At 35.6% G+C, this 72,089-nt stretch overlaps 1 protein-coding gene across 7 annotated transcripts; it reads right to left on the bottom strand.

Moving 5' to 3' along the window:
• Positions 1 to 9,209: 9,209 nt before the first annotated feature.
• Positions 9,210 to 30,891, bottom strand: LOC131041693 (cyclin-dependent kinase C-2). 7 transcript variants are annotated; one of them, XM_057974871.2, is made up of 15 exons: positions 30,770 to 30,891; positions 30,358 to 30,628; positions 13,540 to 13,621; positions 12,434 to 12,524; positions 12,271 to 12,300; positions 12,066 to 12,175; positions 11,855 to 11,927; positions 11,615 to 11,735; positions 11,382 to 11,499; positions 11,134 to 11,273; positions 10,939 to 10,996; positions 10,678 to 10,748; positions 10,016 to 10,522; positions 9,721 to 9,778; positions 9,210 to 9,586 (listed from the first exon to the last, which is right to left on the bottom strand). In XM_057974871.2, exons 2-15 carry the CDS (start codon positions 30,465 to 30,467, stop codon positions 9,515 to 9,517), a joined length of 1,641 nt encoding a protein of 546 aa, XP_057830854.1. In that variant the 5' UTR covers positions 30,468 to 30,628; positions 30,770 to 30,891; the 3' UTR covers positions 9,210 to 9,514. The 7 variants fall into 7 exon arrangements, 5 of the variants coding, with proteins under 5 accessions (XP_057830854.1, XP_057830857.1, XP_057830856.1 ...); XM_057974874.2 differs by lacking the exon at positions 30,770 to 30,891 and having other exon boundaries at positions 9,721 to 9,775; positions 10,022 to 10,522; positions 30,358 to 30,763; XM_057974873.2 differs by lacking the exon at positions 30,770 to 30,891 and having other exon boundaries at positions 10,022 to 10,522; positions 30,358 to 30,763.
• Between the last annotated feature and the right edge of the window lie 41,198 nt (positions 30,892 to 72,089).

The following is a 72,089-nucleotide window of genomic DNA, read 5'->3' on the forward strand; positions in this document are numbered from 1 at the left end:
CTATCTTATAGACTACCCTAGCCCTAGCCCTAGCCCTAGTCTCCCGAGTCAGTCTTCTTTATCCCATGACTCTGTCACTCCATCCTATCCGGTCAGTCCATTCTAGCCTTTTTTTCTTATCGAGAGATTGTGTGCGATCTTTCTAGACATTTTCATCCAATCTCTCGAGGGGGCATATCATTCCCATCTTGGGGCAACTTTGTATCAGTTCATCTAATCTTCTTTGAAACAACGCAACAAGTTGCATTGTCTCAAAGAGGGACAAAATGTAGACACCTAAAATTGTCATGTCTAATTAAATAAATATTTTATTTATTTATTTATTTTAGCTTAATTCTTCTATTAATTAAATAAATCCTTATTTATTTAATTAATTCATTTATCATCTTCTAGCCTTATTTCTCATTTAAATAAATACAATTATTTGTTTAAATTACCTTTTTCCTAAATTAAATAAATATTTTATTTATTTAATTATCCCACTTCCTCTATTAGTTAAATGAATCTTTATTTATTTAATTAATTCATTAACCTTTTCTACCTATGACACGTGTCATTCATCTCTTAATTCATACACTACCTACCCTCTTATTATTTTATTATTTCTTTTTACCTACCCTCTAATCATAGCCGACCATTTATCTTTTACACCTCTCAATCTTATCCCTCCATTTCTTATAGTGTCTTCTATATAAGAGGATGCTTCCTTCATTATCAAACCCTAACTAATGATCAATTGATGACACTACGCCTTTGCACTTTCATATGTGATCTTACTTGCAACCACATTTCCGTTCTTTGTTGAGCTCTTGTGCATATAAAATCTGAGAGCAAATATATCAAGCAAGATCAATGGAGATAGGAAGAATGGAGATTCAAACCCTATTGGACATGTGATGGTATAATCTTTGTGATTTCATTTGATTTGCATTGTCTTAGGTAATCTTCATATATTATGGTGGATCTTTGTTGTTGTTAGGCTAGGGTTTTGTGGTTGAATCTATTTAGTCTTTCAACATTGTTCTTATCCATTTTCACCGTATACAGTATGCATGACTTTTCTGCATCAAACTTTGCTTTTTTTAGTTATTTTCCTATATACAACATATATAATAACTTAAGAGCCTCTTCGATTCCCCATACAATGTCAACATCATCCAAGAAGATACTTCTCTGGTTGATAATTAAATGAGCCCCTTTGAGTTAATAAGTTACTTGATAAGGGATATGTTGGTCCATTGAGCCGTATGCATGACTTTTCTGCATCAATCTATTAGACTTGAAAGAATTCAATCAAATGCAAGACATAATATGATGAAAAAGTCTAAAAATTTGATAAGAAAGAGTGGAGTTCGAAGAAAAAGTAGACTCAAGATGGAAAAAAACTTAAGTGAAAAATTGAGAGACGAGAATAAACCTATTATATATATATACTTTGACTGATTAACAAAGGGACATGAATAATACCCTTAAGCCTTTCAACAATTAGCCTTCACAATGACTTTATTCACAATATCGAGATAGAGCATAATAGTGAGACACATTTTGAAACTACATGTTGATTTACCAACCTATGCATGCACTCTTGGACTAAAAGTAAAAACATATTAATTTTATTACAGATGACACTCAACATTTATATGTGTCCCTTAAATATTTTATATGGTTCCTTTTTCCTTCCAAGTCACATGTATCAATTTTATTGGACATAATTTTTCACATTGCACCTCACATTTTAGGTGAAATAATATTATACAATTATAAGAATTATATAGTTGTTGGTTTTAGCTTTCTATAAATATGCTTAAGTGGGGATAGCCACTCAACCTCAACTAACTAAAAAGACCAAGCTTAATTTTAACCAGCCTATCTCCTATTTTAACAAGCCAAACACCTACTTCTATGGTCATGTTAGTCCACCCGTAATTTTTTTCCTTTTAAAATATTCTTGCTCGCGGGTTGCCTTTGTGCCTTTACTTTCGTCGGGTCATTCATTTTCCTTTGTACTTGAACCATTGAACTCTTTCAAAACAAAAGTTCAATAGGTTCAAGGTTCAAGGTTCAAAGTGCGTTTTGTAAAAGAGTCATTTGTGGTCTTTGTCGTCATGCAAACAAGTACGCTTTTGTTTGTGGTCATTGAAGTTTTGAACCCGTTGAACCAAATTTCAAACAGTTCAAGGTTCAAAGTTCAAAATGCCTTTTCATGAGTCGCGACAATGTATCGTTATATGACGAGCGTGAGTCCTTATGTTTTGAGTTGATATGCGATCTTGAACCTTGAACCAAATTTCAAAGCGGTTCAAAAGGTTCAAGCTTCACGTTTAATAGTCCTTTTCTTTTGTCGCTCATTCCCGGTGTTGTTTTGTGTGCCGCCCACTCACTGCTAAATTTCTTAAGTGAACATTGAACCGATGAACCTTTTTGTCAAACAGTTCAAGGTTCATTGGTTCATTTCAAAACTAACTCTAAAGCTTTTTGGTGGAAATAAAAGCGGTGCGACAAGAAGGAACATTCCCTTATTCAGCAATTTAAAATTCTAAATGTGGAAAGTAATCATGAGAACATCAAATTACTTGTGCGGAAGTGATGGATAGTTAAGAAGGTGTCAGTTTGTGTCATTTCACCATTACTTCGCATGCTTGGGTAAATCATGTTGAAGCGTGTGTAACTCTAAAGATATTTACCGTCCGGTTGAAGGAAATGTGTATGAATTTGTTTCCATATTTAGGAAGGTCACAACTGCCATTCTTCAGTAAATTGGAAGCACCGAAGGTAAAATCAGCTCTATTCTCCAGAAGAATTTCCAGTTTTCATGGTGTTGAAGGGTAAGTTCAGTTGATTTCTCCTAAGTTGTGTTTCTTTGAGATTATGAGGTTTTAATCAGTATAGAAAAGGGAAATCTCTAAATTGTTGGGGTAGGATACTGTCTTCTTGTTAAAATTTCTTAGTTAAGGGGGTAGATAGTTAACATGAGGCCTATGTTGTTGAAGCTTGGTCGGACCTCATGTCCAGTAAGTATTTTGCCGGAATTGGAAGACACCTCCTTAATTCATGTAGATTTAGGGGATTTCCTGGAAAGAACCAAGAACCCTCAAATTGGTTCATTAATGAAAAAGATAGTTAAGAGTGGTCTTGTGGAAGCTGTTGCGTTCCCGCTCGTCGCACTGTGCCCAGATTCAGTGTTGGCATGCATGAACAGATATGACTCTAAGAACAGATGTATTAGAACCTGCGATGGTGAGGAGCTGGTCAGAATTAATAGAGAAACGATGATGACAACAATGGGTATTCCGCATAAGGATGAGTATGAGGATTGGACTATTGGGAGTTCATACGCCTATTTCTCCGAAAAGAAGAGCAATTACATGAGTGTAATTGCTAGAAATTGGCTCTTGAAGATTCAGAAAGGAGGATCACGGTTACCCAAGCCCTTGACCAGAGAACACTTCATCCCAGAGGTGAAGGACATTGTTATACTTTTGAACAGAGTAAAGGGGAATTCACATTCCTTCTACTGGGAGGATTGTATGTACTTTTCATCCAAGTGGTTTTATCCGGTGACAGATTTTTGGATTGGTCTCAAGTAATTGCAGAGAGACTTCACGAAGGATTGAGCAATTTTGTGGGGATGACAAGGTTTTACATGTCTTCCTATCTTTTCTACATTTTAGCTTGCACAAAGGATTGGCCCGGATTACCTAATGAACCCTGGATTGATGGAATGAGGGTTTATAATTTTTACCCTCTGTTGCAACAATAGAGACACGCAGAGAAAATTGACAGGTGCAATGGAGTCTTTGCGGGGAGACTTGCCTTTGAGCTTCAGAGTGATGCAAACAGGAGAATGTCGGTTGAAGCTATGAAATTTGTGAGTATATATGGAAGTTTCTTTATCCAATTTCCTCGGTTTACTTACATATGGGTAGGTGGCTTTGAAGGCTAACCATTCAAGCTACCCAGGTACGCTTTTGATAACTATGTGCTTATAGAAGTGAGCAGGTAGTTGGCCTACATAGACAAAAGATTAGGAGCAAAGGGCGAGTCTGGTGTGGTATTTCTTGTTGAACTCAGATATTACAGTTGCCAGTCTGTATCAGATGCCTTGAACCTAGAACTGGAGTTCAAAAGGATGAACCTGTAGCCATATGTGGCAAGGCGAAAATTTTATAGCAAGAGTTATGCAAGGGAGAACCTTAATGTAGACAGTCATTTTTGTCATGAACCTTAGATAGAGGATTATTGGGAGAACTGCAAGGATGAGTATGAAGTGAGAAAGAGATTGTGGTCCAGATTCACTTTGCAGCAGATAACTGCCATGAGGCTCCCAATTAATATATTCAGCATATCAGAAGATTTTGAGAAGAATGTTTTGGATCCTGAATTTGATACTGAGATTGAAGGAAAACCGATTCCAGAAATTGATTGGAACAAAAAAGAAGATGACAGTATCCAAACAAGAACCTTCAATGTTGTCAGGAGAACAGAGAGATGGTTGAGGAATCAAAAGTTCAAGGACGGACCCCGCATGTCCTCACACGAATTAAGAATTGATTCACACATTGTGGTTCAATTTCTCATTTCTGCCACTAATGAAACTGCTGATGTTGCAGGTGTCTCAAAGCCCGTTGTAGAGAAAATTCAACCAAGAAGGCCAAAAAGGTCACCACCCAGTCTCATAGTTGCCCGAGTAACTCGGTCTAGAAGCAAAAAGAGGAGTAAGGCACCTGTTCTGAAACAGGTCATTGTAGACTTGGACCCCAGTGAAGAGCTTGAGCAAACAATGTATTCACAAGATCAAGGCGAGCTCGAAATGCAAGGAATGGACACAAATGAAGAAGTGGAAATTCAACAGGATCCCATGAATACCTTAGTAATTGTTACTTCACCAGATGCACAGACCACTCCGCCACCTAAAGAACCTGCAATTGCACCAAGATGGCTGGAAGCCGCCATTGGGAAAAAGAGGAGTGTGGTGCCGGTCACAATTCCAATAGAGGACATGGTTAGTAGATGCTTGGGAAAGACATCAAAGCCCAAAAAGCTCAAAACACAGGCAATGCTTGATGTGGATGACACAAGAAGTCACTGGACAACTGAAGTTGCCAAACCCATTCCTAGAAGAGACGCAGACAAGGCTACGGAGGAGGATTTCACTGTGGAGAAGATAGATTTGGGGGTTGCTTCAAGGGTTGTAGATGTTAAACAACTGGAATCCTCCACGAAGAGGATAATTTCAAGGACTTGGAAAGATGAAAAGGATAAGAGAGAATTGAAGCAAGTTGTCACAAAGATGGCTCAGTACATCAATGCTATCCACGACCCAGACCCCCAACCATTATCGCAAATACCAATGTCATTTGACCCTAAATCACCAACAACCAGAAGATGCTAGATCAAGTTCAAAGGAACAAGGTAGTGACGGAGATGTTTAACAAATGGTTGGGCCTGATAATACAACAAGGTTCAGATTGTATTCGTAATCTGGTTAAAGTTTATAAGGATGTTGAAACCGTGAGTAAAGAGCTTGAACTGGAAACAACTGCCTGGGAAAAAGAAAGGATTAAGTGGGTAACAGTCCTCACGCAGATGAACGATGTTCAAAAGTATGGAGTGATGAAATTCTTGGCTGAGAAACCGGTGGAGAACTTGGATGACAATGTGCTATACGTGTCAAAGAAAAACGTGGAATGACACAATTCTATCATCAAGCAGGGCCATGAAGAATCCACCAAGCTGCTAAAAGGACCGACTGACTTGATTGACACGATGCAGAAGGACCTCAAGTGTATTGATATTCAACTCATGAAGGAGGGCGCCAAGGTAATCGAAGAAGCTGTAGACATGACTAAGGTCTTTCAAGAAAGGATCCAATTCATTCCAACAACAAAATCCATGACCACTGATGACTATTCAAAAGCGGCAAGGATTGAATCAATGCTCTTTGCCTGTTTAGACCATTTAGAGGTTCACAAGGCAAAAGTTACATAGGTAAATATGGACAAAGTGTGGAAGCAGAGGATCCTACACATCGGTCTGCCGTATTTCCAAGTCATCTTAAACTTCTCGGGAGCGTACCTTGAATGGCGGGGTTTTGTGGCAAAGCAGGACAAGCCTGTAACCTCCTCTGCCACGGTGGAAGCCTAGCTGATCTGAAAATGAAATGTCAGCCTTTTAGGGGCTGTTGGTTTAGTTTTCTTTATGTTGCTTTAAATGGTTTCTTTCACCTGGATGCAAGTAAATGTTATTTGATCATGTAAAAACTATGGCCTGGTGGCTATTTAAGTGGAAGAGCTTGTTTTTGTAAGGGTTCCGAAAACTATGATTTTGGTAGTAGTAGATAAAATTTTCATATGAATTGTTTGGATGATACAATGACTGGTTATCAATGAAATGTTGTGTTATCTTTGAATCTATGCATTCTGAGATTCGTAATCTTTCTTAAGTTGTTATGAGCACAATATAATTTGATGATCAGTTATCTCTGTATTCCATATTCAGTTTATGTTTATTATTGGTTGTTGGATGACTCACTTTGTATTGATTTGCTTGATCCCCCTTGCTCTGTGAAGCATGAGAGAGTATCGATTGAGCCATTAGTTTTAGCTGAGTCCTTATTTTGCTTTGAATTTATACAACAAGAATGTTATGAATTAGGGTCTGTGAACCCTCCTTTGAGTATTCTCTGAGACATTTTCCTATGTTGTAGTTTTGAAGGCGTTTATTTGTGTTGATGGATAAATGTTGGAGCCTTTAAATGCTTTCTGGTTAAAAGTATTAGCATATCAATTGTATAATAAATTCATTGTAAATCATACGAGGTCAGCTGCCCTCTAATGTAGAGGTTGAATTTTCATTAATTCTTCCAACTGTTGGTATATTTGTTTCTTTCTAAAGGGTAAAACAAAGTCATATTTTGCTTTAAGAAGATAATAGTTAAAATTTCAAGGACACAAATTTGTTCGCCAACAGGTCATAAAGAGGATTTCATTGCAGACTACCCTATATGCAAACCAAAAAGCAACTCCACCCTTGCATTGAACTGCAAACCCTCTACCAACTTTATTTTACTCTCTCATGACTCCTCTCCACCAAGAAAGTATTGTTTTCGTAAACTCTCTAAAAAATAGCTTAATTCTAGGACCAACTAGAAACACCAAGAGGTGTTTTGACCCAATTTTAAACAAAAAAAGAGTCACACTCAATACTAGTTCACTTGTTCCAAGTCAAGAGAAGGTGAACTACGAAAACTAAATAATATTTTGATTGATTTTTGCATTTCATCCTCTTTCCATTGTTCCCTCTCCTCATGACACCTTTATTCTAGTAGGATATATAGCCTCTCTATCATAGCACCTCCCAATACCTCTAACCTACCACCTTTCTAATTATTCCTACATAACTACATTCCTTCCTTGATCTCCTTTTAGAATTATGCTCCTAGATTTGACAAAGATGACAATTGGATACAATGGTATAATGATGCAATTAACCATTTTTCTCCCTAAGATCTTACAATAAGGAGATGGCTAGATAGAAATCTAGAGCATAAAAAAATTAAGGAACCAACTAGAAAAAATCAAGATTATTTTGGCTTTAGCACCCACTAACAATTCCTAAAAACAAGTGGTTGCTTTTCCTCAAAACAAAACTCAAAATATTTGAGCTCCATCGAGCAAGAGGTGATCAAGAGCGAGCTAGGCAACATCAAATGAATGGAGGAGATAAGGGTACCAACACCTTTTCCAACCATATCAAACCTAAACATTACCAAGAGTAGATAATCTCTATTAATCACCAACAAGGTTAGCTCCATAAGAACCCTGATTATATTAAACCCAATTGCTTTCCAACACTATATTCAATTTTCATTGACCCGGTTGAGCAAGATTCACTTCAAAATATAATTGAGGACTCTGAAGGCACTCCTATACCCATTAAGATTGATCTTGACAAGCAAATCTACATAGGCCATCTATTCACCTTGATGACTTTGACATTGCTTTGTGACTAATATAAGACTTAACACAGAGAGTCTACCTGCAGAATTCTACAAAATTATATGGCTATTTATGCATCGAAACAAATCAACATATCAAGTAGATGAATCCATGCTTAGGTCAACAATTCAATAATCCTTTCATGTTGGGCTAAAAGTTGTGAAACTTGCCAATTGGCATGTGGTGCTTCAAACAAATTTATGCAATATCCGCCTTTGTGCATATCCAAAATAAACTTTGGCGATGAGATCAAACTCTTTTGCAAAAGAATACATTTGGTTGGTCCAACTAGAGCTTCGAAGAGGTCACATGTTTCCGATGGCCTTTAGATAGTCCATGATTTTTTATTGTCATTTGATTGAGCATTGCTTTCCTTTTGGGCTTCCAAGCATGTTCTGAGAGCAGAAAGACACAAAGACCCATCTCAATGGACTACAAAACACGAGGAACGATTTCCTGTTAGGGATTGAAGCACCATTACCTGGAGAGGACAGCAGTAACGAGGGAAAAGGTTATGCCCTTTGCTGAAAGTGGAGGCTGGAGTGTGCAATCCCTTAGGCATGCATCACATGACCTATAAAACCCTACCAAGACCTATACCCTAGATCCCTTTGCACATAACAACCCCCATACTACAAGGCCCGTTCAAAATGCCCATCATCGCACTCTCTTTGGGATTTATCTAGGAAAAATCTTGAAGAAAGACAGAGGAGGTGCATAAATTTTCTTGAAGAGTGACATCTAGAGTAATCCACAAATTGAATCACATTGGGTTGCATCTTGACCTTATACACTTCATTTCTAGTTGGTGATCGTGAAGCTCGCAATTAAGAAAATGATAAGATCAAAATTGATTGAAACTTGCAACCAAAATTAGACTAACACAACTTGAGACTAAAACAGATAAAATAAATATATAATTGCAGCAAACTCAAAATACAAGCTAAGGATCACTCTTGCCAAATCATATCAACCATCAAAATTGTTTTCTTTTCCCAAAATGATTGCTATGAGTAGAAGAATCAAGTAAAATCACCTTCACCTGATTTCCATTGGAAAGTAACTAAGAATTACCATTTTCTATTTATTTCTATTCTAATGACAATTCCTACACTTTTTCAGTTCTAAAGCCGAACTTCAAAAGATAAAACCAATCCATTTCATGTTTGAAAAAATCACAAACGAACATTAGAAATTAACGAATCCCTACCATTAAAAAAGATATGTTTCTCAGATATTTGAACTGTTATATACAAAGGCATGTTTAAATTAATACAGAAGACAGCCAAGTAGGGAGATTATGACATTTCCCACTGATTTTTGCTAAGCACTCTTGTTATAACTAAATTCGATACAAATCACAGCAGATATCCTTGTATCATACACGCAGTACAAATTTAAAAACACAAAATAAGATACAGCAGATGACCTTGTATCTACATGTCCTAAAAATCATTTAGAATGTTCCAGCTCTAGGAAACAATATCAAAAAATCACTATTTTATTTCTCCTTGTCATCACTGGGGCTGGCGATAGTCAGGTCTATGAGATGGAGCATAGGAAGCACCCACGTCACCAGGCTGCATTTGCTGCAAATTGCACAAAAGACATTCTCTCAAGGTGCTTATAAGATGCATATCTTTAAAAATTGAAAGGCAACCATTTACTTGTGGAAAACAGATTTTGAGAGATACCGCAATTTAACTTATTTGCTAAGCCCTACCTGTTGCATGTAAGCCTGACCTCCATAAGGTACACCAGCTGTTGGGTTTGTCACCCTGCTAAAAGAAAAAAAAAATCCTACATGTAAGAAAATAATGTAGATTTCTTGTAATGGGGAGCAGAATTTATTGAGAAAGCAAACACTTCTGTATATTGGAAACGTGTACCACGTAGAAGCACTTAGTCGATCTTCAGAAGATCTCAAGAGTTTCAAACTAAAGAAAACTCGCATCTAATAGTATCACTTGTAAATTAAATTTTCACTCCATATAGCATAGTAGGTTCACTGTTCCCACCCATACAATTGAGTTCGGCTGCCTCCACCCACATTTGGTCCTCGGCCTCCAGCTGCTCCACCATAAGATCCTCCCTGAGGATATCCCACACCCCTGACCCCATAGGCACCTCCTCTTGGTCCTTGATTCCCCATGCCATGTGTAACATAACCTCCTGGTTGCTGAGGAGGGCCCCCATATCCTCGATTTGTATTGTATCCTGCCCCTTGACCTGGATGAAGAGGGCGCACCCCCTGAGGATGCCTATTCTGGCCTCCTCCGGGCCCTCTTGGTGCTCCATAATGATGACTAGGTCCAACTGGAACTGGAGGCTGTGGATTGGGCATGGCTTGATTTGGAGCTGCCCTTAATGGAAGATGCCCCTGTGGAACTGTTTGTTGAGGAACCCTAACATGCTGTTGTGTATGTGAAATTTTCTGTCTCTTTGCCATTTCTTCATGTTGTTGCCTTTGTTGCTGCCTTTTCCTCTTTGTTTGAAACTCATGTGAAGCTTCATATTTTGGCAAGCTGCATATCCTCAAAAAAATATAACTTTGGCTTTAATACTTTGTGACAAACTAATCACCAAACCAAAGTAAAATAATATATCCTAACAGAATCCCTGTACTTTAAATTTCAATTACTAATTAGTATTTAAAAATAACTGTAGTGGAGGCACAAACCTGCTTGGTAAACAAGGAACAGGATCAGTCCAGAAATATTCTGCATCAAGGGCATCCTTCGCACTTATTCTCTGCAAATATTACAAGCACAATGTATACAATTATCAATCAACAAATAGACCTCCCCACTTCTATTGCACAAGTGGCATCATTCATTGTCCATATTTGCAAATTATCCATATGTAACAGAAAGTAAGGATACAGAACAATAATCCACACATGGAAAACTAAGAATAGCTGCCACAAAACTTATAGACAAACCTGTGAAGGATCCAAAGTAAGCATTCTTTCCAAAAGATCCAAAGCATGTTTGTCAAAGCTGTTACCCCACAAAATAAGTGAAGTGATGAATAAAAGTATAACAGAAATTATCATTTTTTTTTTAAAAGCAGCATATTTAATCCAATGTGATCATATGTCAAGTTATCAACAAAGCAGAGTCTACGTTGTTCTCACTTTTTAAAGGCTTCTTTGACACGTCTTCTCATTGGCTTTTGTGGCTTTAAAGAGCTCCAATATTTTAGTTTAGAAACACCTGGCCAATTACTCTCATCTGGAGATCCACATAGATCATATATTTTATTGACTTGCTCTGGCTGAAAAGGTCAAAAAGCAAATTCGTTATATAGATCTTCTGAATAAAGAAAATTAGGTTTGTGCACAAAGAAAACATTGGTTTTTCTTTATGAGGCTGAAGTTTTAACCTCACTCTTCCCTGGTAAAATCGGTTTCCCATTAAGAAGCTCTGCAAATATGCATCCAACTGACCACATGTCAACAGCAGGACCATACATTGTCGATCCTAGCAGCAATTCAGGAGGCCTGCTCAGATCATCAGATTACAAAATCAGTTTATTATTCCTTTATATAGCAAGCAGGCAATCTACCATATATACAGAAATATGGTTACAAAAACCAAATTAATTTGATATCTTACCTATACCACAGCGTGATGACTCGATTGGTCAAGCTTTGGTTTTGATCAGAGCCAAAAGATCTTGCCAGACCAAAATCCGCAAGCTTTAGAATGCCATTATTGTCTATTAGCAAATTTGATCCTGTTATATACCATGAGGCAAAAAATATTATGTCCAAAGACTCACTTGCAATAAAGTTTCAGGTGATAGAGGAGGTGAGATCAAAGGAAAAACATAACTGAAGATTGAAAACAAGTCACCTTTGATGTCCCGATGTAGGACTTGGTTGATATGACAGTAATGCAACCCTGTTAATAACTGCCGCATATAACACTAAGGTGCAAACAGATTAATTAGTTCCAAGAATAATATTATTGAATTTTAACTTCCCAAATGAGATAAAAGTTAACATTGAAAGCTTTAAGCAACAGATGAATATATTATGGAACAGTACGTTTCCATGTTCTTTACCTTAATCTGAGGAATACTAAAACGCATTCCTGGTCGATCTGATAAACCGGTCAGGTCATGATCCATATATTCAAAGACCATATAGATACTACCATTGTACTTATTGCCATCTGCAGCATATATAAGGAGATGCCATGTTAATGTTGAAGAATCATATAAAGCATAGCTCAACCCAATATTGAGGAATAGAACTAATAAAATGTACCTGAATTTCCTTGTTCATCATTTTCTGGGCCTGAATCCAAAGAGAGGATATCATTTATCAGACATCAGCCTTTTGAAACACAAAGAGGGAAAGTTTTCCCACTCTAGGGAAACCAACATATTCACCACTTAAGAAGTTACAAGAACAAAACAAAGATTAAAACCTGGAGAAGTCACTATCTCCTTCAGCTTTATAACATTATCATGTTTCAGCTTCTTCAAAATTTTTATCTCTCGGATTGCAGTAATAGGGAACTGTATCAATATTACAAATGGGCATTACCAAATCTGAGAAAAGAACACAAAATCCATCATAGAGAATAAAACCATTCAAAAACAACTATAAGAATCTTGATTTTGAGAATTGCAGTTAGACAAATCTATAATACATATAACATTAGAAGTAGCTCTTATCAAAATGGATACAATAAATTAATAAAATAAATTTCATCGAAGAGGATACAATTATCCAAAAAAATGATCAGAAGAAATGGATCAGCTTATCTAATTAAAGGAACAGATCAATCACTGAGAAAGATAAATGGCTCCAGCATATGGCCCAAAAACCCAAGGTGCAAAACTAGATAGGTTCAACAACCTAAAATGTGATCGCTTTTGTAATGACCTGGGATGACAATATGTGTAAGGCACAGCATAATAATCAGGAAGAATTTTTGGTTTCCTAGGAACATGAATGATATTGATTTGATTTTTTTTAGGCTCTTGATTTTTGGGAGAGAGATCGTTATGATGAGAAATAATATCCTCCTCTTGTTCTAAGGTATCTTTATGTTCAAGACACTCATTAGGAAAAGAACTATCATATGTAATTAATGCTTCATCTTTGAGGGGAAGGTAAATAGATCCTAAAGTAAAAAACCTAAGTAAATTTAACACAATAAAAAGATCACATGAAGACAAACTCGGATCTTCATGCTAAGAGCTATTGCCACGATGGTAATAAGGATTCCAGCTCTATTGGGCATGTATTACATAATATGACCGTGTTAATGCAAGTTAAAAAGAGAAGGGTGGATGTAAGTCATAAGAGAATTTTGCTAGAATACATAAACAACAGATGGGATATCTAAGTTGAATAATATCCTATGCTTGACAGCACACTCCCCAGTAGATATTTGATTATTTGGTTTTATTAAATTACTGTTCATAAACAAGAAACAAAAAATGACAATGCTATTTAATTATAAATTTATAATTCATAATTAATAATTAGTAAGAAGAAAAGAAAATAAAAATGTAGCTTGCATACCCCTTCTCTTTCATTATCCATGCGAATTTTCTTCAGAGCAACAACTTCCCCTGTCTTGATCTCCTTTGCCATGTACACTTGCCTGGACATCATTCAGAACTCTCGTTATTAATTTATTCATTGCACCCATAAATGCTCAAAATAAAAGATCCCTCCTAGCTATTAAAAAAGCTGGAAACTAATGTCCAGAAAATATTGACACTCTCATTTATAAAATAAATACCTAAATGTATCCAAAACACTTTAAAGTAGATTTTTTTATTCACTCACCAACATTCATAACCATGCAAAGATAATTCTTCCAAGTATAACAAAAGATACCAAAGAATTGCTAGATAGAATGAAAGAGGAATTCATGAAGCTTTTCTGAACATGTTTAAATTTTTAAAATAATTAATTTTGCGCCCATTCATTATTAGTCAAAATCCTGTCTATAAAATTTTACTAACCATTCTAGAAGTTAAGAAATAAATTCTATAGTAGAATTTGGATTTTACTAACAAAAGCAAATGACCAAAACCACTAAAACTAAGTTATTATCCACCCATTATAACTCATGTCACAGAGCAATGACTAAGTATAGAAAAAGCTAAAAAATGAGTTCCAAATGGCTGCTTCAAAATACCCAACTCTCTCAGAGAGGAAAGCAGGCTAGAAAACCAACTCAGGTAGGTTATTGATCAGGATTAAATTGGGAAAATATTGAAATCTAATTTTTTCAAAATTTTATCTATTTGATTTTGTTGATTCTCTGTTACCTTAGCATGTGTATTAAGAACAACTGACTTTGTTTGTTCAGGGCGAATCATGAGTACAATAAAAGCTCCAGTTTGAGCAATCAAGCGTTTACATTGTTTAGCACTAATTAAAGATGCAGTTTTTGTTGGACATACCTCTGGTATTCGGTACCTCTTCTCACCAAGCTTGATTGTAACACTACGTGGCCTTGACTCATACACCCCATGCCTCTGATACATGTATGGCTGCCCCAGCAAGACATCGCATACATCCAATGGTGCTACATCACATATCACTTCATCCTTGAAAGGCTTGATTGAATATGGCAAACGACATTGTTGATTGATTTGAATATCTTGTCCCTCATTCACCCATCCCATAGAGTATGGTTGTGGGTGTCTTGTCACTTTCAAATTTAATCTTTTGACTGTCTCCCTAGAGATCAAATTCTTTTGACTCCCACTGTCAACAATAAAATGTAGAGGCTTTCCATCAACCCACATCTGTGAATGAAAAAGTCTCTCTTCATCTTCACGGGGAAATACTTTAGCAGTTCCAACTACGGCATATGGGTTTGCTTCTATGATGGAATCATTCTCCTCTTTCTTAGAATTATCTATTGGTGACGATTCAGGTTCAGCTTCCTCCCCTCGTATTTCTGTCATCAAATTTTTAATACTTCGACAATCCTTTGTATTATGGGTTGGGGACCTATGCAGCTCACACCACATGCCTGTGTCTGTCTTTTTAGTAGACCACCATGTGTTCTTGGGTGAATTTGAATGAGGTTCCTTGGTCACCTGTTTCCCTGCAAATTTATTGCCACCTTCAGAGCTTGGCTTGTTGTTTGCAAAGTAGTCCCTCTTCCATCTTTGCTTGGATTTTTCTTCAATTTTTGCAGCATATTTATAGGCAGTTGCCAATGTTTCAATATTTAAAAAATCCATCTCTGTTTGAATATACCTGTGAAGTCCACTCCAATATTTCAAAATTCTATGCTTCTCTGAATCATTAATACCGAGTTTTGCTGAAAGTGAATGGAATGTATTGGTGTAATCTTGCACAGACTGATCCCTCCTTTGGCGAAGAAGCTGCCATTCTATGTATTTTTGTTCATATACATCCTCCGGGAGGTAAGCTTCTTTTATATATTCCACAAATTCTCCCCATGTGGGCTTCTTATCAAGAGATAGTATAAAACCATCTTCAGCAACTGATTCTTGTTCTTTGTTTGCTACTTTGGTTTCCCATGCTAATTTCACATGGGTTTCAGCTTTGAGGAGAGCAAATGTTATCTTTTCAGCATCTGAGAAGTTATTTACAGAAAAGTACCTATCCAACTTTGATAACCAGTTATCAACAGCTTCAGCATCGACCTTTCCTTCAAAATTTGGGATGTCAAAATACCCACCTTTGAGACGCACACAATCGAAGATGTCAGACAATGATGTTAAGAAGTTGGTCGAGGAAGCTTTAAATAAGCAACGAGAGGAGATGATGAGTCAATTTTCAAACCTCCTACAGAAGCAAAAACCAAATCAGACACCTACAACAACAAGTTTATGAGATATTGGAGCAGAGTAATCAGAAGTATAAGGAAAGACATGATAAACATAGAACTCCCCATCAGTTTCAGGTTGGTGACAAGGTATGGTTACATTTTCAGAAAGAGCGCCTGCATGGACCAAATAGGAAGCTTCGACCTCTTCGTTATGGACCATACACTATTGTGAAACATGTTGGTGAGAATGTTTTTGAACTTAATTTGCCATCCTTTTTGGGACTGCATCCAGTTTTCAATGTGGAGTTGTTGAGACCCTATTTTCCTCCTTTATTGGATATCTCCCAAGCTACTGAATACATTCAAGCTGCAGAGTTAAACCCCTCTACTACTGCTCCAGTCCAGTGTGACCATGTTACTGAAGCCATTTTAAAGACTTTGAGAAATCAGAAAATCCCTTTGTATTGGGTGGTTCGAGCTGGTCAGCATTCTCATCAAGGCAAGTGGCTTACTAAGGAACAAATTGAAGAACAATTTCCTCATCTGTTGCAGCAGATTAGTGCAATGGGGCCCATTGCCTCTTAAGGGGGGAGGAATGATCAGGATTAAATTGGGAAAATATTGAAATCTAATTTTTTCAAAATTTTCTATGTTTTAGTAAATTGCAATTTTGAGGGTCTTCGGTGCATTTTTGGACAAATATGGTGCCCGGAAACACGATGAGACATCATTGATGTTTCCGAAACTTGGTTCTAGATTATTTGAATACCTTTCCAACGCATCAAACGGTTTGTAATTCGGAGCTAGGATGAGAAAGTTATGCCTTCTCAAAGTGGACTGAAATTTTATATTTAGTTTTTTGATAATTTTGATAGTTTTAGTAGTTTAATTGTAATAAACATTATGGTGACTCTTCGTTTCAATTCCAAGGGATTTGTGTGACCCTTGGGATACATTCGACTTGTATAAACTCCAATTTTGAATAGAATGGAGACAGTTTTTGGTTTGCAATCTTCTTGTTGTCAATTTTTGTGTTGAAATCTACAATACCGCAGGTATCACACCAGGTATTGTAATCTGGTTTTCATAAATCAGATCAGTTATGCACAAAATTGCTAAAGAAATCATGCCAACAGCATGAATTCTTACAAAGAATGAGGGGTTCCATAATCAATTACATGATTAAAACTAAGTTACCAGATTGAGTTCTACAAAAGTACACTAGTCAAGGCAATATATTTAAACAACCATTCTTCATCTAAGATATCTAAATCCAGAATCCACTCAACTTCTTGCAAGCTAGAAATCACCTCTTCTTGTGTGAGCTGAAGCATTACAACTTGAGCCTTTTAATGCACCTTTCATGATTTGGATCTAAAACTGAATTGCTTAGATCTCCTTTTTCACCCAATGAATCAGTATAAAAGAGACCACTAGAATAAGAAGAATCTTTATCCAATATATCTTAGATATATAAGTAGGAGTATCATAATGCAAACCGTCTTGTTGGATTTTTCTTGATTTTTCATTGACATGATTTCAACCAGACATGAGAGATGGTAGTCTGAATCTGAAGATACATCACTAGCAAGCTTGACTTGCATAAGGGAATCCTCCTCCACTCCTTTTCGATCTTGCATTTGTCTTGAAGGCCAACATTCAATGGAAAGATAACTTTTCGCATGAGTATTATCACTAAGTTCATCTTCACATCTTGATTGTATGTGCATTAGAGTAGAGATCTCCTTTACCACATCCTCACATTTTTCAGTCGCTTGATCACAACCCAAATCATTAATTCTCATTTCTTTTGCAGGATAGGATGCTACCTTTATATTATTGTATGCTTCTTGTTAATGATACAAAGTACCATGATTTTCTTCATTTGATCTAATCACCTCGAGAACAAAGGCTTCTTTGAATGTATTATTTTCTCTTAATGAGGGTTTAAGGCTATGAACAAGAAAACGAGAAGCTCTTTCATTACAAAGAAAGCCACTGTTCAAAGTTTCCTGACAACAATCAGAAGCGAAACTTTCACAGAGCTTAGCATTCTTCTTAACCTCAATCATACTTTGCTTGTTCAACTGTTCAAGCTGGCTTTCAATAGTTTCATTTATACATGAAAAATTCGCAGCTCCTATTGTATCATCTTCACAAACAATTTTTCTTCCATCCGCATTTCTTTCCTCATTATGCATGGGGTAACTCTGAATATCATGATCCATTTTTTGTAGCCTTTTAGATGAAATTTTTTTTGCTACCTCAAAATGTAAGACTATCTCATTACTATTTTTCCCTGGAAACCATAAGATCATGTTCCAGAAATGGGACTTGATTCTCTTTTAATGAAATAAACTCACGAATCTCATTACTTAGTGACTGCATAAAAGAAGAAGTGGATAAGTTCAATGATGAATGGATAAAAACAACTTCTCCACAAAGAATCTCATTACTTAGTGACTGCATAAAAGAAGAAATGGATAAGTTCAATGATGAATAGAGCTTTCCTCTTCGGTGATCAATGATGAATGGATAAAAACAACTTCTCCACAAAGAAAATCATCACCCGAAGTGTCAAGACACCACCTGGGATGAGAATTTCATGAGACTCTTTTTGAAGCATCCTTTCTTCATCCTTCTTTTCTTGTTCAAGCTGTTCTGGTGAAAACTTTTCAACACTTTGATTGTGAGGCATTTCATCAAACACACATTCATCTTTAGGAACAATTTTCTCCTTTACATCACTATCTTTATCATACAAGGAGTTTTTCAGCAGTGGATTTCACTAGAGGAACAAGAGTTTCAAAAGAAGGAAGAACCTTGTCAGGATCAAGTTGCATGCCACCATACAAACTTTTCAAGAAGTCAACTTGCTTGGGCTCATCGAGAACTCGATTTTGAGTTGAGTACATGGAAAAAGAAAGATCTTCATCATCACTGTCACTTTCATTTTTTGATCCAAGTGATTGCAAGTTATGTCTCTGAGTTCCTTTATATTAAATCATTGTCTCAAGTCCAATTTTTCATACAAAGTCACCAACCTTCATTCCAAGGAAGGTACCTTCGGATTTCTGAGGAAAAAAAGTGCAATGTCCACTACTAGGAAGCTGCCAATTTCCCAATAATCAACACCCATTTACTAAATACTATCATGCCTTAAATTAATTTATTAAACTAGATAACAATATTTATTCATAGTACAATTGATAGTGGCCATATTCAAGCCCCAATTCTTACTTCCTAATCCTCAGCCCTAGATGGAGATTTACTTGTCTAGAGCGCAATGACACAACCTCCATAATTGGGCCCAGGTTTCAAGAACATCCATCTAGACCACCATTGGGGCTCACATAATTTGGAATGGATTTACTCCACCTCTCCCTAACAACACCATACCTCTTCTTAGGGAGGGGGGGGGAGGGGGCAATAGAAATGATTAAGTAATTGGGCTATGAATATGCTAGTATCTTCTGTATTATGAATATATGCATATATCGATATCATTAGAATAATATAAACATCAATCATATTGTAATCAAAATTCCTAGTGCATGTATGTAATTGATTGTATTAAATACTTGGGAAACAATATATATAATTATATAAACAGACTAATGTTATAGCCAATCATTAATTAATCATCCCCGGGTGAATGTAATATTCATGAGAACCAACCAAGGGTGATCACACCATATCTCCATCAGTCCCCGATGAAATGTAATCGCTGCATGATAGAAGGAATGGACAAAACCCTATTTCATGTGATAGGCAACTGAGACGATCTCATATGCAAGTTTTTATATTCGTGAGAAGGGATGTCAAGTTGGGGATATGACATATGGTATATATCTGAGTTTTGCCCAAAAATAATAATTCCAATAATATAATTTATTTACAAAGAGTATTCTATAACTAAATTACATAATAGCTATCGAAATTAATATCAATGACAATGATTATGATGATTCCTATGGTTAAACATTATCTCCTAAATTCATTTGGATTCATACTACAGTTTTTCCCAACAGCCAATCATACGAGGGATTTGATGGGAAAGCATGAAAGAGCATCGGGAGACTGTTCTCCACAACTTAAGCCCAAGGGTGCAGAACATCCAACCAAGGCAATTCAATCCCTTAGCCAAAAAGCAATCCAACTCAATGGGTGGTCTACTGCATCTATCTACCATGTTTCCTTACTAATCCCACATATGATTGCTTGTACGAAAAAATTAATTAATTACATACCAACTCTAAGAATCTTGATGGATTGGCAGGTTGATTCAATCAATAAAGATTAAAACTTCCTAACAGATTTATAAGCAATTAATAATCACAATCTTGTGGCACACTAATCTCTTCCCTAATAAGGCAGTGATTGAAATGATTAAGTAGTGATTTAAATAAATCAAGCTAACCTCTAAGCTGGCGATAAAATCATTGAACAGGTATATTTTAAGGAAGTGTGTTTGTTCTTTTAAAGAGAAAAAGACTACATTGAAAAGGTGTGATTTCCTTAATGAAGGATGACTCCATAATACATACAACGCTTAGTTTTGAAAAATAACAGTCGATAAAGAAGAGTCATGGACACCTCTCTTTCAAAGGATGTCTCTCTACATAAGAGACGTAAGGTATAAATGATGATTGAAGATTGTGAAAGGTGTGTGGTGTGTGCACTAAGAAATATCTGAGTATATAAAGAATAAGAAAAGAAATATGAAGTGTGTTTTAGATTCATTGTAAAGAACATTTGCAGCCCATTTATGAAGGTTAAAATCAGATATAAATATGAAGAAATATGAGCAGTTAAAATAGATCTCAAGGGAGAAATTTATGTGAATAAATTTCCATAATTATGATCAGTTTTGTGAAAAAAGATTGAGCTGATTTGTGAGAAAGTTGATGGCAGATTTGTAATAAGGGTTGAAGGGAGATTTGTGAGAAGGGTTAAAGGCAGATTTGTCAGAAGAGTAAAAGGCAGATCTCAGATATATGGCAACAAATATATATGTATATACATGCAGATTTGAAGAGACGTTTATGCTTAGTTTTGAAAAAATAACAGTTGATAAAGAAGAGTCATGGATACCTCTCTTTCAAAGGATGTCTCTCTACATAAGAGACGTAAGTTATAAATGATGATTGAAGATTGTGAAAGGTGTGTGGTGTGTGCACTAAGAAATATCTGAGTATAGAAAGAATAAGAAAAGAAATATGAAGTGTGTTTTAGATTCATTGTTAAGAACATTTGCAGCCCATTTATGAAGGTTAAAATCAGATATAAATATGAAGAAATATGAGCAGTTAAAATAGATCTCAAGGGAGAAATTTATGTGAATAAATTTCCATAATTATGATCAGTTTTGTGAAAAAAGATTGAGCTGATTTGTGAGAAAGTTGATGGCAGATTTGTAATAAGGGTTGAAGGGAGATTTGTGAGAAGGGTTAAAGGCAGATTTGTCAGAAGAGTAAAAGGCAGATCTCAGATATATGGCAACCAATATATATGTATATACATGCAGATTTGAAGAGACGTTTATGCAGATGTGATGGAAGAGTATATATGTAAAGAAATGTTATAAGCATATCTTGTAAAGAGAAGTATGAGTAGAAGAGTTTGAATTATCCTTCATCTGTTGAAGGAGCAAAAAGCAAGGTGGCATCTAGTCCTGATTTGGAGGTTGGTGCCTCATAGAAAAGAGATTGGTTTCTCTTGCCGATTTGGTGCTCAGTTGTGGGAGTTGGTGCTTCCAATGGGTTGGTGCCTACAAATTCAGAAGTGGGAGTTGATGTTTCCAGTGGGTTGGTGCTCACAAACTAAGTTCAGGTTTGGTGACTACAAATATTGTAAAAGAAGATATATATAAAAGCATTAATTTGCCGTGGTTTTTCTCCCATTTGGGTTTCCAAGTAAAACATTGTGTTCTTACTAAGTGCATGATTGTTAAAAGATAGTAAATAATGCTATTATGATTAATAAAATTTAAATTGGTAAAATTAAATGTTATACTGATTCACCCCCCCCCCCTCTCAGTATAACTGTGTGCTCTTCACTTTGCATCTGCTACAAAACCTCTTTTAGATCTGCTCTTAATATCTGATATATATCTGCTCTTAATTCTGCAGTAAATGGAAAGGATATTCGTTGATTCTTTTTCCATTTCTTCCCCCACACAACTTGTATATATAGCTTTCAAAACACCCCATTGCCCAAAGGAGGTAACCCATATAAGAGGGTAGGCCTTGTTTGTACATAAATAGATTTTCTTTTATTCTTCCCAAAGGTGGCAATCCACATAGGCAGGTCAGCCAGCATCAAGAGTGATGTCTCTTCTTCCAAGAGACATTAAGATGCGGTCAGTGAAAAATAAATTGAATGAATGATTCAATAATCGGATGATTACATTGAACGATATACACACGTATATATAGAGGTTACAAGACGATGTTCTATAATTAGAACATAACGTTAAAGTAAAAGATTAAAGAGCTAAAAGCTAATTAACTAAAAAGAAAAAGCTAAATGCTAAATAAAGCTTAAAAGCCAATTAATTAAAAAGAAAAAGTTAAATGCTAAATAAAGCTTAAAAGCTAATTAACTAAAAAGCTAAATGACCATTAAACAAGGAACTAAATATAGGTGACTAAAATATAATTAAATATTCTAATACCCTCCCTTAATGGTCATGCTATCTATCACACCAAGCTGCCCTCTAAATTTGAGAAACTTTGCCGGGCTCAAGGACTTGGTGAGGATATCTGCAGTCTGATCTTCTGTAGGAATGTACTGCAGTATCACTGATCCATCTTCAACATGCTAGCGGATGAAATGACAATGAAGCTCCACATGCTTTGTCCGCTCATGGAAGACTGGATTTTTGGCTAATTTTAGAACCCCTTGATTATCACAAAACAAGGGAGTAGGTCCTGGTTGAGACATTTGCATGTCTGCAAGCATCCTACGTAGCCAAATTGCCTCACATGCTACCTTAACAATTCCCCGATACTCTGCTTCGGTCGAGGAAAGAGCTATTGCCTGTTGCTTCTTGCTGGTCCATGTGACTGCACCTGTACCCAAGCTGAAAACATACCCAAAAGTTGACTTTCTGTCATCAACCTACCCAATCTGAGTCTGTAAAACCAACCAGCCTAGGATCTTTGCTTCTGTTGTACAGAATGCCAAAATCAGGAGTGCCCTTCACATACCTAAGTACACGCTTCGCTGCAATCCAATGTTCAACTTTTGGGGCTGACATGAAGCGAGAAATATAGCTCACGGCATAACTAATGTCACGTCTAGTGGTGGTGAGATAGATGAGGCTGCCCACTAGTTGCTTGAATGAAGACTCATCCACTACAGGTGAATCTGATTTGGTTGATAATTTGAGCCCTATCTCCATAGGTGTAGATGCAAGTTTACAATCTTGCATTCGAAACTTATCTAGTAGGCTCTTGGCATACTTTGACTGAGAAACGAATATGTGGCTATCAGTCTGCCAAACCTCTACACCGAGACAATAATGGAGAAGTCCCAAATCTGTCATATCAAAATGCTGACACAAATTTTGTTTGACCTGCATGATCAGATGTGCTGCATTGCCAGTAATGATGAGATCATCAACATAGACTACTATAAATAGAATATCATCACTAGTATGTTTGACATACAAATTGGGATCTGAAGGACTCCTCTGAAAGCCTTGATCAATCAAGTACTTATCCATTTTGATGTACCATACACGAGGAGCCTGTTTGAGACCATAGAGTGCTTTGACTAGTCTACATACTTGGTGTTCCTTACCGGCAACCGTGAAACCTGGAGGCTGCGTCATGTAGACTTCTTCCTGCAAATCACCATTGAGAAAGGCACTCTTGACGTCCATTTGATGGACTTTCCATCCAAATTGAGCTGAGAGAGCGAGGACAAGCCTAATGGTACTCATCTTGGCTGTGGGAGCAAATGTCTCTTCATAGTCGATGCCCTCCTTCTGTGAAAACCCTTTTGCCACCAACCGAGCCTTGTACTTATCAAGACTTCCATCAGCTTTATACTTGACTTTAAACACCCATTTGCAGCCAATGGGCTTCTTTCCTGGAGAAAGATCAGACAATACCCAAGTGTTGTTTTTCAAAAGACTATGTTGCTCCGCTGCCATAGCCTTTTCCCATTCAGGGACACCTTTAGCCTCTGTATATGTTTGAGGCTCATAAATACTGTGAATGTTGGCCATAAGAGCAAAATTAACTGTGTGTTGTTGGCTCTTACCTCTAACGGATCTACCCTCAATGAGCTCATCATCATGAAGATCACCAATGGTCTTGGCCCACCACTTAGGCCGGAGAGTAGAAGTACCAACATCTGCTGCAGGATGAAGAGTGCCTGGAATATCTGGAGCAAGCTCCTCTGGATGTGGATCGAGAAGATCTTGAGGAAAGTCAGGGGGTGCAATGTCATGCCTGGGAGACCCCACAACTTCAGAGTCAACTAAATCCCTCCCATCAAGTGGAGCTAAGGGAAGACGAACACCCATACTTACAGCCTTTGGAGGGTGATCCTCAGTGCTCAAATCAGGAGAGGAAGGTTGAAAAGGTCCTCTTTCTTCATCAAATACTACATCTCGACTGAATATGAGGTGATTAGTGTCTGTATCAACCAGCCCATATGCCTTGTGGTTGTCACTGTAGCCGATGAACATCAATTTCTAACTCTTTGGATCCAGTTTGGTGTGCGTGGCATCTGGAATCCAAACATAAGTTGTAGAGCCAAAAACTTTCAAATGATTGATTTTGGGCTTCCTGCCAGACCAAGCTTCCTCTGGAGTCATCTTCTTAACGGCCTTTGTGGGAGACCGGTTCAGAAGGTAGACTGCAGTGAAAACCGCTTCCGCCCAAAAGTGTTTTGGAACATTTCTATGCTCCAACATAGACCGAGCCATCTCAATGACTGTACGGTTCCTGCGCTCAACAACACCGTTTTGCTGTGGGGTGTAAGGTGTGGTAAGCTGATGCTTAATGCCATGTGATGCACAAAAGTTGGTGAACTCTGTAGAACAAAATTCCCCTCCATTGTTGGACCGAAGAGTGACTATCTGACAGCTAGACTCTTTTTCCACTAAGGCCTTAAACGTTTGAAACATGGTGAACACCTCTAATTTCTGCTTAAGAAAATAAACCCACATGCGTCTGCTGAAATCATCAACAAATACCTGCATCCAATGACTGATGGAGTGTTCATGGGACCACAGATGTCTGCATGAACGAGTTGCAAGACCTTGGATGCTCTCCAAGCGTCTCCATCTGAAAACGGAGTCCTATGCTGCTTTCCAGCTTGACACGCTCCGCAAACTCCATGATTCTGAGTTTGAATCTTAGGTAATCCTACGACTAGATCCTCTCGAACCAACTGAGAGAGATAGTGGACATTGAGATGCCCATATAGCTAATGCCAAAGAGTGCTGATGGAAGTACTCCTAGCTGCCATGGCGAGCTCCTGAGAACTAGTAGAATCAACAAGTCTATAAAGACCATGATCCTCAATACCAACTGCAACTGTAGTGCGAGTCTCCCTGTCAACAATGCTGCACTTGTGCAACCCGAAGACAACATCCAGTTGTGGTGAATGCTGCATAATCTGACTGACTGACAGTAGATTGAGCTTCATACCAGGTACAAAGTATACATTGAGGAATATTAAATCCCTCCCACCAGATGAAATCTGAACGTTGCCCTTGCCGACAACAGTATACTCTTCACCTCCACCAAAGATCATTGAATCAGTGAAAGGCATGTACTCTGTAAACCAATCCCGACGATGTGTGAAATGTCGAGAGGCACCAGAGTAAATGTACCAGGCTGATGATTGAACATCATCAGAGGAGGTTTGGGCCATGAACACATAGAAGGCAAATACCTTCTGATCAAGATGCGTGGCAGAATTGACTTTCTGCTTGGACCCTCCCTGTTTGGATTGCCGGGATGCTATCAATTTCCGGCAATCTTTCACCAAATGGCCATATATATGACAGTAGGAACACTGTAAGCTCTTCTTTTTGGAAGACTGCTGAGGTTGACCTTGACCTTGTCCTTTCTGTTGGAAGGAAGGAGCTTTACCCTTGTACTTATGCGAAGCTGAGGCTGTGAAAGCCTGTTCAGTGGATGAACTAGCGTTGCTTCCAAACTGCTGCCTCCATCGATCATGTTGTGGCAGCTTGTTGCAAAGATCAGGAAACTTCAAATCAACACTAGTAGAGGAGATATTGAGCGTATCAATGAAATGCTCGTAGGATCTGGGAAGGCTTTTCAGTGTGATCACTACCATATCCTCTTCCACCATGGTTCGGCCTATAGCTTCTAACTGATCACAGATGTCCTTGATCTTCGTAAGATGTGCCTGGATAGATGACTTCTCATCCATCATGATAGAAAACAACATATTCTTCAGAAAGAAAGCTCGGCTCTTGTCGGACGTTTCATGAAAATCCTTCAAAAGATCCCAGATCTCTTTTGTTGTTTTACCTGATGGCCCCTGTGGGAGTTGATCATCTGTGATGGAGAGTTTGATAAGCATTACAGCCTCTCGATTCTTCACATCATGTTTGTCTTGATCATCACTTGCTGTTGTAGGACGAGATTCCTTGCCCAAAACAAGCTGATCAAGGCAACGATACTCAAAGATGGCAAGCATACGTTGTTTCCAGGTGTTGTAGTTGCGGCCGTTGAACTTCTGACTGTGTTCCAACATGATGTTGATTAATGATGCCATCACGGAAATCGAGGTTGATCGAGGTCAACTAAGTGAAAGCAAGAGACAGAAGAATCTGATTTTTAAAAAAATCAGAATAGAAACAACTGCTGAAAAAACTGAAACCCTATAGGAGAATTCTGGCACGAATTCCAAGGCACGAATTTCGAGGTTTGGAAGAAACCCAAAAATAAAAAATTTCTGCACACTTAAAACAGCATAAATGGTGCCAAAAAAAAGCAAAAATCCCAATGTTCATAGAAATAGCAGAAATTGTGAACTATTTTTAAATTCCAAGGCAAATTTGCTAGCACAAAAATTGAGGCATGGAAAGCGAGGCACAGAAAGCAAGGCACCCAAAAAAATCTGAGACCAACCCAAAAAAGCTCTCGAAAAACCCACCAAGAATCTGCAACCAAAATAAAATTTCGACTTGAACAGAAGGGTCAAAACCCTAGTCGAAAATTGTAGAAACCCTAGGAAAATTTTCAACCTGCAAAAAAAAAAAGCTGCCCAAGAAGAGAAAAAAATCTGCTTTAAAAAAAAAACAGTTTAAAAAAAAAATCTCTTCAATAAAAACTTCGAAAAATTTTAATAACAAAAATTTTTCGAAATTTTTAATTTCCATGCTCGGATACCATGAAAAATAAATTGAATGAATGATTCAATAATCGGATGATTACATTGAACGATATACACACATATATAGAGAGGTTACAAGACGATGTTCTATAATTAGAACATAACGTTAAAGTAAAAGATTAAAGAGCTAAAAGCTAAATTAAGCTTAAAAGCTAATTAACTAAAAAGAAAAAGCTAAATGCTAAATAAAGCTTAAAAGCTAATTAATTAAAAAGAAAAAGCTAAACGCTAAATAAAGCTTAAAAGCTAATTAACTAAAAGGCTAAATGACCATTAAACAAGGAACTAAATATAGGTGACTAAAATATAATTAAATATTCTAATAGTCAGCCCATTTAGAAAAAAATGCAAATTATTTATTTAACTTGCCAGAAAGGGTTGGTTTCATTAAATAACAGAAACCTAATTATTTTTAATTCAATTTATCCTCTATAAGAAGTTGACAAGACTATGAGGGTTGGCCATTTAGAGAAGTGGCTTAATTAATATTATTTTAATTTCTCCCTTAAAATAGAGACTTTTGTAACGGGGGCATGACATAGAGATACAAAGAAATACAGGTGACTAAATTTTTCCAAAATATTTGCCTACAAGGAACAAATTGACACTCTTATCTTTGTTCTCCCAACATGAAAGGTGAGTCTTACTAATAAAGAAGATGAATTAAGGTGGTTGTGCTCCTCAAGTGGAGCCTACTCGATTAAGCTAGGCTATGCATCCCTCATGGAACCTCCAGTAGATCATGCTTGGTGGGCAATCAAATACTGGCACAAAGATTACCTCTCAAAAGTTGGAATATTTGCATGGGCGGCTATAAAGAAAAAGGTGCTCGACAGGGATAGACTTCAAAAAATGAGATTCGATGGTGCCTTCAAATGTGCTCTTTGTAAGGAGGTTGAGGAATCTAATGAGCACCTTTTATCACTTGCTCCTCTTAAAAATTCTGGACTTGGCTCAATGAACATCTGTTGTGACCCATCAATCTACCTGAAAATTTATTACACTTTTTCAAGGATTGTTGATGTCTAAACCCAAAGTTTTATGCTCAATCCTCTAGACAACCAATCCCTCTCTTTTAATTTGGCATATTTCAAAAATAAAAAGGAACAAGAGAATTTTCCAAGATAAAGCGCTCAATTGGTACACTTTATTGTCAATGCTAGAAGTAGCCATCGTAGAAGTGGCCATGAATCTGGCTTCAAGGAAGGTAGCCAAAAAATATTTGCAACTGTTTGGAACAAAGATATGATGAAGAGCTGGAGAAACCTCTCTCCCCATTCATGGGATTTAAGGGTTTAACTGACAAGTAATTAATAGATCATTGATTTGTTGGAGCCCTCCTCCTAAGGGAGTATGAAAACTTAATTTCCACGGTGCCTCGCGAGGCAAACCTAGCCCTTTAGGTGTGGGTTGCATTGCCATATATTGTCAAGGTAAATTGGTAAAAGAAAATTCCAAGAAATTAAGCCCAAAGACAAACAACAAGGCAGAAGCATAAGCTCTTCTACTAGGCCTCTAGCTATTAAAATCCTGCAACATTGACAAAGTTCAGCTACAGGGCGACTCCATGATCATTATTCTATGCATAAGGAAGAAACATTCCTCAAATTGGTCAATAAGTAAAATTCTAACCAAAGTTTGGGAAATACTGGACAGCTTATCTTCCTTCACAATAGCTCATATTTATTGTCAAGGAAACAAAATTGCTAATTATTCTTTTGAATAAGGCCATAGGCAGATTGCTGCTGAACTAATCATTAGCAGTGTATTTGACCACTGGTCAGGTATGCAAGAACTTTCAAAAAGCGATGAAATCATGTAAATCTTATGTTTATTCATCATGTCCTAATCATCTCACTGCCTATTGTGTCATGGAGGAAGGCAAGGTGTTAAGCACCAAGTGTCATAAGTGTATAAATCATAACAGATTACAAAGAGCAGAAAATGGCACTGGGAAAGTATTATATTTGGGACAGACTCAGTGTTGGTTTGGTGGAAGCAGTTGACAAGGCAATCCTTGTCAATCTTGCCACTCCTCCATGAATAGGGTCGGAATTTAGAGGATTGGCTTATATTGGCACTGTTCATAACTTGGAATAATAGCCGGTGTCCTTGATCAAGAAGCTCTCAGTGTTTAGGACTTTCCCAAAGGCAACACAGGTTGCTATAGCCTGACCAGTAATGCTTTGCAATTGATAGGGCCCAATAAATTCTTCCTTGCTGCAGGAATGCTTTAACATGGCCAGAGCATTGATGACAATCAAGTTTCTTTTTTATGCAGAGCGGGTTTGGTTAAAAAGGAGGATGGCTTTTATTGATTTGATTTCATAAATCCTGATCGTAGCTCTTCCTCCTAAGCATGTCACGCAGTTTTCAGTAGAAGTGATGTAAGTCTTTTTTTACCTCCTACAGGTATTCTGTGGCATTTTCACTTTACTGCCACCATCATTTGTAAACATATATGCAATTTCAGTTGACATAGTAATGTGTTCCATGTTATATCCTGATTCTCTGCCCTGAGTCATGACAGAAATCGTTTTGTAATCTTTTTCCATATTAATAGCAAGGGACATATATGCAATTTCAGTTGACATAGTAATGTGTTCCATATTATATCCTGATTCTCTGCCCCGAGTCATGACAGAAATCGTTTTGTAATCTTTTTCCATATTAATAGCAAGGGAGTGCGTCCTACCCTCATTCGAATTATCAAAAAAATGAAAAAAATACACAAGCTGCAAAATTAATTCCGAGACAGATAAGGCTTTCATTCAGACAGACAAAACCGCAAGTTGCAGGGTTTCGCAGACAAAATGCATACAAAAACAAATTCTAGTTACCTGAGTATGAACGGAGAAGGTTACAATTCATTTTCCTAACTATTATAAACCTACAAAACGAATTCTGAGACAGAACTAGGGCTTTAATCATGGAAGACAAAAACCCTAACTACAGGGTTTCGTTGACTAAATGCAAGAAACAAATAAAAAAAAATTACTTGGGCTGAAGGGACATTAACACTTACCCAAAATTATTAACAGACCGCGAAACGAATTCTGTGACAGAACTAGGGCTCCAGCAACGAAAGGTTGAAGAAACAAAAAATCTAATTACAGGGTTCGAATAATGAAATAAACAAATACAGAATTCCATTCAATTGGGTACGAAGGGTAAATAAATTTTTAAGTTACCCGTATGTGCCTTCTCCAATCTGTTCGAGCTTTTCAAAGCAAGCTATGCTGCGAGAACCCCATGCAGGGGCTTCCTTCAGATTGAGCTGTCCAGCAGATGCCACTGCCATGCTTGTTCTTCTATATATTGAAACTTCCTCCACTAACTACCAACAGGAATAACTTTCTTGCAATCAATTCAACACTTTGTTCTTACACCACAAAATACTGGGTGTAACTACACCAATTTTGTTCTAGGTGCCCCAATCCTCCAAAATTTGTCAGTTGCGGTCTGCAATTAGTACAGAGTTACAGTTGGAATGAATAGTAACAACCACTTAAATATCTAACAAACATTTTTACGTGAGCCGACGAGCAGTCTCCAAAACAAAATATTGCTGGTAACTAAAGCAATGCAATTAAAAGAGGAAACCTTCGTTTTCTATTTACAGGCAAATCCCTTTGTTCTCTAAATACACTGCACTCGAGGATAATTTTTAGAAATAAATTTGTATATGAAGCTTCTTGTTAATATGTATATATATTGTACCTATAGATGCTAATTAAGACATAGAAAAGGAGGAGGAAGGACATAGAAAAGGAGGAGGAAGGTACTAGGGGAAAGGATCTAGTAGTTGTGCACTCTAACTTCGTGCTTCTCAAAATCTTATTTGGAAATTTCAAATCACTCTGATTTTTTTACAGCAGCTTACTTGGCAAGTCCTTTGTTTATAACTAAGGTTTCGGGGCCACATCATCAAATATGATGCCACATCAGCATGCTTTTTGCCAAGGTGTCCAAAACAGCCCCAAAAAAAAGTGAGACCAATAGGCGTGCAAAAGAGACCCCAATAGTTGTGCAGCGGATATGGCATCACCTGATTGGTTACTTTTTACAATATTAGTACATTTCTTAACAACTGTTGGTACATTTCCTAACAACTGTTGGTACATTTCCTAACAAAAATTGATATTTTTTGTTTCAAACAATAGGTTTTATTTGTTCAATTTTTGGAACAAAAGGTATCAACAACCCTCACAACAATTGGTACATGCTCAACTAATGGGTCCTTTCCCCTAACAATAAATAATAAACTAGCAATTGCACCTTCGTGTGCAATGGGTATGCCGAAGAGGTACAAAAGGTCAACTGGAGCAAAATTTGGTCAATTTTTTGCATAAATTTGTGTAGTACATGAGATCAATTGGTAGACCAAATTTAGAAAATAATGTTGCTTGTGAAACAAAGGTCTCAATGGAGAAGTGATAGTTTCAAATCCACTTTGCATTCTCTTACAAGGTTCCAATTATAGCTGAAACAAAAAATTTCAGTTAAAAAGAAAATCAAGTTCTATAACCAATGGGCTCATGTTTGCAATCAGGTGAAAGGGAGGGAGAGAGGTGGGGGGTTGGGGGAAGAAAGAGAGAGAGATGCAAAGAGATAAATATAGAGATATGGATAGAGATGGAGATGAGATGAATATGAAGAGAGAGAGAGAGAGAGAGAGAGAGAGAGAGAGAGAGAGAGAGAGAGAGAGAGAGAGAGAGAGAGATTGTAGTATAGAGAGATAAACAAATAGAGATTCATGGATAGATGAAAAGAAGAAATATGGAACGATGGATATAAAGAACAAAATAGGTATGAATATAGAGATTTAAAATGAGGGATAAGGAGAGACAAAGAGGGAGAGAGATGGATATATAGAGGGATACATGTATATAGATAGAGGGGGGACTGAAAGATAGAGGTAGAAAGGTAGATAGAGTGAGAGAGGAAGAGGATAAAATAGATAGAGAGATAAAGAGATGTAGAGTGATATATATATATATATTAACATTTGGAGATAAAGAGATATGTAGAAGGAGATATAGAGATATAAGGAGACATAGAGAGAGGGAGAGATGGAGAGAGATAAAAAGATTGATATATAGATATAGAGAGAGAACTAGAGCTAGACAAATAAATATGAAGGGAGAGGGAGAGAAATATGGGGAGATAGAGGAAGAGATAGGCATAAATTGGAAGAGGAGAGAGCTCGATAGATATTTACAAGAAGAGAAGGGGAGAAAGAGGTAGTTATAAATAGATAGATAGTGGGATATAGATGGAATGAGGGTCCGAGAAATAGGGAGAAATAGAGAGAGAGGGAGAGAGATATAGATTGAGAGAAATATAAAGAATGAAGAGGGAGAGGGAGAGAGATAGAGATGGAGAGAGGGAGGGAGAAACAAGGAGTGTGTGTTTATGAGTGAGAGAGAGAGAGAGAGAGAGAGAGAGAGAGAGAGAGAGAGAGTAGAGAGATATATTAAAAAAAAAAATTAAAGATAATTATTCCACGACAAATTAAAATTTAATAAGAAAAATGTATAAATTAAATTAATTCTATTATCTTCTAAAATTATTATTTGTAACTTCATAAGACCAAAATAATTAAAATTAAATTTCAACTTAATGTAAATTAAACCTTAAAAGAAGAAGATGATGATTAGAATAATTTAATAAAAACAAAGATAGAATATCCCAATAAAAGAAGACTAAATTAAAATATATTCTTATCAAAAGAAGATAGAAATAAAAGATAGACTTCTAATTCAAAAAATAAGTATTCTACAATAATTAAAATTTTAATAAGACAAATAAGTAATAACTATAAATTAAATGAACTCTAATAATTCTGAATTATCATTTGTAATTTCATTAAAAAATATAAGATTTTCACTTAATGATTTAAAAAAGTAGAAAAAAAAGCTAATTCTTTCTTTTTTAATATTTTTGTATTTTTCACTTTTGAAACTTCAAAAAAATATGGAATATTCAAATAAAAGAAAATACCATTAAAAGATATTATTATTAATAGCAAAAAATAGTAGATTTTTCTTTTGTACACGTTTTTTTTCTTCTGATTAATCATATTAAAATATGTTTTTTTAGTTTTTAATCATTTAAAAAATAATAATATTAATGTAAACCTAGGATTGAGATCAATTCAATCATCTTGCATCCTTCTACTCAACTTCAAACCATTGGTTTCAATAAGGAAGTTGAAAACTTCATATAGGGTATGCCGAAATAAAAGATAGATTTCTAATTCAAAAAATAAGTATTCTACAATAATTAAAATTTTAATAACACAAACAAGTAATAACTATAAATTAAATGAACTCTAATAATTCCGAATTATTATTTGTAATTTCATTAAAAAATATAAATAATTAAAAATAAGATTTTCACTTAATGAAAAATTAATCATTTAAAAAAGTAGAAAAAAAGCTAATTCTTTCTTTTTTAACATTTTTGTCTTTTCCAGTGTTCCACTTTTGAAACTTCAAAAAAATATGGAATATTTGAATAAAAACAAATACCATTAAAAGATATTATTATTAAAAGCAAAAAATAGTAGATTTTTCTTTTGTACACATTCTTTTTCTAATTAATTATATTAAAATATGTTTTTTTAGTTTTTAATCATTTAAAAAAAAATTAATATTAATGTAAACCTACGCTTGAGATCAATTCAATCGTCTTGCATCCTTCTAGTTAACTTTAAACCATTGATTTAAATAAGGAAGTTGAAAACTTCATATAGGGTATGCCTTCGGCATAATAAATAAATTTTAATAATATATAATTGTAAAAGAAAAATATAATTTTATTATTATTATTATTAATTAATGTGTAGACACATTTTACAATGGTAGCAAGGGGTGGAGTGAAATGGTATGAGTGTGTTAATGTTAATTTTTATTTTTAACTTAAATTTGACAATCATTCAATGTCAAAATATTAATAATAATTATAAACTTAATATTTTTAAAATAAACACCATATTAAATCATCAAAATTATAAGTTTTGGACAGATATATAAATACAAAATAAAAACAATGATATTTAAAAATAATCCACCATTTCATAATTACAATATTCTTTTAAAAATATATTTAATAAACTTTTATTTTTTAATATTTTTTTGAAGAATAATAAGAATTTTAAAATTTAAATGTAAAAAACTATATGTTCATTATCAAATAAAAAATTTAAATAGAGAAAAAATAAATATTGTAGATCTCATAGAATTTAAATATTTTTGTATGTAGTAAATATAATTTAAAATGAAATAAAATAATTTTAAGGTAAATAAAATAGTTTCAATTGATATCTCTTTAACATTTATTTAGATAGATGTATATAAGGTATCTGGTTTAATTTTTTAAATGCATATAAATTATTATAGAATATATTTAAATATAATGATATAATTTGAATTATTTTATTTTAAAAAATTATTTAATATATATAAATATTTTTTAATTTATCATGTATAATCTATTTTATTTTAAAATTGCTTTTAATTTTTTATTTCAAAAATATTTAATGTGTTATATACGTATTTTTTATTTATAATTTTTATATCTATCTTATTTACTTTTTAAATTTTTTTTTTATTATATAAGTAAATTTTAATTTAAATTATTCATTATTTTCTTTTAAATAAATATAATATATTATATTATATTTTTAATTATTTCTTGTTAATATCTATTTTAAATATTTTTGTCAATAAATAACAGTCAAGAGGACAACACCCATTGCATTATAGTACAAGAAAGTTTATAGTAGTTATTTGTATACCCAAATATTATATTGGCCTTGGATCAGGCATCCTACTAATAGGCTCCATGTTAAAAAAATTGGAGGCCCCTATAACCTATTGCTTGGCTCTATGAGAGCAAAAATGGAGATCAACAGATTGGTTTTTCAAACTTACATCTAAAATCATTATCCCCCAAAAGATAAGCAAAAATGGGGCTAATTTATACTAGTACTATAAAATCCCTACATATATATACCTATGCACTCACATTACTAGCAACAACATCTCCCTTGTGTTTCTTGGAGCAATCTAGTCGCATCTTTTGTGGTTCTCCCCGACAAACCCATCCACATTCACATCCTCATAATCCTCGTTCACTTCTTCCAACTCCTTGTTTATGTCCTCAAGCACCTCACTACCCCCAAACTACTCCTCAAGAACTCTTATTTTATGTAATTATGCAACCAAACCAGCCCATCCTTTGACACCAGCTCGAGAATACTCTTCAAGAATAGAACACTCAAATTACTCGTGAACCCCTTATGCCTAGGAAGGCATGAAGAAGAGGAGACAAAGATTAAAGGAAATTTATACACGTCGTGGCCCCTAACCCTGATGATGTAGAAATCTTTTGGTAGGGGACCATTGACTCCCTACACCACATTCTCCAATATGTCTTGTGGCTTGCCTAGGAATCTTTTCCAAATTAATCTCTTATAGAGAGCTCCCATCATTGCCTTACTAGACTCTTCCATATCTAGTAATGAAGCCAAAATATATTGGAGAAATAGATTGGTATTGACCCTATACTAATGGTCGGTTCTCAGAATCCCATTCCCCAATACTCTATCATTGCATGGATTATTAGTCCATGATCTATCTTAAAGATGTCCTTAAGCCTCTTCTTCAAAATTTCCCCTGGGAATGTCATTTGTTTGCTTGGCATGTTAACCTCAAGTGGGTGTCCATTTCTCCTCACAACATCATTTTTATAATGAATTTGTGGCAATCTGAGCTTCCTTAAAATAAACTCTCAATGACACTTGCCATTTCTTCACACACTTACATCTCAAAAAATGACAATGCCTCTATCCTTCTTCATTTAAAACATGTCATTTTTTTCTACCTCAACATAAAATTGTATTGATGCCTTTTTTATCCTTTCTTATGCCTCAAAATCTAATTGGCATATATCCCTATAGCCTTCCATCATTGTCATTCCCTTAGAATGATTTATCACTACCTTTTCCAACTCATCTTCCATATCATTCTCTTCTTGGTAAACATGTGATAATTTTAAGTCTTTGAAATTTTTTATAAGCTTCCAAAATTGAGGTAGTCATTTCCTTAGTCTCCAACTTTGGGGTTCACTTTTGTTGTATGGCATTAATCACTATTAAACCCCCTTCAAGATGGACTTGCCTCACATTTAGATCTGTGAAATTTTGCCAAGATCAAGAGGCAATGGAAAGCACAAATAAGAGAGAACAAAATAGATGATAGGAATAAACTGTAATCTATCAAGATGAAAATACTGATCAACTGGACCATCAATCGATACATACAATGAAAATGAGCCTACTTATATAGGCAAGGCTAAATGGATATGTGAGAATACAAACATGACATGTGGCTCAATAAGAAACAAGGGTAGGTAGGAAATAGGTGTGGGTAGGTAGGAGAAATAATATGATAGTCCACATGAGGTGGATCACCCACTAAATGTGGAGTGTAACAACAAGATCAACACCATAAAAGGTGGAAATTCTCCTACACACACTATCCCAATGTGGCACAAACACCCAAGTGTCTCATACCCAAACTACTATGAAATGCATTTCCTAAGTAAAATTAAGTAAGGTGTAATAATATCCATGATGAATAATTATTTACACCAACACCCCCCCTTAAGTGCAACTTAGGGGAATGCACTTAAGTCTACAATGCAAATAAGCAATGCAAGATGGGTCCTGGCTACTAGGCCATGTTAGGTACCCATGTACAAATGCAAATGCATGCAAACCAATGCAATGAAATCTCTCACAAAGCGGGGAAAGAGAGAAAAACCCAATGGGAAAAAACCCTCCCCCAAAAGAGAGATGAAAACTAGATACAAAGAACTCTTATAGAAGTATGTGAAGAACAAAACCCCATGTGAGGAAAAAAACCCCCCATATGAGAGAAGAAGAAGAGAGACTATGAATCCCCCCCCCAATCTGGAATCTGCACCAATGATAGAAGCTCGAAGATGAATGAAGAAACTGCTCCATGAACGTCGAACCATGTTCCTCCCCTTAGGAAGAAACAAAACCAAAGGTGTATCCATAAAGTCTCCCCAACCATGAAGGGAAGATGAAGCAACAATACTCATGATGAAAGGAATCTCTGAAAACTGCTCAAGTGTCCCCATGTCGATGCTGAAAGGTACCCCCTCCAAAGGTGGTAAACTGTGCCACACTGTTGAAAAAGGCACTCCAAGATCTAGTGGAGATGAAAGTAGAACAATATCCAAAGACTCATATGTCTCCTCAAAAGATATAGAGACCTCCTCCAAGTGTTGTACAAAAGTATCCACAAACATGTCAACCTCTAAAGATTGATCATGTAGAGAATGCACAAGAGGGTCAAAGTGATCCCTCACAACAATCAAAGAAGGATCATCTTCATCAAAGAGAAGATGAATGTCATCAATGGTGTCTCCCAAATCTGCAATGTAGGAGTCCACAAACAAATGTGCAATGTCTATCAAGTAGGCATCCCAATCAAATGAAACTGGAAGACATGAAATATCCTGCTGCACTGAATCACAAGAAGGCAAAACTGTCGCACTAGCTACATCATCAGGTGCAATAGGTGGTGTGATATCAATAGAAGGAGATGAAATGCAAGGCTCAAGAACAGGTTCACATGTGTGAATCCCCAAGTTCAAATGCCCAAATTTCTCCTCAAAATTTGAATCATCAACATAGGAAGAACCAAACTTATCAATAGGACCAAAATCTGAAAAAGAGTACAACCAAGATGCATGATCAACCACCCCAGTCGCAATGATAGCTCCACTCTCCAAGTCTCTAATGATAACTAAATCAGGTGTGAACTCCACAGTTTTCCTAGTCGCCCCATTTGTGATTTGATAGATGGAAAGAATATTATCTATCAAGTGGGGTACACACAACACATCATTGAAGGAGTTATCCCCAATGGCAATAGATCCTTTCCCAATCACATCCATGTATGTATGATTGCCCATCAAAATCTGCGGCATGTGGCAAGGCTCAAATGTAGAAAACATAGAATGCGAAGATGCCATATGATGAGAAGCCCCTGAATCTAGAAGCCATCTCCCTGAATCATGACTTGTAGTAGCACAAAGAGCTTGTCCCTTTCCTTTATCTGTCCCAAAAGAGTGATCCTTTCCTTTATCCTTGGAAGAAGAAGCCGATGTAGACATTCTAGAAGGTAGGTTGATTCTATTCTTCTCAAGAAGATTTTTCAACTCATGAATATCCTTCTTATAACAATGATGTTCATCATGTCCTAACTTCTTGCAATATCCACAAAAAATATTGTCCTTATATGATTTCCTCTTAGGTGAGAATGGTGAATCACCTTGTTGTGGAGAGGAAGATTGTACTCCATCTTGCTGTGGTTTTAACTTAAGTTGCTTTTGATTCTTGCATTTTCCTTTATTGCTTTGATTCCCTTTATTAGCCATCAAAGCTTGTGACTTTGAAGATTTGACAATCCCCATCGTGGTCAACTTAGATTGCTCAAGTATCAACATCTCCGTGAATGAATCAAATGAGGGAGAAGTGTATGAGGAACCTTGAGCTAACCTATGGGTGTGAAAGCTAGATACTTAGGCTGCATACTCTGAAGGAAGCTTGTCCAACAAGTTATAAACCAATTGAACATCGTTTTTGTCAATTCCACAATCCTTTAGCTTTGCTCTTAGCTCGGTTGCTTTTGTGACATAATCTTGGATTGTATCAAAATCCTTGGGATCCAAAGTTGTGAGTTCACTATCAAGCTTGTAGCCCTTAATCTCATCAACTTGACCATACAATTTCTTAAAAATATCCCAAGCGTCTTTAATTGTAGTACACTTATCAATGTGAGAAATAAGGTCATCTGATGCATACTTTCTAAGAGTTCCAAGTGCCATAGCATTCTTAGTAATCCATTCAATTTGAGCATTAGGATCAGCCTTAGGATCAGGTGGTGATGTAATAATTTCATTTACATAATGAATGAGTCCTTTTTCCATTAGTTTACTCCATGGCTTAATTTTCCATGATGCATAATTATGAGGAGTTAAAAGTAGAAATTTAGGAGAACACATAGCACCAAAATGAAAAACACAAGATAGAGAGAGGCACAATCACACAAGAGACCCCCCCAAAATACTCAATCAAGAAATCCCCCCAAAATGGTGATTTTGGCACTTTATACTTAGTGCGTATACAATGGGCCACTTGCAAAATAAGGCAAAGTGGACTTCTGATTTCAATTTACAACTTCTCAAAATGAGATCTAAGAGACTTCAACAAATACTGCTAGTGATCTAAACTGAGATCCAAGCAAAATGCAAGTACCAAATATGCCAAAAATGGCCAAATACTGAAAGTACAGTTTCTACTTAAAATCACTGCAAACAGATGGTAGATTATGAAAGTAGATGAGAAAATATGCACTTTAAAAAAAATGGCACCTGAAAAAGAGTCCATATGAGCCCAAATGAAGCCTCCAAAGTTGTAAAAATTGGGATTTCACGATTTCTGAAAACCATGTTTACAAAAATCTGAAAAATCCTACACCACTATACAGATTGTGCAATTCTACCCCAAAACAAAAAAAATTGCTCGAAAAAACGAGTCCGGATGAGTGAGATATCACTATTTGAAAATTGCTTGCAAAATTATAATTTCTGGAAAATTTCCGCCGCAACATCAAACTTCAAATGCCTCTATATTTGGCCTCCGAAGTCCGATTTGGATGAAACAAAAGGCAAAAATGACTTTCTTGGTTCTCCTCAATCCAGTGGTAACCTTAGATTTGACCCATCAAGCTTCAATAATAACTTGTAATAGAAAACTCCAAAATGCACAACCCCAAATAACATCAAATTTCTCTCAATTAGCAAACCAATGACACTCTAATGGCTCTGATACCATGTGAGATTTTGCCAAGATCAAGAGGTAATGGAATGTACAAATAAGAGAAAACAAAATAGATGATAGGAATAAACTGTATTCTATCAAGATGAAAATACTGATCAACTGGATCATCAATCGATACATACAATGAAAATGAGCCTGCTTATATAGGCAAGGCTATATGGATATGTGAGCACACAAACATGACATGTGGCTCAATAAGAAACAAGGGTAGGTAGGAAATAGGTGTGGGTAGGTAGGAGAAATGATATAATAGTCCACATGAGGTGGATCACCCACTGAATGTGGAGTGTAACAACAAGATCAACACCACAACAGGTGGAAATTCTCCTACACACACTATCCCAATGTGGCACAAACACCCAAGTGTCTCATACCCAAACTACTATGAAATGCATTTTCTAAGTAAACTTAAGTAAGGTGTAATAATATCCATGATGAATAATTATTTACATCAACAAGATCTAACTCAAATGTCAATCTAATGAGAGAAGCTTGAAATTATGTGCATCATTGTTATTTTGATTCATAATTTATTCAACGTTCTCCTTGAAAATTTCCCCTCATGGTCCCTAATCATGCATCCAACACTACATACTCCTAGGTTGCCTCTTGAGACTCTATCAAAATTAATTTTCACCCAGCCTAATTTTGGGGCCAACCACTTTACTCCATCCTTAGGATTACCAATAAGAATGTTGAGCACACCACATGATTAAGAGAGGGGTGAATCAGTGTTAACCACAAAATACTTAAATTCTGATCTTCAAACTTTAAATCTCAACTATATAATCACATTAACAATAAATCATGAAAGCACAAAGCACAACAAAAACATGAACACTATATTTACATGGAAAACCCAAGAAATCAAAATAAACCCTGTTGAATAACACACACAATATTAATATAATTTATTACAATGTTGCCTATAGAACCCACTATTCCTAAGAGGACTTGCAAAACTAAGGTGCATAATTTTAGGGCAAGATATATACTAGCGACTTGCAGAACTGAAACATGTTGTTTCAAGGCAAGATACAGAAAGCTACCAAGAGACTCAATATCTTTTGATAGAGAAAGGAATAGTTGAATTGAAAAGAACAAGATCTCTTGATCATGAAATTATCCTTAAACCACTATGTCAAGTGACCAAGATCATAGAAAATACATCTAACTTCAAACACTATCTCAGGACATTGTCAGACTGAAGATATCATCATCAAAGCTCTTCACAATTGATTCTTTGCATAATTTCCAACATTAAATCTACTTGCAAATCATTAACATTCGCTAGTGGTCAATTTCTCCCATACATTCACTCATACATCCACACTCCTTTATATATAAGATTAATCATTAAAACCCTTAAATAGGTCGACCATAGACAAAATAAAATAATATTACATGAATTTGGCCACCCGAACCTAAAATATTCATTTAGGTCCACTCTAGGACATATAGAAGACCCAAAAACATCACAATGATTTCCAAATGATTCCAATGAACCACACCCGCTAACACATCCTCCAAGGTTGGTATCAAAAGAAATATTTAGATAAACATTAGAGCACGTTACCCATCAATCCAAAACAAACCTCCAATGCAAATTACACAACACAGATCAACACACGTCATGGTGAGACCCAAAAAACTAACCAAAATCATTCTCCAAAGCAAACCGAGGCAAAAAAAAAATGATCCAATTAGGATACATCACCACAGTCAGCGAAAAACTAGACCAATTGACAACACCAAACTCAGAACATTATAACTCCACTTGCCAATGAAATCATCACCTCGAAGTTGAATTGGAACACTACACAAAATACATAAGCATGTCATCTAAATTGTAGCACTTGAAACCAAATATCTGGAAGCCACCAAGAATTCTTCGGACCTATTTGACAAACAACCTTATTGTCAAAAACAACAAAAACCAACTCTATCATCTAAGAAACAAAGGACTTGCAAATTTGATAATGCAATATACACATAGCATAAACATTATATCTACAATACATAATCTTCACAAGTCGGAGGGATGCAAAGGAATTCTTCCATTGAGACATTAAAAATTATTTCCTACATATTGAATCTTCCACTATACCCATTCATTTGGAAACACCTTAACATATTCACCAAACCATCTACAACACATAGTAACATCAATGATAGCATCAAGCAGGTTGACATCAATGAAAACACAACAACTCAAGTTTCCAACAAAGAATATATAGTTGTAGAGTCAAAAATTGCAAACCTCATTTGCAGTTCCACCTACACTTTTGTAGCCACGTTAGTGTCCATTCCCCCAACATTTGAGTAGGCTTATTTCAACCCTTGCATCAACCTTTTCCCCCTTAGGATGCTCGGGACACCCTTTTCAGTAGTTATCCTTCAACTTTTGTTTCATGTTGGCCATGTGTTTCTCTTGCCACTTGTCATTTTTTAGCATGATTCGTTCAGACACTAACACACCGTGTGGGCGTTTGTGCATCACACATTCGTCCTACGAGATCTTAATGTTCAAATGTTGGTTATGCACATATCGACACTTGTCACCTATCTTGGTTGACGGAAATGACTCAAAATCTTCTAAACGGCTCATTGGCCTCTTCTTTCCCTCCTTTTCTCTCATTTAAATCCATCTTTTCTCTCCATTCTCTCTCTCTCTCTCTCTCTCTCTCTCTCTCTCTCTCTCTCTAATTCCTCCAAATAATCTCTCTTGGTTCTCTTAAGAAATATCTCTTATTCTTTGGGCTCTCACAACTTTCTCTCGCTCTTTTGCTTGCTACAACAATCTCTAGTTTGCTACAACACTCTGAAGCTCTCACAATACTCTTTGCATCTCTCTTGGCTTTCTCAAGCCTCTTTGGCAATATCTTTCTATCATTCTATCTATCTCGTCTTTGAGCATCTTGGGATTTATCACATCCCTTATCTGTTTGATTATTTTATCATTCTATCTATTTATCTTTTTGATCTATCTATCTATCTAGCTGTCCGTGGAGGTTGAAACACCAAAGCGGGGCTTTAATTGAGGCAAGCCCCTATACAACCCCAACAATTTTCCTCTTTTGTATGTGTGTAGGTTTCTTGAAGGGCATTCAACCACATAGAGGTTTGTTGTGTATATTTGTTATTATTTTCCTTTATTTAAATCTATAAATTATACTTCTTTATATCTCCATTGTATACTATTTGTTGTTGATTCTAGGTTTTGTAGGTTATCTAAAGAACAAAGTTGTATTTTTGAGTCTTTTTTGTTTGTGGTCTATACAAGACTACAATGCGTTGTGCAAGTGTCCTTGACCAAGACGTTTAGATTCAAATCGAAGACTCTCTGTCGTTTACTCTTTCTATTTCTATAATTATCTATCTTTGCCAATTTCACTAGCTGGAGATATTTGAATGTATGTTATGAAATTGAATCTCAAGGGAACATAGTTCTCCCCTTTGCAAGGTCACTTTTGCACCATTACAATATTTTAAAATTTTGATGTCTATATATTAGTTTTTTCATAATTTTATATTAATATATATTTCAAAATTTGATGTTTTGTTTTTTAAAACATATATTTTTAATTCTATTGTAATGGTGATGAGATTTAATATTGTAAATATTAGATGCAAAACTAAACCATATTGAAACTTACAAAACATATTGAATATGAAAAATATTATTCTACTTAATTACATTTGTTCAAACTAGCTTATAAAACCTTATTTTCTAGCAACTACCTGCCAAACTATCATACAAAAGTATAGCTTCAAAATTAATTTCTAACTAAATATTTATAAATTAATATTTGCATGTTAATGTATAGTTTATTACTCACAATTATCTAATTATATACTATTTATGTAACATGTTTCTAATATTATCCTCTTATTGCATCAATCTAATCAAAGTACAAAACACTACATGGACTAGACATAATAGCCCATTTAGAAACTTAATGAAGCATTGCCATTGAATATCCTCACGTAACTAAGACACGCCAAATTAAATTCATCAATGGTTGTCCTAAATATCAAGGCTATAAATCCTCAAAGTACATATAAACAAAGACATACTCAATTATTCACAAGTACATCACTCCTCTTGTTAATCAAGATAAACATGATTATCCACAAGAAAAACACCAACCAACCATAAATCAAGGCTTACTCAACAATTTATAGTAAAACTTCTCCTTTTGTCGATTTAGACTTACTCAATTATCCACAAATACAACCTTGCAAAACTTTGGAATGAGACATACTCAACTATCAATAGGTACAACTCACCAAGTGTATGAATCACTATATTCTTAGTTATCCATAAACCAAAAAAAATACCATTCCCCCTTGCTCACGAAGAGACTTAAAATGAAACGGGTGCTTCTAATGCAAAGTATCATCTCTAAGCATGAAGCTAGCTCAAGATGATAAAATCCTCCAACCTCCAATTCTTAGATAGTCTTAAGATCAAACTTTAATGATACAATTCAAGACTATTCATTATGATTTACAACCTTCAAAAAAAATAGTTAACATGTAAGAAGAATAAGTCAAAGTTTTTTTCACAATGCTATAAAATCTCCCTATTTCATGTTACATTGCCTAATAAATCATAATTTATTTCCTTTGTGGTGAATGTAGATGATTTTACAAAATATTCTCTATTAACATCATTCTCTTTAAAATTTGGTTTATAACTACCAAGGCTAATTTTATCTAGTCATACCTAGAAATCCTCAAAAGTCCATATAAATAAATATAATGGTTTGAGAATGTCTCCTCCTTTATTCATTTGCATCACCTATAGGATCTTCAAAAACTAACCTCTTCCCCTTAAAAAATTCAGCAGATAGAATATATTTGAAAATGCAACCATTGCCTCCTTGTTTTTTCAAATTTGAACTTGAAAAGGCAAACAATTTGTCGATTTCTACATTAAAATATTGCACCATGTGTCATAGTCATATAAAAATAAAGCCACAAGGGTGAAAATTCCTTAAATTTTCTCCAATTTATAACCTCTTTAACCACACTCATCTCGCTATAAACTTTATCAAATCAAATAAAAATTCCTTGATTGGCTAAGAATAAACATGTATCGTAAAAGTTGGCGATTTGATTCACAACACACAAATTCATGACCTCTTTACATAATGAACATTCTAAAAAGTGTCTTCATACAAACCCTCCAAGCATCAACTTATTTAAACTCTCACTTCTTCAAATAATCATAGTGTGCACTCCTCATCTTCACATCCTAAAGATTTCAATGCTTTAATACCATATTAGAGTAGTGTCAGATTCAAGATTATAAATATTGTATCAAAATTAAATCATATTAAAACTTAGAGAATACTTCATATAAAAAATATTTTTTTTACTCATTTATTTACATTTGTTTAGGTTGATTGATAAAGTCTTAATTTCCAACAACTACCTACTAAACTATCATATGAGAATATAACTTCTCAAAACTAATTTTAAAGGAATTATTTTAACTTATTGTTTATAAACTAAAATGTATTTATAAATTGACACTCATGTGTTAATTTATTATTCATTACTCATTATTATATAATTATATAATTTTGATGTAACATATTTCCAACAAATTCTAAATAATTTTTCTTCCACTTTTTTAACGGCCACCTATAATATCCCCCTATTGATACTATAGGTTATGCCTCTTGGCATAATAAGTACATATTAATATAGATTAAACAAATGTTACTTACTAGTATAATTATTTTAAAACTAAAATATTAGATGTTAAATGATGAATTGTAGACGAGACAAAATAAATATATTTAGTTTTAAATTTGATAGAGAAGATAATTTTGTTAATGTATTGAATTTTGGACATCTCATGATAAAATATGGAATATGACAATATATATATCACCTTGGGATTTAGATAATTGTTCTATACTAGGTGGGGTCGAATTTGTAAATCAAGGTGATGCCCTCATGAATGGTGTCATTGTTAAAATCTAGATCAAAACAAAATATTTCAAATAAATTATTAAAACCCTTAAATCTACATCAAATGTGACCTTTGATTAAGCAAAAATATCCAAATACAAAATAAAACAATCAAATGTCACAAAAAATTAAATCTTTAATATGCTCATGATGTTAGGAATGTAATTACGTGCATGAGTAGCATAATGATACTTGGATTTGGAATTCCACTTCAAAAATGGTTAAGGATGGAGAGATTTATAAGGTTGCAAGGATGCAGATCAATGGTTGAGATCAAAAGATAGATGGATAACTAATATTTAACTGGTTGAGTAGTTGTATGATGGAGGGTGAGGAAAAGTGTGTTGAGAAATATACAGGTTCTAATACCAAAGGTTGGGAAATTTCAATCTTTATCCCAAAAATTTATTTATAACATTAATGGATGATATAAGGCTTGGACTGTACTACAATGTGAAAATCTAAAACTTATATGAAAATCTAAAATTAGGTTGCCTTAATATGGAATTACCATGATTAGATCCCTATTCTTTATTATGCTAAAAATCAATGATCATATCATGCTTAACAACACTAGCTTATGTTAACTTATAACAACAATAAATATAACATAACATTGCCATAAGATAGAAACAAAGAGGCACAAATTAGCAACATAAAATGCATCACATAACATAGGATTTACATGGAGAAAACCTTGCAGAAAAAAACTTCACCAAGAAGAGAGGCCAAGTGTGCATTATCTTCAAATAAATGAGATTACAATACATTCACTTCCACTCTCTTCTTTGCCTCTGACATGGAAGAACCTATGAAAACCTCGTTATGCCTCAACCTATCTTTGTTCCCATGGAGTAACTCTATATTCAATTACTTCTCATTTGTTTCTACATCCAAAGAGTTGTTAAAATAGACACACCAAAAGATTTAAAGCACCAAACAAAACGTACAAAAAACACACTTCATTTCAAACTTCCCCAACTCTTGGATTTCCTCCATGTAATGTGAAAGGACATTGATTCTAGCTCCAATACTTTCCTCAAACTTGGGTGCCTAGACTTAGAAGATAAACATTACATTAAATGTAATAAATGATGGAATGCCAAGATATAGTCGTTGCTTCTTCCAAGCACCCACTTGGAGAAGCCCCAAAATCACACATTTGTCCCCTCCACAAGTCATTATATATCCAATTCTAGACATCCACATGTGGGAAAGATAATATTAAATATTCATGTCCCCAAGTCACCTTTTATTATTGCTAATGGAACCCATTACCCCTTATGAATGTATTACAAACAATCCTGAGAATAAATATTATAAATTATTTTCCCAATACAACCTAAGTGATTAAGGATACCATCTATGGATGTTGGAGCCATGCAATATTAGATAGGATTTAAAAGACCTAGATGATGACTTAATCCTAACATTCTCCCACGTAACATCATACATTGTAAATACACCCATAGGAATCACAAATAAGGGGAAAAAATCCCTTAGCCAACCATGTACCATGTGAATCTTCACCATTATCTCATGTTACAATAAGTTACTTTCAAAAGCAACCATAATAGCCATTATCAAGAAAAAAAACTCCGAAAAATCCTCCAACATGTAACCTATGAGAAAAAAATAATATGCCAGGGTGAACCATATCAATTGTCACTAAAAATTGCACCAATCTTTACATGAACACAAGCATAAAATTCAAGTGATAACAAAGGATCTAAGTAGCTACCTTACTCGTACTAGCTGGAATAGCAACCACAAAAAATCACAACTCATCTAAGCTAACCATATCTCAAACGAGGGGATACCATCATAGATTGAACTTTATGCCATCATTATATCAACTCAAAATTGCAATCAAGTATCTATATATTCATCCTCCTATCTCAATTTAACATAACAATGTAAAAATGACCACAAACAAGGCCAACTAACATATTCTACATTAACATCAAAACACTCTCGCAAATATAGATAGTCCACATATAAGTCATTCCATTGCAACCAAATGGATGATTATCCCACATAACTACACAAATAATAGATCCTAATCCAATGAAACATAGAAACTCATTATCCCATTAGTAATCAACAAACCAAGATATCAAAGAGTAAAACCAAACATATATATCCAAAAACTCCCACTACACGAGTAATGTCGATCTAAAAAATAGATGAAAGCATACCAATTCTATCTATAGTACTTCACATAGAGGATGTGGCTAACTCCTCTATTACATAGTGTTAAGGAAGCATATAATGATATGCAAATTCTACAAACAAATATGTTGCAATACCTCTCTCACCACTACTCCCCATAGATCTCCCATATTATTCACACTCAACGATGTGAATACAAAAAGCTAGGAAGAAGAACAAGACCAAAGAGAGAAACTACAAATCAAACCATATCCTTGTTCCACACTAACATGTACCAAGCAATGTAATGTAAGATATCCTTAACCATTCATAAATTAAAATGATGTCAACATCTAACATTCAAATCAAATGAAAACATGACAACAACAAATGCAAACCTCACACATCAAATGTAGTTCAAACAAACCAGTCATTCCCATGAAAAGGGAATATGCTCAAAGCCACAAACCATTTCATGTACCTCTATGTAGCATTGTAAATTGTACACCCTTACTAGGGTGGTACAATTCCATGCTTGGGTTAGCACCCGCCTTAGTGTGTTTTGCATTTTGCATTTCTAATCTCCTTTAAGCTATTATTAATTAATTTAATTAAATCTAAATTCATATTTCATCACTTCACACAAGCATGTTGTAGAAAAATATTCAACTGACATATGCTTCATGGTGAAGAAGGATGAAACACTTATGGAAGCGATTAAGCCCCAAAAGCTTTGGATTGAAGAAATGGGCTATGAAGTGGATGCACAAATCCTTGAGGCTTATGCAAAAATGTTCATTGATGCACCTATTGATGAGGCAGAGAAGCCCTGTGGTACTGCAAAACAAAAATCACAAGAGGTTGAAACAGAGCTCAACCAAAAGAAGAGAGAGAAGCAGGAAGGAAAGGCCAACAAATTTGTTGAGAAGGTCTCACAGGACATCAAAGCATTAATTGATGTTGTCTCAGAGAAAGGCAGGAAGAGGAAGAATCCAGAAGTACACATTGATCCTGCTACAACAGAGTCTGAATCTAAGGATGACACAACCTTGGCATTCAAGAGGGTTATAAGGAAGAATACAGAGGAAACAAAGGTAGAGGCTAAAAAGAAATCGGTTAGGAAGGTTACATTCAAAATAATGGCATAGAAGCAAGCACCAAAAGTAACCACTTCAGCTCCATCCAATACTGCAAGAAGGAAGAAGATGAATGACATCGATCTGGCAATTCAATCTGGTAATGTGACTATCATCCCACCAAAAACTTGTGCAAAGTTAGTAGATGAAATTACTAAGGATGGCATGTTAAAAAATGTACAGCTTTATTATGAATGCTTAGAAGATGATGAACAAAGAGAGGTAGAGGAAGTAGTATTATTATATTTGGATATTTATAAGAAAGCCTTAATAGAAATTGAAAACCAAATGCCGACATAATTATATAATATGTTAGATGCTAGAAGACTGTCAGCAATGCAAGAAGACAATCATATTAAAATTCAAGAGTTGTTATCAGTTTGTGTTACTATTGCTCCAAAGAAAATGGAAAGGACACTTGAGGTGGCAGATAGAAAAGTCTTTAATAGAAAACATAGAATAACCAGTCTGATGCTAGGAAGGGTAAATGAGATAATAAAGGCGACTCAAAAGGCATGGGTTAAGTTCTTTGGAGAGAACAAAGGTATCTTTGCTTCACCGGAATCAAAGACAGACACTGAAGACACCCCAGTTGAAGGAAAAGAAAAGGGGATTATGGGTACTTCACCCTCAATTTTGAAAAACATTAAGATAGTGGAAATCAAGCCCTTGATAGATACAAATGTAAAGATAGATGTTGAGATACTGGCTAATACAAAGAGTGAAAAGGTTGATGATGTACATGATACTAATATTGAGGATTACAGTCCTCTAGGTACAAATGTACAAGTTGAGGTTACAGTTCCTACAAAGGAACCAACAGTTGCAGAGACTGCACCAAGTGGTGAAGCCACCGGTGCAAGTGAGGAAGCTATAAAGGACAAATCATCAGAGGAGAAGAAAGGGGAAACCAACAGAGAACCGGTAGTTGGTCCATCATTATTGTCAATTGATACCTCGCACATTGTAAAGAAAAACATAACCGAGATGACTCCTACTAAACTCATGATGATGGCACCACAAAAATTAATAAAGAAGGGATTTACAGATAAAAGGATTATTGATCAGTCAATCATTGTTTTACACAAACTAGTCTCGGAGTGCAAGATTGACAATGAAGCGAGCCCATTTGATAAGCTTAACACAATTATTGAGAACATTTCAAAGTATTTTCAATCCTTGCAGTAGATTAAAAACCAGAAAGCACTAGAGAGGTTCACTCAGGCTAAAAGAGTTGCATTCAATTAGGTGATTGAATCTGAGAAGAAGAAGATTAATGAAAAGTTGAAACTGATAGATAATTCTTTGAAGCAGTGTACAAATATTTATAGGGTATATTGTAACACATATACACTTACAATTAATATGGATAAAAAGATAAAAAGAATTTTAGGAGAAAATTGCAAATATAGCTAATTATTTTGATGGATTGACTTCATTGACTACATCCATTGATGGTCAAATTTTGATTTTGGAAGCCCAAATTTTTGTTCTTGAGAAGGAAAGAGACAAAATCATAAGAAGGCCCATAAGTCTGAGAGGCTTGGTGAGTCCCTGGTTGGATTCACTCAGTGTACATAAGAAAGAATGTATGGATATGGTTGGAAAGCCTACACCAACAAAGGTAAGCAAGAAAGAGTAATTTGCAAATATACTAGATGGACTTGTATATATTTCTGACACTTTCAAAACTGGTTGGGATACTTATCTTGAGCTATTGGAGAAGGCTTATCTGAAAATTTTGAAATTTGTTAAGCTTTGGTAAGATATTTTTGGGATATTCATTGCACAGTTATTTTTGGATCTTTGACATTCTTTTTAGAATTTTTGAGGGCATTGATGTCAAAGGGGGAGTGATATAAATGTGAAAAAGAAAAGAGAAGTAAAAAGAATAGGAGTTGTATATATTAGTGGGAGATATGAAGATATGGATATATGGAGATATGGGAGTATGGAGTATTTTACATTAATGAATATTTAGCTCAGGGGGAGCAGGCAGGATGGAACCAACAGATGAAACCTTGACCATTTTTCACATGAGTGTTGCCATCAATGCCAAAGGGGGAGATTTTTGGCAATTGACACTCAATTGGTTGGTTTCACTATGTTGTCATTGATGGCAACATGGTATTTTGTTTCGACTTCATGTTTTGGTTCAATTGTGTACCGATAGGCACTTCACAAGACACTACACCGACAAGACAAAAGGATTTCTTTGGTTACCGGTAATGCAAGCTGACATGGTTTAGAATATGGTTATCGGTATTGGAGGCTGACATCTCTTGGATCTGGCATTGACAATTTTTTTTTATATTCATGTATTTATGTTATCTAGCCGACATGTAATTTGATATTGTAATTATCTTTGTAAGCTGACATAAGGCATGATAAGTTGTATAGGATATATAGGTTAGTTGGATTAGATCATTTTGATATAGATGTGGTGATGGATATGTGAATGTAATATGATGCGAAATATATCAGAGAGATTATTTATGTGAGGGTATTTATGTAAGGGTTATTCTGATAAAGGGTTTAGGGTTTCAGACCAAAATAGGTAGAGTTTAAACTAGAACTGTATTCTGGCATAAAAGATGTTGTCTTAGTAGTTCAACACTTCTCCGGATTGTAGTCTGGATTTATGTGTAGTCAGTGAGGCTCCATTTGTGACTGAGCAATGTGCTCTAGGCTGTAAGCCTTCCTGCAAGTGCAGGTCCCTTATATTTTGTAATATCTCTTCATATGGCCAGTGGATTGATATTGTGGGTCACAAATCCCACCGTGGTTTTTCCTCTTTGAGGTTTTCCACATATAATTTTGTGTGTTATGATTCTCATTTATTTGATTGGCTTATTGGTTGTTTTACTTCTTTCAATTCTGTATGTACCGGTTGGTGTATGCATGTTTTAATAAGGCTAAAATTAATTCATCTGGCATAACACTGATTCACCCCCCCCCCCCCCTCTCTTAGTGTTATTGGATTCCAACAATATGTAAATTTTACAAAACATCTTACTCATAGGCATATCCTTATAATATTAAAAATGCCTCATATCATTAACACCTATATGAGTAAATTTTGAATAGCTTCATTCAAGACCAAATACAATTAAAACAATCTCACAATTACAAGAAATCTATATCCTATAATCTCAAGTGAAAATAAGACTTACAGTATTCAAACTTCTAAGTCTCTACCACACTTACGCTACGCTCCTCTAATACAAACACTCAATGCATCATTTATCTAATAAAATCCTTCTAAGGCACTCTAATCCATTAATTTTACATGATATATATACATAAGCACTCATTGAAGATATGAAATCAATAGTTCCTTTTTGCATTTATCTAACTCATATATTACAAATTCCTCAAATTTGAATGTACTTCTATCTAACTTTTCATAAGGTCTAAGAAGCTACCAATTCATTTTACTCTATACACATATTTTATTTACTTAATTGATATCAATATTATCTAATTGTTCACTAAGTCTAATGCACTTCTCTGCGGTGTCCTCCCTTGCACACACCATCAGAGGTTCAAAATGAACATGATAGAGACAATACTTCACACAAATGAGGGCCCACAAGACTCAACATACAAAACGATCACAAAAGACAATAACAACGACAACATAAGAGAAAGTCCAAAAATAAAAAGATCATCAAATCCATAATTAAATCACGAAAAGTTGCCGACAAAATCAACAAGAAATAAAATGTGACAAGTGCCACCATAAAGAACAAAATAGATGAGAAAAGAATAAGCAAATCCAAAAATCAAATTAACTCCAATGATGCTTCACACAAATCACAAATAACTCAAGGCAACATAGCCAACTCATCCAAATCCACATCATGAGGTGACCAATATCAGTCACACCAAAGGGAGTAACTACTACACAACATCCAGCAATACAATTCCCTGAATGTGGTAGAGAGCACACACACAAGACATTTTGAGACCATAAATTTATCTATATATCCATATTCCTTTTTTAATTTTTAATGCAATGCAATCTTTACAAAATTCTAGACAATTTTCCTTTAAGAAAGGAGACATATTCTAGGAAGAGATAAAGTGTCTTTCATACACACAAGAAATATACTGATATCATGACTATTGTTCAAGATGTCCCATCTATGAAATGACCACATTAACCAAGTTATAATAGAAACATATGTTATAACTTCAAGATATACTATAACATGCACCATTTCTCTCAGAGAATAATAATTAGCATATTGATGATTAGAATGTCCTACATGATGTCATTAAACAATTTAATAATTCATATATTCACACAAGTAAATTTAATCATAATAAATAGATCTCATTACTTTATCTCCAACAAAATTTAACATCAAACTTTTATTACTCCTACTCCTATCTCCTATGATCATTTCCTTAAAACACCATTAACCAGTAATTTATTTATATTAAACATGAAACTAGGTATCATAGCCTCACTTATATCTACTTTATATCCACTTCCCATTAAATGTCACACAAATTCAGATACATGCTTACATTATTCCGTTCAAACTTGCTTCCATAAATCCTTAACTATTATTATTCGTAAACTAAATATTTCTAACATTTCAAGGAAAATTGTCGTTTAGGAACACATTATAACTTCATTCAATTCATTATCGATCCATTTTACTAGAATTCATTGAGCAAGTACTTCCTTAAAATTCAAATAAGGTAAAGAGATAACATCTTTCTTTGATCTATCCATTCAATCGAACAACACAACTCTTTCACAAATCTAAGGCTTTTATCTTACCAAACCAAGTAAAGGCATAATGATATAATTTCCTAATTTTCCTATACTATACATGCAATGTGCAAATTTTACTTCCTTCAACATGTATACTATAACATGGTCTTTTATCCTACTATTTCATTAAAATTTCTACATTATTCATGCAAGAGACATTCTATTTAACTAACTCCTCTTTAAAATGAAAATCATGGATGAAATGCACAAATCTCAATCTTCAAAGAAAATTTTATTCTATCCAAAATTTCCCTATTAATATATGCAATACCATAATTCATCAATGAGTATTCAATTCTTCTTCTTAATATCAATAAACTCCTAAGAACTATGAGTCTTTTACCTAAATGGAGAGAAGAGGAAGGAAGAACACTACCAAACAATTAATGTATGCACACAAAAATTATACATGAACAATTTGAATTTTCTAGACATACCACATTTATCGTACCATGTAGCTACTTACATCATTTTCTAAGATATGCAAATTCAACCTTTCATGAGGTCTCCTAACATTACAAATGCAGTTAGAAATTTCAAGTCCTTATTGAAAGATATGATAGTTAGAAATTTTAAGCTTTCAGTAGAGAGGACCAAGGCTCTAATACCAATTGTTAGACAATTCAAATAATCGGAGACAACTGAGAGGGGGGGGGTGAATCAGTTGTCACGGATTACTAGAACTATTAGCAATTAAAACTTTAATACCGAAACCCAAAACATTAATATCAGAATGCTTAAACCAAATACCGAAATAACAGTTAAACTAATTAAGCATAAATAATAATCACAAAATAAAAGCCATCCACGTGACACCAAAATTTATATGTGGAAAACCTGGTAAGGGGAAAAACCACGGTGGGAAGCCTACCCACAGTCAGATAATACTTTTGTAGTAAGTATGTGAATTGCAATTGAGGGGCATGCACTTGCAGGAAGGCCAACAACCTAGAGTGCACTTCTCATCACAAAAGGAGCCTCACTGACTACATAGAATTCCAGACTACAATCCGTAGAAGTGTTGAACTGCAAAAGATAACATCTCCTATGCCTGAGTATAGTTCCGGTTAAGCTCAATACCAGAGGACTAAATCCTCTTACATAAACCCAATTTGATCTCCAATGGTTGACCAAATCCTCTGCTTGAATGATATTACATTATTCGCACATTACATTCCTTGACCATGACCTCTAACATAACCATGATGATCTACAATGAGATCTTACATCTATATATACAAACCCTTGACCATAAACAATTAAGTCAGCCACCAGACAATAAATCAATTACATAATTACAAACCATGTCATCCTTAGACCAAACAAATAATATCCAACACATAAGACATCTCAGAAATACATCGAGAGGTCCAATCCACACGTTACATTAAAGTTGGTCCATAACCTAGATCAACCGGGACCCAGTATAGGTCCACACCCTACAACAGTGATCTACATCTACCAAGTCTCAAACATGATCACCTACAACATCTTGAAACTCCTCCAGAAGCTGCACCAACACCACTTATGCAATTCATCAAAGATCTTCATCAAAAGATCTGTTGGTGAAACCCTCACCAGAACAAGAAACTAAGCTTCTAAGCAAGCATTATAGCATCCGAACACCAGACCAAAACCAATTGACCGAATATGAGCATGAGTATCATGAACAAGCCGATTCCATCACCAAACTATATCGGAGCCTATCGGATCATGCCAGATCCAAATCAACCAGAAACCACTCAACCTACCAGAACCAGAAGGGTGCCAGTAAAGCATCCAAACAGCTAGTGTTGGCATCAATGACAAAATATCAATGCAACACATAATCAATTCCATAAAATGACCAACAATCTCCTCCTTTGGCATTGATGGCAACACTAGATGTGAAAAAACATCTAAGTAACAAGAAATGCCAAACAAGTCTCCCCCAATGGAAGACAACCAACAATCTCCCGCATACAGCTCTGAATGTTAATATATCTCCCTTTTCTTTTCTTATTCACATCTCTCCCCCTTTGACTCACTAGTACATTTGGGACTAATTTTCGATGGCTAATTGTCGGATTTGCAATGACCAAACGTTGGACTTCTGACCAACTTTACCATCGAAAACTCGTCGTCGGGCTTCCTGACGATGCCATTTGCGTCGGTCATCCGACGATGTAATGAACTCATCCGACGATGGCTATATTTGCACCCCTCACCACAAATATCGGTGGATTTTTGTTAGATTTCCGGAGGATGTTATGATTGCTCCTCGACGACCGTCCGACATGGAAGTGACGTCGGATATACAACATCCTTGTCGAACATTTCATTAGTTGTCGTCGAAATTCCGATGGCGAGAGATGATGTGGGTCAAACGGCTTTGCCATCGGTGAATGAAAGCATTGAACGAGTTCTATTTTTAAAAATTGCATTAAACATTTACTATTTATTTGATTCAGTGTTATTTGCAAAAAATGATTATCAATGATGTTTCCTTTCTCCAAGAATTGTCTAGGATCTTTCCGTCAGATAATATGTAACATCGAATGACTAAATCTTTTCTTTACAAATGCTTATTTTATTTAATTATTATCTGAGCGTGAATTAAAATTTATATCTGTACAGAAGTAGAACATACAAGCTTTAGAGTCATGTGCAAGCAAATTTCCTAAAAGAAAGCAAGCAAACATTATCTTGAATGACATGGAAACAAGCTCATCAGCTGCCTAGAAGAGAGCAATTAGAGAAAAGCAGAGGAAAGTGTTAAAGGGTGATAAATAGATAGAGAGTATGCAATACAAACAAACAATGTTTGGAGTGTCTGATGTGATGTCTCTAATTTATGTCCAAAGGGACTAACTGGTTTTGGAGTTCCTGTGAAACCTATTGGGCCACGCTTTGGAGGAAATCAATGTGTTCATGCAAGGAGCACCTTTTTTCTATTATGAGAATGATGCTTTTGCACCGAAGGATATTTGGAAGTCAATATCCAAAAATTTCTATAGTGTGGAACCAGAGTTGGCAGAATCGAAGTAATTGTCAGCTTTCAGAAGACCAAGAGGTTATGTACACAATCTCCCAATAGAAAGGCGATTTCAAGCATTACCTCTCCCCCCATGACTATTTAGGAAGCACTTCCTCAAATAAAGGACTATTGGCCTCCATGGGATCAAAGAAAAAAATTGAAGCATAGACTCTAGACGATGTGGTGGTGTCCTTCGTGAAGAACTTTGCATTATAATTGAAAATTCACAAGGGAAATTGCAAGATAGTGAAGAGAAATACAATCTTGAAAAGTGGGAAGAATGGATCTTGGTTTGGGTGGGGCCAAGTCAGGTGGCTCCTCTAGAGGTTGATGAGATAGAAATCATATTAGGATTTGAAAAAGATCACACTTGTGGAACTTCGTGTGCGAGTAATCGATTGTGGTGTTTGGGTAATGCATTCCAAATAGATATAGTTGCATGCCATCAGGATAAAAGTATTTAATCAAGACATTACCCATTTGGAATGCAATTGTATCTATTTGGAATGCATTACCCAAACACCGCAATCGATCACTTGCACACGAAGTTCCACGAGTGTGATCTTTTTCAAATCCTAATATGATTTCTATCTCGTCAAGCTCTAGAGGAGCCACCTAACTTGGCCCCACCCAAACCAAGATCCATTCTTCCCACTTTTCAAGATTGTATTTCTCTTCACTATCTTGCAGTTTCCCTCGTGAATTTTCAATTATAGTGCAAAGTTCTTCACGAAGGACACCACCACATCGTCTAGAGTCTATGCTTCAATTTTTTTCTTTGATCCCATGGAGGCCAATAGTCCTTTGTCTGAGGAAGTGCTTCCTGAATAGTCATGGGGGGGAGAGGTAATGCTTGAAATCGCTCTTCTATTGGGAGATTATGTACATAACCTCTTGGTCTTCTGAAAGCTAAGAATTACTTTGAGTGCGCCAACTCTGGTTCCACACTATAGAAATTTTTGGATATTGACTTCCAAATATCCCTCGGTGAAAAAGCATCATTCTCATAATAGAAAAAATGTCCTCCTTGCATGAACACATTGATTTCCTCCAAGCGTGGCCCAATAGGTTTCACAAGAACTCCAAAACCAGTTAGTCCCTCTGGACATAAATTAGAGACGTCACATCCAACACTCCAGACATTGTTTGTTTGTATTGTATACTCTCTATCTATTTATCACCTGTAAACACTTTCCTCTGCCATTCTCCAATTGCTCTCTTCTAGGCAGCTGATGAGCTTGTTTCCATATCATTCAAGATAATGCATGCTTGCTTTCTTTTAGGAAATTTGCTTGCACATGACTCTTCAGTTTGTATGTTCTGCTTCCGTACATATATAAATTTTAACTCACGCTCAGATAATAATTAAATAAAATAAGCATTTGTAATAAAAATATTTAGTCATTCGATGTTACATACTATTTGACGGAAAGATCCTAGACAATTCTTGGAGAAAGGAAACATCATTGATAATCATTTTTTGCAAATAACACTTAATCAAATAAATTAAAAATGTTTCATGTAATTTTTAAAAGTAGAACTCATTCAATGCTTTTATGCATCAATGACAAAGCCGTCTGACCCACACCATTATCTATAATAGAACAAATCAATATAATAGGTTATTATAAAGAATATATACAAAAATATGAAAGAACATTTAATTATCATTACAAACCCATAAACCATTAAATAGTGAAAATAGATATAAATTTGTAAATGCCTCCCTATAAACACCACAACCATAACCAAAACAAAAAAAATTCTTACCCGCAAAAACTAAGTAGCTGGTGAGTTGCAAGTCTACAACATCTCTCAGATGATCAAACTGTTTCTTAATTTTGTTCTTTTTATTAGTCAATAGATTTAGTTGCATGTACAAGTTTTCTATTTGAAGCCTTTTGTTTCCCTATATTTGAGACTTAATAAAATTCTCGTGAGTAGGAAATTGATTTAGGAGTTACGTGTGAAGAATTTGGCAAAGTAAATGATGACAATCAAACTCAAATTTTATCTGTCTTGAAAGCCTTTTATCCTGATGGCATTAAATTAAAGTTCTTTCTCTATTTTTAGGTGATCTCTGGAGCAGAGGTTGCTTTGCATCAACTTGGGATACATTTAACTTGTGTTGTATCTGTAGAAATATGTATCCTAGGACGATGCAATGCAACCTCTGCTCCACCAATACCAGATAGAAGAGAAAGTACTTTAATTTAAAGCCATCAGGATAAAATGCTTTCAAGACATATATTAGGTATAAAAGGAAGCCTACCCTGTCATTTGAAGGGGTTTACCTACAATTCAAGTGATCTCTTAATTATAAAATTAATTCAATTCCAAGTGAACGGGCAATCAAGCATTCATCAAGAATTGAAGGAGAAATCAAGTTAATAAAGATATTTAATAGAGGAGATATTTAATAAAGATATCATCTTTTAAATTAAGAAATGGGCAGGAGATTAAGAATACAAACCTTCCATATTGCACACTTCAAGGTATATTAAAATCAGTTTAAAGTGTATTCATTTAGGGACCTTTCATAAAATATTCTCAACTTACACATCATAAAAGGATCTTAAAATATTCATTGTTTATAATGATAAGAATTTGGTTGTTCCATACACCTTCCTTTACTATTTTAAAAATATCATCGACCAAAATATTGTGCAGCAGTAGTATGGAGTGTATTTCATCTATTTTATGCCTAAATATTTCATCATACCACTTTATTTTCAAAGGTGACTGATCGATTACGGTGTTTGCACAATGCATCCAAATAGATCCAGTTGCATACCATTTATCTGTCTTGATTAAATACTTTTATCCCGATGGCATTAAATTAAAGTTCTTTCTCTATTTTCTGGTGATCTCTGGAGCAGAGGTTTGCTTTGCATCGACCTGGGATACATTTAGCTTGTGTTGTATATGCGAAAATATGTATCCAAGGACGATGCAATGCAACCTCTACTCCACCAATACCAGATAGAAGAGAAAGTACTTTAATTTAAAGCCATCAGGATAAAATGCTTTCAAGACATATATTAGGTATAAAAGGAAGCCTACCCTATCATTTGAAGGGGTCTACCTACAATTCAAGTGATCTCTTAATTATAAAATCAATTCAATTCCAAGTAAATAGGCAATCAAGCATTGAAGGAGAATTCAAGTTGGTGCAGGTGCATTTGGAAGACCAAAGGACTCAATGAAGTCATTAAAGACTTTTGAAGGTCTTAGGAGTGAAGAGCCAATCAATTATGATGTCTTAAGGGAGCAGCCTTAAACAACACACACTAAGATTTGACTGCTTAGGTGTGCTGTGAGCCCATTCCTTCCCTTGACGTCCCTTCCCGTCCGTTTCTGTTAAAAAGACAATCACCGTTAGCATTTGAATTCAAACAGTGTTCCCGCATTTGACTGCATAGAACAAAGCAAATGGCATAAGAAACTCTCATCTACCTCGCAGCTGCCATAGAATACCTCCCCGAGGAGATATTCTCATCTACCTCGCATTTGCCAACGTACTTTCTACCTGTGCCAAAAATGGGAGCTTTGGAATAGAGTATGGGCTTCCATCAAAGCAGAAGGTAAGGGCAATTAGTATCAGATGCTTATGGTTGGAAATGCTCTGTTTGACATGTTTGGAAAATGTGGAAGTATAGACATGAAAGCGCATGAATTGTTTGGTGAGATGCATCAAAGAAACGTGATCTAATGGAATGCTATGATTGCAGGATATGCAAAAAATATGTTTGAAATGGATTTAGAAACTTCCAACCAAATGTGATTAGTGAGTATAGATGTTGTAGTGCAACTACCCTGTTGTCCTCAATTTTTGATCTCAAAATTTGGACTATCACATAGAAATTTTTGTTAAAAAATGAAAAAAATTACTTTATGGCATGCTTCCCGAGGTAGAAATTCACCCCATCCTTGGACTAGATCGATCATTGATCCATCCCCAAGCTACGTTTCGAATTTCGTCACGTTTTGAGTCTGTTTGCTATGTTTTTGCTTTAATGTAGGGGAATTTTTCGATGATTACCAGTAACTGGTAATTTGTTTTTCAAAACCCCCTTGAAGCTTTTAGGCTTGTAGGGGAATTTTTCTCCAATTGCAAGTTTTTATAAAAACTTGTAATGGGGGTTTTAAAACCCCCATTACCGGTAGCTTGACTTTAAGTTAAAATAAAACTTGTAAATGGGATTTTAAAACCCCTTTACATGTCTTTGTAACTTAAAGTTATTTTTATAATGTTAAAATAAAACTTGTAAATGGGATTTTAAAACCCCTTTACATGTTTTAAGTGGTGTAAAGGGAATTCTATTTCATTATTACAAGTAATTTTACTTGTAATTTCTTTTCTAAAACCCAAAATTTGCCTTAGAGGCAAAAATATGAACATTTTGTAAAACTTGTTATTTTGTTTCCAAAACCCGAAATTCTTCCATGCCATTGCAAGTTGATTTGGGTTCAAATTTTTTGGAGGAAATTTAGGGATTCCTTCCAAGTGTGGATTTCCAACAACTTTGAAGGATTCAAACCCATTTTCCACGCATTTATCAAACCATTTTTCGCCATTTGTCTTCTTCAAAGCATTTTTTTTTTAAATCATGCATTTATGCATTTTGCTATGGTTTAGGGGTTTGAATCCATCTATTCCTAAGGCGTTTTTGGCTCAACCATAAATGCGTTGGATTCTAAGCATTTATCAAACCGTTTTATGCGCATTTATGGTTTCGGATTTGCAAAAAAGGCCCTAAAAACTAGTCATGTGTTTTGCTAAGTTATGCATTCTTCACCTATGAGGTATGCTTTCAATCCTAAATCGTTTTTGCTTTGTCTTGTATTTAATGATGAATGAGATCAGTTTCGAACCATTTCCTTGGCATTTTTACATGGCGTTTTTATAACAAATCGGTTTTTCTATTGTCACAATGCGTGGCTAAGTTTTTTCCATTATTTAAATTCTATTTAAAGGGCTTCATCTTCCATGTTTGATTGATTCTTCAAGTTTGGATCTCTTCTCAACTTTGCAAGGTAATTTTTATTTTTGTATTTCTTTCTTATTTCTTTCCTTGCATTTTCTTGTTTGGTTTTAGTTTTGTTCATGTTCATAATGGGTTTATGAGAGGAAATTCCCCCATTTTACAAAGAAATTTGTAAAGTAAAGTTGTTCTTCCCCTTTGTAATTCTCCTTCTTTACTTGCATTCGGGTTTTAGAAACCCAATTGCAAGTAAGAGGAAAATTTGTGTTCTTCCCCTTGTTGGACAAAGACTTAACCTTCTTTGGTCCAAAAAATCAAGTTTCGAAATAAGAAAGATGTGTTCTTCCCAATTTGCAAAGAAATTTGCAAGTGTAAAAAGTTCTACCTCTTGATGTGTTCTTCCCTTTTTGGACAAAGACTTAACCTTCTTTAGTCCAAAAATCAAGTTTCAATGATGAAAAAATCAAGTTCTTCCCAATTTCGGGTTTTGAAATCTAGATTGCAAGTTGAAAGTTCTTCCCATTTTTGCATGACAAAGTTCCAAGTGATCTTCTTGAAATTCATTTTTACCTATCCGCTTTCAATTCCCTTATCCGTACTTATCATCTTCGTCGTTTCCCGCATGCCTAAATACCATTTTTCATCCATTCCTTTGATTTTCAGTTTGTAAATAAGTTTGCATTTGGATTTAGAAAACCAATTGCGAATGTGTTCTTCCCAACTTCCAAACTGAAAATTCATTCTCCTTCCATTTATTCATGCTTCATGTTTTGCGAGTATAGTTGCATTTGGAATTTGGAAACCCGATTGTACGTTTGTACTTCCCTCTTGTGTACTTGCAAAACATGTTTCAAAACCCGAAATAAGTCAAAAGCTTATCTTTCCACCTCTTATATTTCCTCTCACAAAGCCAAAGTACGAAAGTTGAACTTTCCCATTTGGAGGAGTGAAAATGTCTAAAGGTACTGACTTTGATGTTGCCTTGATACTCTTGGATTTACATTGCAGCATTCCCAGTTGTTTCCAGATGATAGATGTACCATCATCTCCAACTCCAAAAAAGATGAAATACAAGTATGACAAATACCAAAATGAAGTTCCGTAGTCACAGGTTTCCTCCTCCCTTGATCATATCAAGGATACTGAGATAGGGCATGTTGACATGTCCGAATTCATACAAAGGATTGAAGATCTGAAGGAGGGGGACATGCAACTGTTGTTGGACAACCATGTCCATCATGCCACATCCTTTCCAGTTGCTGCCCTAGAACCGGAATTGGTTCTAGCATGTGCCCATCATTTTGATAAAGAGACACGAGTTATTAAAAATGATGATGGAGAAGTGATCATTCGCCTGGATGCAGAAGCTAAAGAGAGGGTTTTCAAAATACCTTCTGAAACCATCTATATGGAGATCTCCAAGCAGAGTGCAGCTGAATACTTTTCCAAAAGGGAGAAAGACTGTAAGCATCATATCAACAAATGGATTCATGAATCTCACACTGCACTTACCCAATGGGCTAAGTTATATCGATCTGATTTTAGGAATGAGATTGGTGATACTATTACCCTTCTAAGCCGTATGATGGGATTGGAACATTCCAATGTTTTTGAACCTTGGATGTACCAATTTATTATGTTAATAAGGCAGTCTCAGCACATCTGTTGGGGTGAGATCATCAGTGATGCTTTGTGTGAACAACTTGCAGTCGTCCCTACTACTTTCACCTTCTACATGAATTCATATCTTGAGTATATTGTTGTGTCACTTAGACATTTCCTAGGTCTTTCCACCAAGGGTGACCACATGCTTGTATTGGTTTGGGAATACTATGATCAGTTGCCCCTAAGATCAAGTAGGTCTCATTTCAGAAGGGTTCAGGACACTTTCTTTGGTCATTACCTATGTCAATTTGACAAGAACTTGAAGAACAAAAGAGTCTCAGATGAAGCATGGGAAAGGGTGACAGAATATGGTTGTTTGTTTCTCCATTTTCCAACTTTTACCTACATGAGAGTTGGATGCTATGGCGGGCAGCCTTATATGCTCCCACGATACCCAACCGATAAGATTATTCTCATGGAATTGGGAAGATAGATCATGGCTATGCATACACATCAGTCAGTCAAGCACAAGGTTGGCATGGATATTTCTTCCAACAACCCATTGAAGATTGGTCAATATTCTCTAATGACTTCAATCAAGGCCAGGGCTATGGAGACTAAGTTGCAGAAAATTAGACTCAAAAGATTCAAACCTAGAGCTGATTTCGATTACCGAGGCATGAAGGAAAAGATCAAGAAGACCTTCATCCATGTGCATCGGATAGAAGATATCTGGGTTGATCTCCGTATGGAAAACGAGATTCACAAGATGGATTACTGTCGACTCATTGCAAAACAGATTGTGGATCTAAACCTCATGAACGTGCCACAAGGGATGATTGATGATGGAAACATTCTTGATCCTGAGTTTGTCAATCAAAATGTTGATGAGGCTCCACTTCCTTCTATCCATTGGTCCCATAAGGAAGGCACTTCTATCTTGGATAGATTTCAGCCAGTTCTTGCCAATACCAATATCTGGCTTAAGAACAATGGTGTCAAGCTCATTAAGATTAAGGTTAGGAAAGAAGATGATTCAACAAGTCCTCTTGGGTGAAAGTCAGAAATTCAACTGGACAATAAAGAAGGTGCATGCTCTTGTAGTACGAGGATCAAATTGCGAGTCAGCCGAGCAATGGTGCTTCCTCCTCGGGAAATAACAGTTCAAGGCAAGGAGAAGCCACAGTTGGAAATTCATGTGATTGATCCTGAAGCTTCAGAGGAAGAAACTCAATCTGATAATGCTCCTCAGTTGCCTTCTATAGTGTCCCCACATAATTCTCTTTCTTCATTTCCTAAAGAGGTACCCATGTTTCCTCCTGTGATAGATGTGAATTCTCAATTAGCCCCTGTAGTTTCAGAATCTTCGCAGGACGTCCTTCCACTTTCAGCAGCAGAACCATCTCAAGATCGTTCTCAAGAAAATTTGTTGAATATCTTTTCAGATGATCCTTCATATGTACCTTTGTCTGATATTGATACTTCTATGACCTGTTTTGATGAGTTCATGACATCTTCATCACATCCTGTTGTCACTTAGCAGACTATGGTGGCTATTCAGACAGACACTTCTCCCAAGGTCATCATAGTTGTTCAAACAGAAACTGCTTCTCCCTCTTTCCCAGAGTAAGAGTTAATGGCTTTACCTCCATGGCTCAGTTCCTTCACTACAAAGAGGAAGAAGCAGGTGATCTCACCTGATGCCTTTGATTATCAACAGTTGAAACAATCAAAACCTAAAGCTGTTAAGAGGGCAAAGACAGTTTTGAGGGTGACCGTTGATGAAAATCGGATGAGAGTGGCAGAAATCGGTGAACCAATATCAGATAAACCAGTTGAAGAAATGTAAGCAGCTGATTATCGGATCACCAAAGTGCAACTGGGTAAGCAGACTCATGAGGTTGTCAAACATGATGCTCAGCAAATAGTGGCTACATTGGTACAATGGTATGATGAGGTTTTGACCAAGAAAGATCAATTGGAAGTAGAGAATCAAAGACTCATGGAAGCCATCCAAAGTATTACTCAACCTTCAAATGGAGAAGGCCAAGTACTTGTTTCTTCCAGGGCCAGTGAACCAATCCAAGGTATTGAGAGAGCCACCCAAAAGGTTCAAGCCTTAGACACCTGGGTTGATCAATTGCATGACTTATGTTCACAAGTCATAAGACATGTATTTGAAACAATGGTTAAATTGGAGATCATTGAAGATAAGTTGAATCAAATCTTGGGTGCTTTCAAACTAAATTTGGAGAAGGTTGAGGGAAATTTAGTTTCTTGGCAAAAGATGCCTCAACATCAGTTGGGCATTCTTCATATGCATGATGTAATTCCTTCCAGAGTCATGTACATTGAATATGAGGAACTTCTGGAGAACAAATCTCTTGTTCTCAAGTCACTCATTGAAGAAATTGATGAGACCTTAAAGTTGCATGAAGCAGTCTTTCAAGATGTTACCTCCCGTTGTAAAAAGGCATCCTACGATGTTCTAAATCAGAATGATGAGTTGCTGCCCAAGGAAGAAGTTCTTGCAGATTTGCAACTCAAGATTCATGATGAATGGAGAAGTGAGCAATTTTCAGTCACTTCCATTCAAATATTGATTAAGTATCAAACTAAGTTGCAAGAAATCCGGTCAGCATTGGAAAATGGCAACTCCACACTATGCCAATGCCATGATGTCGTCGTAAAGACTAGGGTGGTGGCTATGAACACTCATGAACCAGATCCTGATGAATTGCAGAAAGTTATTCGGAAGTTCGAATTGTTCGTGTCTTCAAGAGGTGCAACTTAAGTGTTTTTAACACTTGGTTGTAAATTCAAAATTGTAATTTCAAAATTGTAGTTTCCCTTTCGACAAGTTTACTTGTAAAAACATTTTTGTAATTGCAAGTTAACTCCTTACTTGCACTTTTGTAATTACATGTAAGGCAACTACAAGTTGTGTCCGATTAGGACTGTAATTGGAATAAGTCTTAATTAGTTAATGAAGTCATAATTAGTTGTTGAATAGGTCTTGGTGGTTGAGGGAATTTCTCAAGTTAGTTAGGATCCTCCTACCTTTTTCTCAAGGCTCCTCTCCTATATATAGAAGAGAGGGTCCTTTGTAATCTTTATCTTTTGGAAAGCAAGCAAAAACTCTACCAAATTTACAATAATAAGTCTTTGAGCTTATGTACGTGAATTGAAGGTTTTGAAGAATAATAAGGAAGGATTACTCAAGTTTTGAGTCTTTGAGCTACATGTTTGAGTTTGAATCTTTTTATTTCTTCCATGCAAAGTGTTTCTAAAGGAGCTTAGTCCAATCTGATTTGAAGTCTTTGAGCTGCAAGTAGAGAAGATTAATTAAGATAGGAAAATATCTAGAAGGAGCAGCAAGTCTTTGAGCTTGCGTCTATTCTTGAGGAAAAATTATTGTTTGATGAGAAATAGCAGCAAGTCTTTGAGCTTGCATTAGTTCTTGTCTTTGTGTTGAAAGAATAAATTATTCCAGTCTTTAAGCTATTGTCTTTTATTCATTGTAGATTTTAGTATAGCAAAGGGTAGATAGGACTTCCAATAGTCAAGTCTTTGAGCTTGATATTGTTGTCCCGTCTCAAAGGAAGTGATGGAAGTCTTTGCGCTTTCAGGAAACTTCATTTCCTTTCTCTCATTTACTTGAAAGTGGTTACTGCTGTTCATATTCAATCACTATCCTTTTCTGTGAAGAGAAAAGGATATTGTCTTTCTTGAAGAAAGAAGGAAGACTGTTGTCCCATCTTGTTTTTATTTCAGTTTTAGTTAGATAGGGGGAGCCTTCCCTTAATTAGGAGAGTTTTTACTCGTGTGCTGTGGTTGAAACCACAATTTTGTATATTTCTCCAAGTGTACAAAATTTTCAACCAATAGTTTTTTGGTGACTCTGCTGGGGATACAGACGCATTCAAAAGCCTCATGCTTTTGTTTGAGGTCTAGTGTCTTGTTATTTTCAGAATAACCCATCTTTGGTTTTCTGATAGGATTAAGAGAGTTGAAGTACTTTGGTAATTTTATCTTATAATCTCTGATATAAATTTGTTTGGCCCATTTGAAACACCAACAAATTCTTTTCGAATCTACTAGAGACACGAATGCATTCGGAAGCCTCACGCTTTCGTTTGAAGACTAGTGTCTTGCTGTTTTTAAAAGAAGAGCTTGGAAATACTTTTATTTCTCTAAGCTAGAAAGTTTGCATGTTTATGTTCGTCGGAAGAGAGGTGAACATTCTGAAGAAATCTCTCCTACTGAACGAGCTAGATTCTATTTGCTCACTAGTACATCCTCCCTTTCACAAACCACAAGTTACCCTCCTACAAGGAAAAAGAAATCTATCCCAAGTGAAAATTCCTCTTTCTTTTTCAAACCACTGATATCTTCATTATCTAGTATGGCTAATCCACCTCCACTTCCTCCTCCCGGTCCGTGGGGAGTAGCTTTTGGTCCTTTGGCTTTAACCCCACCTCTTCATCCACTTCTGCAAGGTTCCTGTAAAAATCTTCCCAAGTTCTATGGTGATGGAAAGCAGCATCCCGATGAACATGTCAAATCTTTCTATATGGCATGTGGTGCTCTTTGAGTTGAACATCAAGATGTTGTTGTTCATTCGTTCATAGAGATTCTTCAAGGTATTGCAAGAAATTGGGTTTTCAATCTTATTGTTGGTTCGATTGTTTCTTGGAACTCGTTGAGAGACAAGTTCGAAGAACTTGTCAAGCCTACAGAAGATGAACACGCCTTGCTGGCCCAGTTGACACAAATGAAGAAAGATACCCACGAAGGCATGCATGAATTCATTGCTAAATTCAACAAATTAGCAAATAGAATTCCTATCAATTCTAAACCTACCCCTGAGAACCTCAAGTGCTTTTTCATTAACACTCAGTTGCCCGAGGTTAGTTTCTTCTTAAGACGAGCATCTCCTACTGATTTAGAAGTTGCTCAATCAATGGCTACTGAAATTGAGGACGATTTGATCCTAGCTGGTAAAATTAAAAAGGATTCTAATCGGTCCAAAGGAGGTTCACATATGGACGGTTCATTTTCTGGTTCTATCGATCCTATGGTACAAAAATTAGCAAATGAACTACTTTCTCTAAAGAAGAAAGTATCTCAGAATTCCTACCCCGCACCATACAAGGATATCCCAAGAAGGACATATCCTAATACTGTTGCCAGTTATGCTGCCAAGAAGAAGAAGAAGAAGAAGAAGAAGAAGAAGAAGAGACTGACGACTCCACTATACGTTACATGCACTATGACGACTCTGCTGCTGCCGAAAGGACTCATAGTCAAGCATTTGCTGTAATGACAAGATCCCAGACTCGGTTGGCTCAACAAGATGAAGCCGCAAAGGTCACAAGTGATTTACAAACACCTATTGCTATTGCTAAAAGAGGAACACTGCTGCCCTATATTCCAAAGGATGTAGCGAAAAGTCAAGTAAGTAACAAATTCCTCCTTTTGCTTCATCTATTGATTCCAAGCCCAGTATGCCTAACCCCAGACCACAACTAGACAATGTTAATCCCTCTCTAGCTAGTTCATTTCAAGCTTTCGATATTATCGACCATGCTAGAAAGACTAAGATTCAAATGTCTGAAGTTGAATATTTACAAGCTAATCCTGATCAATTTGATAGGTTAGCTGATTTTGTCAAAAGTAAGGAAACTCGTCCTATACTTGAAAATGCTACTTCACAAGAATGCAAGAATTTGCCCAATCATTTGGTGACCATTCTGTCTACCACCCAAGGAAAGATAGAACCTTTTTACATTTCCTTGTTGATCAATGGTTTTCAATTGAGCAATTGTGTCTTGGATTCCGGTGCTTCTAATAATGTCATGCCTACAAAAGTTGCTCAAGCTTTGGGGTTGACCTTGACCAAAACTTTTGGTCATTGTTATTCCATGGAAAACAAACAAGTACCTCTTATTTGGCAAATCAAGGATGCTCAATTTGCATTTGCTGCTTTTCTGGATAATAAGATAAAGATGACTGTCTTGGTGGCTGACGTTCATGTGTCATATGGAATGTTACTTGGCCGTAATTTTTGCAAGGATGTTGGAGGTGAACTCAACATGGATATGATGGAAGCGAGAATACCTGTCAAAGGTGTTGTGCATAAATTAATTCCTGAAAGAGAAACCAAGTACACGGTTGTCAAGTCTAATGATCCCCATACTCAGATTCTTTTTGAATCTTCAGGTTTCAGGAATTATTATCTCCACATAGATGAAATTTCAGAATTTGTTGAAGATTATCCTTCAAGTAGCTCTGACATTTCACTACTTTCAGCAAATGAAAAATTTGTTGATACTGATCAGGATCAAGCATCAGAAGATGGGTCTTCCAATTCATATGTTATGGTTGAAGAAGTCTCATCTCTTGTTGCTGATGAAAGTATTCCATTACCTTTTCGACAAGAAGAGTTTCACTCCTCACCCACTCAAGAAGAGAGTTCATCTTCATCTATGGAGGAAGATGATAACTTTTCTTTTCATAATGCGCCCGTTTCAGGTGAAGGCAGCTCTAATCATTCCAATGAGAACAACAATTTGAATGATGTGTGGACTCTTGAATTTGATGGCAGCTGCGCTACAAATGGATCCGGAGCTGGTGTGGTTCTTATATCTCCTAAGGAGAGATCTTCCCTTACTCTTTCAAGTTGCAATTTGCTAATACTAGCAATACGACTGAATATGAGTCACTTTTGTTAGGGATGAGCATTGCATTGAAAAGAGGAATAAAAAATCTTCATGCCCAGGGTGATGCAGAATTAATTGTTTGTCAAGTGAGAAACATATATCAAACTAAGAACGATAGACTCAAGAATTACTACAATTTGGTATGGGAAAATATTGAAGATTTTGATTCTTTTAATATCTCAGTTGTTCCTCATGAATACAATGATAGGGCTGATTCTCTTGCTGTTTCAACTACTTCGTTAATTCCCCATCTTGACTTCGGTCAAGATAAATATATTATTGAGATAATCTGCAGACCTAGTTTGCTTGACAATTGGGATCACTAGCAGATCTTCAATGATGACAAACAAATTAACAATTTTCTGCAAGCAGAAGATGGTTTCAATAATTTGTACTTTGAAGGAAGTAATTCTCCTACTTTTTCATCATCAGATTCAATGTCTGAAACATCATCCGAGTTGGATGAAAATATTCTTTAGCTGAAAGGAAATAAGATTCCCAAGGGGTTGGTTTCTCTTGAAAAACTTTTCGATCAACATGATTGTTATATCAAGAGATAACAACAAGAAAGTGTTGATTCTCCTATGGGATATGAGAAATATAATATTGGTTCTGATGAAGATGCAAAGTTTGTCAATATTGGCAATAATTGCACCTCAGATGGGAGAGATCAGTTTGTTCAACTTTTGTGCCAATACCGTGATGTCTTGGCATATTCTTATGATGATATGAAATCCTTTCAACGCAAGGAAGTGCAGCATGACATTCCTCTTAATCTTGGTGCATAACCTTTCAGACAAAAGCAACGCTAGTATAATCCGAAGATTTCAGGTACCATCCTTTTTGAAGTTCAAAAAATGCTTGATGCTCAGATTATCTTTCCCATCCATCATTCAACATGGTTGGCAAACATAGTGCCGATGCGTAAGAAGAATGGAGAAATACGTATATGTGTTGATTTCATAAATCTTAATTAGCTATCACTCAAGGATAATTATCCATTGCCAATTATGGATCAAGTTTTGCAAACGGTGATAGGTTTTGAGATGCTATCTATGCTAGATGGATTTTCGGGATACAATCAGATTGAGGTTAGTGAACCTGATCAACATAAGACTACATTTACTACTCCATGGGGTACATTTGCCTACCGCAGAATGCCTTTTGGGTTGATCAATGTAGGGGCTACTTTCCAACGGTCTATGGACTTGGCTTTTCGTGGTATTGTGGGAAGGTATATTGTAGTGTATCTTGACAATCTTACTATTTTTTCCAAAGATCATGAGAATCATCTTTTTCATTTACAAGATGTACTTGAAAGATGTCATAAGCATGACATCTCTCTCAATCCCAAGAAGTCAGTTTTTGGGGTGATGAAGGGAAAACTTCTTGGTCATATTGTTTCCAAGGAGGGTATAAGAGTTGATCCTGAGAGGGTTAAATCTATTCAGAATCTCCCTTTGCCATCCAACAAGACCGCTGTTCATTCCTTTAGGAGATAACTATAGGAGATAATTTATTACATTTAAAAGTCTATCATAGGAGATAATTGCCCTACCTTTAGGAGATAACTATAGGAGATAATTTATTA

The sequence above is a fragment of the Cryptomeria japonica genome, chromosome 11 (assembly GCF_030272615.1).
Source record: "Cryptomeria japonica chromosome 11, Sugi_1.0, whole genome shotgun sequence".
Taxonomy (NCBI): Eukaryota; Viridiplantae; Streptophyta; class Pinopsida; order Cupressales; family Cupressaceae; genus Cryptomeria; species Cryptomeria japonica.

Excerpts from the sequence above, each read along its gene's own strand:
- LOC131041693 (XM_057974871.2), bottom strand. The coding sequence starts at position 30,467 with ATGGCAGTGGCATCTGCTGGACAGCTCAATCTGAAGGAAGCCCCTGCA. Across the intron at positions 13,622-30,357 it reads ATTGGAGAAGGCACATACGG|GCAAGTGTACATGGCAAAGG; the intron begins GTAACTTAAAAA and ends AATGATGTCCAG. Across the intron at positions 12,301-12,433 it reads GGAGATAGTGACTTCTCCAG|GCCCAGAAAATGATGAACAA; the intron begins GTTTTAATCTTT and ends CTTTGGATTCAG.